The sequence below is a fragment of the Orcinus orca genome, chromosome 1, assembly GCF_937001465.1.
Source record: "Orcinus orca chromosome 1, mOrcOrc1.1, whole genome shotgun sequence".
NCBI lineage: Eukaryota > Metazoa > Chordata > Mammalia > Artiodactyla > Delphinidae > Orcinus > Orcinus orca.
The window spans coordinates 23423076-23495164 of record NC_064559.1 but is presented as its reverse complement, the minus strand read 5'-3'; the positions used below and the strand labels follow the sequence as shown (position 1 = coordinate 23495164).

The following is a 72089-nucleotide window of genomic DNA, read 5'->3' as shown; positions in this document are numbered from 1 at the left end:
GGCGGGCTGCACAGGCTCCCCGGAAGGGAGGTGTGGAGAGTGACCTGTGCTCGCACACAGGCCTCTTGGTGGCGGCAGCAGCAGCCTTAGCGTCTCATGCCCGTCTCTGGGCTCCGCGCTTTTAGCCGCAGCTCGCGCCCGTCTCTGGAGCTTCTTTAAGCAGCGCTCTTAATCCCCTCTCCTCGCGCACCAGGAAACAAAGAGGAAAGAAAAAGTCTTTGCCTCTTCGGCAGCTCCAGACTTTTCCCCGGACTCCCTCCCGGCTAGCCGTGGTGCACTGGCCCCCTGCAGGCTGTGTTCACGCTGCCAACTCCAGTCCTCTCCTTGCGCTCCAACCGAAGCCAGAGCCTCAGCTCCCAGCCCCGTCCGCCCCAGCGGGTGAGCAGACAAGCCTCTCGGACTGGTGAGTGCCTGTCGGCACCGATCCTTTGTGCGGGAATCTCCCCGCTTTGCCCTCCGCACCCCTGTTGCTGTGCTCTCCTCCGCGGCGCTGAAGCTTCCCCCTTCCGCCACCCGCAGTCTCTGCCCGCGAAGGGGCTTCGTAGTGTGAAGAAACCTTTGCTCTTTCACGGCTCCCTCCCACTGGTGCAGGTCCCGTCCCTATTCTTTTGTCTCTGTTTTTTCTTTTGTCCTACCCAGGTACATGGGGAGTTTCTTGCCTTTTGGGAGGTCTGAAGTCTGCCAGCGTTGAGTAGGTGTTCTGCAGGAGTTGCTTCACGTGTAGATGTATTTCTGCTGTATCTGTGGGGAGTAAAGTGATTTCCGCGTCTTACTCTTCTGCCATCTTCCCCTCGTCCTCCTACCGTTATGTCGGATTTATGTGTTTTGAAAAAAGAAGTTTTGTCATTTTTTGTCTTTTAGAATATCTTGTATGCCATATTTTCAAAATCGAACACCACCATCTTCATAAAAGAGAGGGTGAATAACTCTTCCTGCTGCAATTGGATGTGTCCTGGAAGGATTCCACTTTTATATATAAGCAATAGGTTTTAGTGCATTTTACTTAAGTGTGCACTTATAAACATGGATTTGTGATGCTCTGGTTCACTCCTATCCAGTAGGGTTTTTTACAGTGATATGGTTTATAAATCTGTGTTGTCCAGTATGTTAGTCATTTGGCACATTTGACTATCAAGCATTTGAAATGTGGCTAATATGCCTGAATTTTTAATTTTAATTAATTTCATTTTGAATAGTGATATGTGATTGGTGGCTACCATATTGGACAGTGCAGCTCTAGACAGTGCAGCTTTATATACAGAAGCTGATCTAGTGGGCAAGAGAAATGGTTTTGACTGCAGCGTGGAGAACAGTGGGAAAGAAAAGAATTAAATTAAGCACTAGCAAAAATACTGAAATGAGTATACTAGAATTGTGGGAGCGAAAACCTGGAAGTAAATTGGCACAATTAAGATAATGAAAATTGACAACAGAGTTGTTTTCAGTGGTGCTCAAATGTTAAGATGATTAGAATCACCTGCAGGGTTTTAACAAACTACCAGACCTCAAATGCAGAAGTTCTTTCTTTTTCTTTTTTTTAATTTAAGTATAGTTGATTTACAGTGTTGTGATTATTTCTGGTGTACAGCAAAGTGATTCCGAATATATATATTTTTTTCAGATTTTTTTCCATTGTAGGTTATTACAAGATACTGAATATAGTTCCCTGTGCTGTATAGTAGGACCTTGTTGTTTATCTAAATGCAGTTGCTGATTCAGTAGGTTTGGGTTGGAGTCCGAGGATTTATGGTTTAAAGAGTTTGCAGGTGATGCTGATCTTGCTGGTTTGAAGACAGCACTTTGAAAATTATGGTGTAACTCTGTTGTAGACTTGCTAGCTCCAAAGTGAAGGCTGCTTGCTGGAGAGTAACACTACTACGTGAGCCCCATGGCTTATTTCCGCTGGAAATACTCTTGCTTCCTAGCACCCAGAAGAGGATAGTATCACTTCCCCAGAGAGAGATTGAAAACTTAGTTAAGGGGTCAGATCTTTTTGCTATTTTGGACAAAGACAAACTGTGTACCTTTTGACTTACATATTTATATACTTAGATCCAATTAATAATTGGATTGATTTAATAATATTATTATACATTTATGAAATTAACTAATATACTTAGTAAACTATTATCTATTAAATTATGATACATTTTACATGTTAATCAACATGGTCAGTGTAGTGAAACTGTTAGTTCCCTACCCAACCCTTCATTCTTCCTAACATTAACACTGATTTAAAAACAAAAAAAGTTCCACTTCTTTCATGACCAAAGATGACCAAATTCTTAGTTTCAGGATTAGATCTTAAATTGTTCACATTTCTTTGGAACTAGTTATGTTAAAACTAGTTTCTTTAAACTAGTTATGTTAATTTCATTCTTCTTGCAAGTGATTGGTTTAAGAGTGAAGTATTTAACCCAAACAGTGAGAAGTTTCTTTCATTGTAAGAAAGAGGCACAATAGATGCTATTTTTCCCCTGGACTTGGTAGTTTGGTTATAAACCCTGAAATTACTGCAGCCCATCAGTACACAGTCCCTAACTCTGATCTTTAGGGTGTGATGATCAGGAGGTTTTTATTTGTTTTCTTTTTTTTATCCTTTTTTTTTTCTAAATCACAGAGGTAAACAGAAGCATTCTTTGTTCCTCTTGAAGCTGTTAATGGAACAATGTCAGGAATTAATTCAAGAAACCCTTTCTTTGATGTTACTCCTCATGTTAGTAACAAGAAATGATATTTACTAATGACAGAAAAGTCTAGAGGACTATTCAGAGATTTCTCTCCACCTATTTTACCAACTGAATTGTGAACTCTTTTAAAGATAAATACTTTTATATAGTGTCTGGTAAAGTTCTTGGCATAATAATTTCACAGTAAACTCTCATGCAAATGATATATGGACAAACAAATAAATAAACATTTCTTCCTTAGCATCCTAAATAGATTTTTAAAGGAACGTTACTAGTTCATGTAAATTTACCATTGCTTTGTTTGCTGAATTATACCAAGATTTTATTCATAAGATTTATCATGAATATGTAGAAATTGCAGGATTATTTCTTGTTCTAGGCAGCTATGCTGTTATACTACATCTAATTTTTTTCCACTCTGACTTATCTGTAGAGCAAAATGACAATAGACATTACCTACTTCCCTCTTCTTTCTTTTTCTTATCAGATAAAATAACAAAGTAGAATAAATGACAAGAGAAACAATAGGATTGCCATAACCTCAGGTTATATTTTTCCAAAAAACAGAAAGTCCTCTAATGTGTCCTTTGGCGTGATATAACACTAACATTTAAAATGTCCTTTTCCTTTGCTTCGACATTCTATAGCCCATCAAAAAGTAAATTTGACGTGATGTCATGTAATGTCTAGTGGATGATTGGGCTACAGAAACATTGCCATTGACTGACCTATCTCTAGCTTCATAAGTAGTACCACTTACTTCTAGATGGCAGACAAGTTATATAATCAGCATGAGTTGTTTAAAGTATAATTATAAAGAGATCATAACTGAAAATGGTTTGTTTCCCAAATGTCTGGATAGGTATTCACACTGTTTATCATCTTGTATCTAATTTTACTACATTAATCAGACATTTTTCAAATTTAAGTCTTAATTTATGAGATTGGGTGGTAAACAAAAAATACAAAGGAAAATCAGATATAAAATATTCCATAATATAATTTGCTTTATTTTAAATTGCCATGTGATTAAAAGTTATCCACCAACTACAACTGAATATGTGTAAGGCAAATCATCCTATTTTTTAGACTTCTTATATTTTTAGAACATTTTTCCTAATTACTCATTTCTATAAATTCCATCAGTTGATTTTCTTTTTCCTGTTTAGAGAAGGCATGCAGAACAGTTTGCTTCCCATTTCCAGTAATGCTCCTCTACCCAGCCAGTAAGCTTGGAGTTCTTTCCCCCCTCCCAGCTCTATTGTTATGATTGACATATAGCATTGTGTAAATTTAAGGTGTACAATTTGATAATTTGGTACATGTATACATTGTGGAATGATTGCCACAATAAGATTAGTTAACACCTTTGTCACCATGTAGAACTACCATGTGTGTATGTGTGGTAAGAACTCTTAAGATCTACTCTCTTAGCAACTTTCAAGTATATATAATTCAGTATCATTAACTGTACTTGCCATGCTGTACATTAGATCTATAGAACTTATGCATCTTATAACTGAAAGTCTGTACCCTTTGACTATCTTCAGCCATTTCTCCCAACCCCCATCCCTGACAACCAACAATCCACTCTTGGTTTCTATGAGTTTGTGTTTTTTAGATTTCACATATGAGTGAGAGCATATAGTATTTGTAATAATGCCTTCAGATTTCATTTGTGTTGTTACAAATGGCAGGATTTACCTCCTTTTTTAATGGCTGAATAATATTCCTTTGTATCAATATATACGTACCACATCTTCCTTATCCATTCATCTGTTGATGGACCCTTTGGTTGTTTCCATGTCTTGGCTGTTGTAAATAATGCTGCAGTGAGCAAGGGGTACAGATATCTCTTTGATATAATGATTGGGTTTCCTTTACATATATACCCAGAAGTGAAATTGCTGAATCATATGGTAGTTTTATTTTTAATTTTTTGAGGAGCCTCCATACTGTTTCCTGTAGTGGCTGCACCAAGTGACGTTCCCACCACCAGTACACAAGGGCTCCCTTTTCTCCATGTTCTTGCCAATGCTTGTTACCTCTTGTCTTCAAACACATCATATTCAAAGCTTAATTAATGTCAACTCTTTCCAAACTATTTCAGTGATTGGCACTAAAATCCATCCACTTAACAGAGAAAATATTTATTTATCATAATTGATCCCTCCCCCTCTCATATCGCACACTTCCTATTACAATCTATTTTCAAATTCTTGATATTTTTAAAACTTTTATTTATACAATCCACATTCCGTAAAATTCACCCATTTAACATGCACAAGTCAGTGTTTCTTGGAATACTCACAAGATTGTGCAGCCACCATCACAGTATAATTTTAGAAATTTTTGTCCCCTGGCAAAAGAAACACTTTACATATCAACTGTTGAATCACCCCCCATCTCCTCCACCCAGCCCTAGGCAACCACTAGTCTACTTTCTTTTTTTGTTTGTTTTTTTTTTGGGTGGGGGGGGTTTGGTTTTTTTTTTTGCTGTACGCGGGCCTCTCACTGTTGTGGCCTCTCCCGTTGCGGAGCACAGGCTCCGGACGTGCAGGCTCAGCGACCATGGCTCACAGGTCCAGCCGCTCCGCGGCATGTGGGATCTTCCTGGACCGGGGCACGAACCCGTGTCCCCTGCATTGGCAGGCGGACTCTCAACCACTGTGCCACCAGGGAAGCCCTACTTTCTATCTTTATATTTTGTCTCTTCTGGATGTTTTATATAAATGGAATCGTACAATATATGGTCTTTGTGATTTCATTTAACGTAATATTTTCAAAGTGTATCCATGTCAAAGTATGTTGCTTTACGCTTTTTTATCGCCAAAAATATTTCATTGCATGGTTATGCCACATTTTATTCATCCATTTATCAGTCGATGGTCATTTCAACTGTTTCCACTTGTCTATTTATGAATAGCCAACTATGAACATTCATGTACAAGTTTTCACATGGGATATATGTTTTTATTTCTCTTGATTGTATACCTAGGGGTGGAAATGCTAGATTATAAGGTAACTCTAGCTTCACATTTTGAGGGACTGCCAAACTGTTTTCTAAAGCAGCTGGATCATTTTACATTCCCATTAGAAGTTTATGAACATTTCTGTTTCCATAGCCTTGCTAACCCTTGAGATAGTCTATCTTTTTTATTCTAGCCATCCTAGTGAATGTGGAATAGTATCTCACTGTGGTTTTGATTTGCATTTCCCTGATGGTTAATGATGTGTATCTTTTCGTGTACTTATTGGCCATTTGTATATCTTTCTTGCAATAGGATCTGTGTTCAGATCCTTTGCTCCTTTAAAAACTGAGTTATTTTATCATTTCATTATTGAGTTGAAAGAGGATTTTTTAATATATATATTCTGGGTGAAAATCCGTTATGAGGTATATGATTTGCAAAGCAAATCAGTCTGAGTACTCAAATCAGTCTGTAGGTTGTCTTTTTACCTTCTTGATGGTATCATTTGTAGCACAAAAGTTTCTAATTTTGTTCGAGTCCAATTTATTAATTTTTTATTGTCATTTATATTTTGGTGTCATGTCTAAGAAACCACTGCTAACGCAAGTCACAAATATTTACTACTATGTCTTCTCCTAAGAGTTTCATAGATTTAGTTCTTAGACTTACGTCTGTGATCCATTTTGAGGTACTTTTTGTGTCTGATGTGAGCTAGCAGTCCAATTTAATTCTTTTACTTGTAGATATCCAGTTCTTAGCACAATTTGTTCTTAGACTTAAGTCTATGATCCATTTTGAGGTACTTTTTGTGTCTGATGTGAGCTAGCGGTCCAATTTAATTCTTTTACTTGTAGATATCCAGTTCTTAGCATAATTTATTGAAAAGACTATTTTCCTTATCAAATCTTGGCACCATCAAAAATCAGCTGACCACAAATGGAAAGATTTATTTCTGGGATCTCAGTTCTATTCCTTTGATGTCTATGCCTGTCCTTACGCAAATACCACAATGTCCTGATTACTCTAATTTTATAGTAAGTTTTGGAATTGGGAACTGTGAATCCTCCAAATGTGTTATTTTTTTGTTTTTCAAGAATATTTTGGCTCTTCTGATCCCTTGCATTTCCATATAAATTTTAGAATCAGCTTGTCAATTTCCTAAAAATATTTCCTAAAAAATCCAGCTGACATTTTGACAGGAATTGCATTGAATCTGTAGATCAACTTAAGGATACTGTATCCTAACAGTAATATCTCTACTGATCCATGAACTTGGGGTATCTTTCCATTTGTGTCTTAATTTCTTTCAACAGTGTTTATAGTTTTAACTGTACGAATCTTACACTACTTTGTCAGTTTTTTATTTTTAATTAGTTTTTTATCTAATTATTTTATTCCTTTTGATGCTATTTTAAATAGAATTATTTTTTTAATTTTATTTCTGGTATGTTCATGGCTAGTGTATAGAAATAGAGTTGATTTTTGGATATTGAAGACTTGCTTAATGCTTGAGATTTAAAATCCTAATTATTTCTTTATGTTTTTGTAGTCTCTCTCTAGTTCATTTTTGGCTCTTAACCATGCCCTTCTTTCTTACTTTCTCCGGAACCTATAGATTGTTTTTTTTCTCTTTCTGCTAGATAACTACATAGTTACCTTTTTTTTTCCTTTATGGTATATTAAACCTCTTCCCCTCAACTGGGAGTTCCACCTCAGTATTAGACTCTCATTTTTACTTCTGTCATCATTCTCAGTTCAACCTAGCCTCTTCCAACACATGTCAGCCACAATGATATCTTCCAAATGAATTTTGGTCATGTCATCCTCTACTTAAAATCCCTGACAACTTCTTACTATTCATATAATAAAGATCAACACTCTGTTGATATTCTAATAGTCCTCCATGGCTTGTCCCTGCGTGCATCTCCATCACATTACACACAGAACACCACTCTTCTCTTTGCCCTTTGACCTCCTCTCACACTCGCCTGCTGTCAGTTCCTGGATCAGGCTATACTCCTTCCATCCACAGGCCCTGATAGATGGTGCCCTCCGCCATGCACGCTCTCCCCTTGCTAACACCACACCATCCTCAGATCTTAGAGAAGCCTCCCATGACCTATACCTTTGGCCGGTTTCCTTATTTTCAACCTGCACAATGCCACACTCCTTTTCTTCAAAACAATAACTCTTGTTTATAATTGAACACATAGGTTTTAGTACTTAATTAATGACTTCATCTTTCAAAAGACAATAACAGAATATAATGACAATGTCCGTTTTTGCTCCGTCGTATCTTTAGTGCCTGATACCTAGAAATGTTTCACTTAAAACTTTATTGACTAAATGAATCCTCGTCATTTCTTGCAAGTAGTTGACACCTGGAGTACATTGTTCTATTGTGATTTTGGAGTCATACATGCGAGTGGACACTGTTTAGCTTGTTAAAGCTTTAAAAGTGACAGCATTATTCTCTCTGATCAAAGGAATCTAATCAGGAATTTAAGGTTCAGGAACTTTCAGTTGTGACTACTGAATGTGTTCTGTCTCGCCTTGAGGAAGATACTTCATTATTTATGTCAGTTTTGCATTCAGAAATCTCTCTCTTCTTTAACAGACAATCGCTAATGAGGATGGCACCTCCAAAAGAGCAAAGTCCTAAGGTTCTTAATAACTAGGTGTGGCTCTTTGAAAGTCATTTAAGCCCTTTGAAGCTCACGTCTCTAATCAGTGAAATAGCTGGCTCGTTGGTTGTAGGTGAAATACTTAATGCATAAAAATTTTCGTTTCTTGCTCCTCTCTGTTTCCACTTGCCTCCCATCTCTCAGCTCATGGTTTTCAACCTGAGAGTACATGGTAAAATAATTCATAATCTTTTGAACCAGTGGTCTTCAAAATGGAATGCACACATACAAAGAATACTAAAGATAATCCACTGGTGTCCAAGAAGAAAATATTAGAACTTCAGTTTATAGTTATTTTTTTGAAAAATAAAGACACACACAAAGGCTTGTTATAGAAATAATACAGAGCGATGCTGGTGGTCTCAGTTTCTCTTAAGTAAAATTTTAAATTATCTGATATATCATTTCTACTATTTAATTTCAGCAAAACTAACTTTCACACAATAGACGAGTTGCTTGGAAAGATTCCTGGGAAGAAACATCACATTGAAGGTAACTGCCAGAGTTTTAATCTCAGCTTCTTGTCAGGCATATATTGGGTGGATCAGGAAAACAAAAGCACTCTAATTCAGTCACACTATTGCATGCTACCTGAAATTTATTTTTTAAAATAATCATATTTTAAAAAAATAAAATAATCACATTTTATTATGCCCTTCTTTGGTAAATAAGACATTTTTTCCCCGTGGTGACTGAGAAAGAAACTCATGCCAAGGAGAGAGCATTTTGAAGATAGGTATTTGGAAATGTTTTGTTGCAAACATGTCACCCATAAAAACTCTCATTGCTCTTCACATAAAAAAGATCTAGAAACGACTTTCTAACCAGTTCATAAGAACGCTGGCCCAAAGAACACAGAGATTTAACATAAAGCTAAATTTCAACAAAATCTTAGACTAATTACAGATGGATTGAAAATGTGTCATAATTATTAATACAGCTGATGATATATGCCGACCATTTCTATTTAAGTGTTTTCAAGGTATTTTGTCTTGCTAAAATGTTAATGTCAGCGCTTAATCCCAATTACCAAAATACACTTTACATAGAAAGGAACTTTGGATGCTCCAACAAAAATATCGAAGCAGTTACATTGAGAAAGTTTTTGTACACTTAGCCAATAAATTATTTATCACAGTATTAATATTTGTCTCTTTTTTGAAGAATCATATTTTATGTGTATTTTTAATGTATGCAATACGTTAGCATATTAGTATGCAAATATAATTTTAAATAAATAGTTCTACATATCCTGAGGGTGCATGCTCAATTAATTTTTTTTTCTTTTTCATGATTGGAATGAGTGTTCAGATGACTAGAAACAACCTCCAAAAAGTGATTGTTAATTATACAGCTCTGATAATGCAAATTTCACTTCTTCTTCCTTTTCTGCAATATTTTCTTTTCTTTTTTTTTTGGAATTTTATTTATTTATTTATTTGTACAGCAGGTTCTTGTTATCAATTCTATACATATTAGTGTATATATGTCAATCCCAATCTCGCAATTCATCACACCCCCACCCCCACCACCCCCTTCCCCCCTTGGTGTCCATACGTTTGTTCTCTACATCTGTGTCTCTATTTCTGCCTTGCAAACCAGTTCATCTGACCATTTTTCTAGATTCCACATATAGGCGTTAATATACGATATTTGTTTCTCTCCTTCTGACTTACTTCACACTGTATGACAGTCTCTAGGTCCTCCCACATCTCTACAAATGACCCAATTTTGTTCCTTTTTATGGCTGAGTAATATTCCATTGTATATATGTACCACCTCTTCTTTATCCATTCGTCTGTCAATGGGCATTTAGGTTGCTTCCATGACCTGGCTATTGTAAATAGTGCTGCAATGAACATTGTGGTACATGACTCTTTGGATTATGGTTTTTTTCAGGGTATATGCCCAGTAGTGGGATTGCTGGGTCATATGGTAGTTTTATTTTCAGTTTTTTAAGAAACCTCCATACTGTTCTCCATACTGGTTGTATCAATTTACATCCCCACCTATAGTACAAGAGGGTTCCCTTTTCTCCACACCCTCTCCAGCATTTGTTGTTTGTAGATTTTCTGATGATGCCCTTTCTAACCGGTGTGAGGTGATACCTCATTGTAGTTTTGATTTGCATTTCTCTAATAATTAGCTATGTTGAGGCACTTTTCGTGTGCCCCTGGGCTATCTGTATGTCTTCTTTGGAGAAATGTCTACTTAGGTCTTCTGCCCATTTTTTAATTGTTTGTTTTTTTAATATTGAGCTGCATGAGCTGTTTATATATTTTGGAGATTAATCCTTTGTTCATTGATTCATTTGCAAATATTTTCTCCCATTCTGAGTGTTGTCTTTTCACCTTGTTTATAGTTTCCTTTGCTGTGCAAAAGCTTTTAAATTTCATTTGGTCCCATTTGTTAATTTTTGGTTTTGTTTCCAATATTCTAGGAGGTTGGTCAAAAAAGATCTTGCTGTAATTTATGTCAAAGAGTTTTCTTCCTATATTTTCCTCTAAGAGTTTGATAGTGTCTGGCCTTACACTTAGGTCTTTAATCCATTTTGAGTTTATTTTTGTGTATGGTGTTAGGGAGGGTTCTAATTTCATTCTTTTACATGTAGCTGTCCAGTTTTCCCAGAACCACTTACTGAAGGGAAAGTCTTTTCTCCATTGTATATCCTTGCCTGCTTTGTCATAGAGTAGTTGACCACAGGTGTGTGGGTTTATCTCTGGGCCTTCCATCCTGTTCCATTGATCTATATATTTCTGTTTTGTGCCAGTACCATACTGTCTTGATTACTGTAGCTTTGTAGTATAGTCTGAAGTCAGGGAGTCTGATTCCTCCAGCTCTGTTTATTCCCCTCAAGATTGCTTTGGCTATTTGGGGTCTTTTGTGTCTCCATACAAATTTTTAGGTTTTTTGTTCTAGTTCTGTGATAAATGCCATTGGTAATTTAATAGGGATTGCATTGAATCTGTAGATTGCTTTGGGTAGTATAGTCATTTTCACATGTCTTTATTTTTCAATAAGTTAACTATAAATTGAAATTCTAATATTGATTCTTCCAATCCAAGAACATGGTATATCTCTCCATCTGTTTGTGTACTATTTGCTTTCTTTCATCAGTGTCTTATAGTTTTCTGAGTACAGGTCTTCGACGTCCTTAGGTAGGTTTATTCCTAGGTAATTTCTTCTTTTTGTTGCAATGGTGAGTGGGATTGCTTCCTTAATTTCTCTTTCTGATCTTTTGTTGCTAGTGTATAGGATGCAAGTGAATTCTGTGCATTAGTTTTGTATCCTGCAACTTTACCAAATTCATTGATTAGCTCTAGTAATTTTCTGGTGTCATCTTTAGGATTATCTATGTATAGTATCATGTCATTGCAAACAGTAACAGTTTTACTTCTTCTTTTCCAATTTGTATTCCTTTTATTTCTTTTCCTTCTCTGATTGCTGTGGCTAGGACTTCCAAAACTATGTTGAATAATAGTGGTGGGAGTGGACATCCTTGTCTTGTCCTTGATCTTAGAGGAAATGCTTTCAGTTTCTCACCATTGAGAATGATGTTTGCTGTGGGTTTGTCATATATGGCCTTTTTATGCTGAGGTAGGTTCCCTCTATGCCTACTTTCTGGAGAGTTTTTATCATAAATGGGTGTTGAATTTTGTCAAAAGGTTTTTCTGCATCTATTGAGATGATCATATGGTTTTTATTCTTCAATTTGTTTATATGGTGTATCACATTGATTGCTTTGCATATATTGAAGAATCCTTCCATCCCTGGGATAAATCCCAGTTGATCGTGGTGTATGATCCTTTTAATGTGTTGTTGGATTCTGTTTGCTAGTAATTTGTTGAGGATTTTTGCATATATATTGATCAGTGATATTGGTCTTTAATTTTCTTATTTTGTAGTATCTTTGTCTGGTTTTGGTATCAGGGTGATGGTGGCCTTGTAGAATGAGTTTGGGAGTGCTCCTTCCTCTGCAATTTTTTGGAAGAGTTTGAGAAGGATAGGTGTTAGCTCTTCTCTAAATGTTTGATAGAATTCGCCTGAGAAGCCATCTGGTCCTGGGCTTTTGTTTGTTGGAAGATTTTTAATCACAGTTTCAATTTCAGTGCTTGTGATTGGTTTGTTTATATTTTCTATTTCTTCCTGGTTCAGTCTTGGTTATACCTTTCTGAACCTGGTTCAGAAAGATTATACCTTTTTCAGAATTTGTCCATTTCTTCCAGGTTATCCATTTTATTGGCATAGAGTTGCTTGTAGTAATCTCTCATGATTCTTTGTATTTCTGCAGTGTCAATTTTTACTTCTCCTTTTTCATTTCTAATTTTACTGATTTGAGTCCTCTGCCTCTTTTTCTTGATGAGTCTGGCTAAAGGTTTATCAATTTTGTTTATCTTCTCAAAGAACCAGCTTTTACTTTTATTGATCTTTGGTATTGTTTTCTTTGTTTCTATTTCATATATTTTTGCTCTGATCTTTATGATTTTTTTCCTTCTACTAACTTTGGGTTTTGTTTCTTCTTCTTTCTCTAGTTCCTTTAGGTGTAAGGTTAGATTGTTTATTTGAGATTTTTCTTGTTTCTTGAGGTAGGATTGTATTGGATAAACTTCCCTCTTAGAACTGCTTTTTGCTGCATCCCATAAATTTTGGATCGTCATGTTTTCATTGTCATTTGTCTCTAGGTATTTTTTGATTTCCTCTTTGATTTCTTCAGTGATCTCTTGGTTATTTAGGAACGTATTGTTTAGCCTCCATGTGTTTGTGTTTTTACCTTTTTTTCCCTGTAACTGATTTCTAATTTCATAGTGTTGTGGTCAGAAAACATGCTTGATATGATTTCAATTTTCTTAAATTTACTGAGGCTTGATTTGTGACTCAAGATATGATCTATCCTGGAGAATTATCTGTGTGCACTTGAGAAGAAAGTGTAATCTGCTGTTTTTGGATGGAATGTCCTATAAATATCAATTAAATCTATCTGGTCTATTGTATCATTTAAAGCTTGTGTTTCCTTATGAATCTTCTGTCTGGATGATCTGTCCATTGGTCTAACTGAGGTGTTAAATTCCCCCACTATTATTATGTTACTGTTGATTTCCTCTTTTATAGCTGTTAGCAGTTGCCTTATGTATTGAGGTGCTCCTATGTTGGGTGCGTATATATTTATAATTGTTATATCTTCTTCTTGGGTTGATCCCTTGATCATTATGTAGTTCCTTCCTTGTCTTTTGTAACATTTTTATTTTAAAGTCTATTTTATCTGATATGAGTATTGCTACTCCAGCTTTCTTTTGATTTCAATTTGCATGGAATACCTTTTTCCATCCCCTCACTTTCAGTCTGTATGTGTCCCTAGGTCTGAAGTGGGTCTCTTGTAGACAGCATATATGTGGGTTTTGTTTTTGTATCCATTCAGCGAACCTGCGTCTTTTGGCTGGAGCATTTAATCCATTCGCATTTAAGGTAATTATCGATATGTATGTTCCTATTACCATTTTCTTAATTGTTATGGGTTTGTTTTTGTAGGTGCTTTTGTTCTCTCGTGTTTCCCACTTAGAGAAGTTCCTTTAGCATTTGTTGTAGAGCTGGTTTGGTGGTGCTGAATTCTCTTAGCTTTTGCTTGTCTGTAAAACTTTTGATTTCTCTGTTGAATCTGAACGAGATCCTTGCCAGATAGAGTAATCTCAGTTGTAGGTTCTTCCCTTTCATCACTTTAAATATATCGTGCCATCCCTTTCTGGCTTGTAGAGTTTCTGCTGAGAAGTCAGCTGTTAACCTTATGGGAGTTCCCTTGTATGTTGTCATTTTTCCCTTGTTGCTTTTAATAATTTTTCTTTGTCTTCAATATTTGTCAGTTTGATTACTATGTGTCTTGGAATGTTTCTCCTTGGGTTTATCCTGTCTGGGACTCTCTGTGCTTCCGGACTTGGATGGCTATTCCCTTTCCCATGTGAGGGAAGTTTTTGACTATAATCTCTTCAAATATTTTCTCAGGTCCTTTCTCTCTGTCCTCTCCTTCTGGGACCCTATAATGCACACGTTGGTATGTTGTTGTCCCAGAGGTCTCTTAGTCCGTCTTCATTTCTTTTCATTCTTTTTTCTTTATTCTTTTCCACAGCAGTGAATTCCACCATTCTGTCTTCCAGGTCACATATCCGATGTTTTGTCTCAGTTATTCTGCTATTGATTCCTTCTAGTGTATTTTTCATTTCAGTTATTGTATTGTTCATCTCCATTTGTTTGTTCTTTAATTCTAGGTGTTTGTTCTTTAATTCTTCTAGGTCTTTGTTAAACATTTCTTGAATCTTCTCGATCTTTGCCTCCATTCTTTTTCCGAGGTCCAGGATCATCTTCACTATCATTATTCTGAATTCTTTTTTTGGAAGGTTGCTTATCTCCACTTCATTTAGGTTTTTTTCTGGAGTATTATCTTGTTCCTTCATCTGATACATAGTCCTCTGTCTTTTTATTTTGTCTATCTTTCTGTGAATGTGGTTTTTGTTCCACAGGCTGCAGGACTGTATTTCTTGCTTGTGCTGTCTGCCCTCTGTGGATGAGGCTATCTAAGAGGCTTGTGCAAGCTTCCTGATGGGAGGGACTGGTGGTGGGTAGAGCTGGGTGTTGCTCTCCTGGGCAAAGTTCAGTAAAACTTTAATCCACTTGTCTTCTGATAGGTGGGGCTGAGTTCCTTCCATGTTGGTTGTTTGGCATGAGGCGACCCAGCACCGGAGCCTACAGGCTCTTTGGTGGGGCTAATGGCGGACACTGGGAGGGCTCACGCCAAGTAGTACTTCCTAGAACTTCTGCTGCCAGTGTCCTTGTCCCCACAGTGAGCCACAGCCACCCCTACCTCTGCAGGAGACCCTCCAACACTAGCAGGTAGGTCTGGTTCAGTCTCCTACGGGGTCACTGCTCCTTCCCCTGGGTCCTGATGTGCACACTACTTTGTGTGTGCTCTCCAAGAGTGGAGTCTCTGTTTCCCCCAGTCCTGTCTAAGTCCTACAGTCAAATCTCGCTAGCCTTCAAAGTCTGATTTTCTGGGAATTCCTCCTCCTGTTGCTGGACCCCCAGTTTGGGAAGCCTGACATGGGGCTCAGGACCTTCACTCCAGTGGGTGGACTTCTGTGGTATAAGTGTTCTCCAGTCTGTGAGTCACCCACCTGGCAGTTATGGGATTTGATATTATTGTGATTGCACCCCTCCTACCGTCTCATTGTGGCTTCTCCTTTGTCTTTGGATGTGGGGTATCGTTTTTGGTGAGTTCCAGTGTCTTCTTGTCGATGATTGTTTAGCAGTTGGTTGTGACTTTGGTGCTCTCTCAAGAGGGAGTGTGTACACGTCCTTCTACTCTGCCATCTTGAACCAATCTCTCTGCAATATTTTCTGTAACTGATCAACCTTTAGCCTCTGGTTTTATTCTCCTCTATTCTTTAAAAATCATAGTTTCTTTCCTTTTGACTTCCTTATTAGATTATTCCTTCCATCCTTTTTTGGGAACACCTCATTATCACTTAAGTTTGAAAATTGTTTTTATGCTCTTTCATCTTCTTCTCTAGTTGGAGACCAGCTCATAGTCAGGGAGAACATAATTGGCAAATCCCTCAGGCAATGAGACAAACATAGTACATACCTGCAGGACACTGGAACAGGTCCCCTGGTATTCATTACCCCCAGAGGAAATAGTTGAACCATTTTCACTTCTTCACCTTCCCTGAGGGCTGCTCTTAAACTTCTCCAGTTGACCTTCTCCCCCTCATCAGGTAATCTAAGCATTAGTAAATAACAGTAATTCACACACAAATGTATCAGACTGAATCCCCTTAGATCACAGCAGCAAATACTCTGAGATACTAGGGATATGTCAAAATCTCTCATTCTCTGCTCTCCCTTATTTTGACAGGTGTTTTCGAAGTATGACTCCTAAGATATTTGTATTTTTTTAAAATAAGCATTGCAAACAGATATTACTGAGAAAAGTTTGATCTTTACATTTTGCTGTTTTATTTATGGTTTAAAGTGTTTATATAGAAGAAGTATGAACTAAGACAAAGCTAAGGAATTAAAAGTGAGTTTGGGGTTAGCAGATGCAAACTATTATATAGAGAATGGATAAACAACAAGGTCCTACTGTATAACACAGGGAATTATATTCAATATCCTTTTATAAACCATAATGGAAAAGAATATGAAAAAGCATATATATATAACTGAATTGCTTTGCTGAACAGCAGAATTTAACACAACATTGTAAATCAACTATACTTCAATAAAATAAATTTTTAAATAGGTGAGTTTAATGCCTTTACACACACATACACCCCTCTAACTGGAATAATCTTTAAAAAGATAAAAAGATGTAGTAGGGAAGAAAGAAATGCCTCCTTTGTCTTTTTATCCTCTCAGGGTGAAAACTATTCAGCAGAAATGAAAAAGAGAGGTCCAAGTCATTGGAGGGCAGCTTCTGCCTATAAACCCAGGACATATACATGAGGTTGCCAGCGTTACTCGGGGACGATCACTGAAAGGGCTGGGACTCCACCAGGGAAAGGCTCCAGTATGACATAAAGGAGCCGACATCAGGAAAAGAAAAACATGGTCAAAGTTCTGGGAGAAAAAAAAAGGGGCTCAGTTGCAAAGACAATTCGATTAATTATGCTGAATATCTTTCTTCTCTCAGGCTGCCTTTTAGAGGTTTTACCACGTATGCTATCCCAGCGGGTAGCTAGGTCTTTGACATATCTTCTATCTGTTGAAAACCTGGTTGAAAATAAAAATTCAGGCAATCATTTGGCTTCTTTATTCTCATGGTGCCAAAATCAGTTTTGTTATTTTTTTAAAAAATCCATGTTGTAATGGAACATTTTTGTATTATGTGTATGTGATTGATGGTTATCATGTTCATGTGGTTTTCTATTAGCATATTTCTACAACCATTTACTGCAAAATGTATTTCCCTGTAGAATACCCCAAAGTCTTGAAAATTCAAAAAAAAAAAAGATGCTCCATTCACCTTGTAAGTCATCAGATAATGGCCACTGCCAGAGGTAAGATTTTTTTTTCCAGAGGTCAGATTTTGAGACAGAAAGACCAAAGTTCTGATCTCATTAAGCAATCTCCCTCTTCCTATCTTTTCCATCCAGCTACTAACTTTAAAAATATGTCTAGGTTGTTGGCAGTTTATTATATCCAGAAGGAAACTTGACTTACTTTTTAAGAGGTGAAAAAATCTGAAAGTGCAGAAAATTTAAAATAGCACTTACCTTTAAGATAAGTGAAATATATTCAAATTTAAAACATGGTTACCCTTTTGATTAGTAACTTACAGTCTATACAACATGTGGTACTGCTTAGAGAAAAGGTGCCACATAAAAAATAACTAGAGTTATGAGGAAGTGCAGTATGAAAATTGTAACTTAGTTTTAAATGTCTTTTAATGCCACTTTAACCATTTGAGGAAAAAGATCTGATATTTTCCTATAACGTTTTCCAAATCAACTAGAAATGATATTTTTTTCCTTACTAGTACTGCTCAGAATTTAAATAAAATTAGTTCAAATCAGTGCACTGCTCCACATAAAAACAGGAGAGTAAACTAGAACTTTATTTTCTCACCATAATCTCTAATGTCATCAAATTAAATAAATGCAAATATAAAATTATTTCCTAATCAGTTATGTGTTAAGTGTTTAAAACAAAGGACCATGCCTAGCACTTCTCCATTATTCATGGACAAGAAAGGCAAGTTAGAGGGGAAGTAGGGATGCATTTAGATATGTGCCTGTTTCTTTCCTTTACTACTCTAGCCTAAAAAAATTGTCCCAAGGAATCATTTTCCTTTAAAGAACTGTCTCAGATTAAATGAGAAAAGGAAAGAACTCAGCTGAGGTATGGAGGATTTGCGGGGAGAATAACTAGGTCCCAAACAAACCACAGCTCAGTTGATACAGAAATAAATTTTAGGAACGATCACAAGTGCAAACTCCAGGACTGTCAAGAGAGAGAAAGCATAGCACTATGTTTAGAAGTCCAGGCAGCCACATACGGACCAGCCTAGAATCCCCACCTGTTACGTTTATTGATCAACTAAGCATTTCTTGAATAAATATGGGCACATACATTCATAATGTGATGTAGGTGTTCTAAGTGTTAAGGGAGTCTTGATGAGGCAGAGGGATATAAAAGAAACACTGATTCCCCTGAGTTACGGAGTTGCTTGTGTTAGCACAAGCTTTTCACTGGTCACTATTCTCAGCCGAGTGATAGATAAAGCTTCTCTGGTATTTCCAAAGAAGGTGTAGTTGTCTCGAGAACAAAATTCTCCTGCTTAATAAATATAATTGGTCTTAGTTTGGATTATAAAATATAATGCATTCTTTTCTGCTTAAGAAAATATATATGATTCCAATTTGAACCAGTTATTCAAGGTTTTATTCTTTAGGGAAAAAAAAGTGGCTACTTTAACAATTCAGGTAAATAGCATTTGAGTTCAAGTTGGTATAAGTTCTTCAGAGAGTGTCTAACAACTGGAAACTACTGTTATTATTGAAAGTGGGAGAATGCCTGAGAAAAATCTAAGAGGCTTAGTGGGAATCTATTAAGAAGATAATGTCAGCGAAGGGCTTTAAATGTGAAGAGGTGCAGTGGAGCCTGCTGGAAACCAGTTTCCCCCGTGGAAGCTCTTGTCCACAGTGGGCATCTCTTTCTCATGTAATATTTTCTAATCACAATGTTCCATAAACAGTATTAGGAATGTGTGTGCCTCTTAGCAAGATAATATGGGATTTATATCCATCCTTCAGCTATGAGACTTGTTGCCTTTTACGAGGAAGTTGTCTCTAACTCGTGAATATGGCTAAGGGCTCAAATCATTCAACTTCTGCCGAGTTCCTTTAGTTTTTCCCTTTACATCTAATTTATTTTCCTATAGGATCATTCTGCTTTCTACTTCAGGTTCTGGATGCTATTTAGAATTTGTTTAAACTGACCTTTACCTTTCATTTTGATTTCCCTATGGAAAAATAACATCAAGTGATCCGTATTTTGTAAGTAACCGTAGTATTTTTGCAATATAGGTAAAGATTCATCTTTATGTCAAGTCACCAGATTGGATGGCATACTTGATAAAATGTAAATAAAGAAAGCAGCCAGATGTAATTCAAGGTGGGTGGGAAAGCAGGTGAAGAGGTTAGTAATGAAGATCAACAGGTACTCTTGGGCCAAATAAAACCCCAGTACAGGTATCTTATATGTTGGGTGCTGTTTTTTAGGTTTTGGTATAGTTTAAGAGATTTTTTTTTTTTTTTTTTTTTTTTTTGCTGTACGCGGGCCTCTCACTGTTGTGGCCTCTCCCATTGTGGAGCACAGGCTCCGGACGTGCAGGCTCAGCGGCCATGGCTCACGGGCCCAGCCGCTGCGTGGCATGTGGGATCTTCCCGGACCGGGGCACGAACCTGTGTCCCCTGCATTGGCAGGCAGACTCTCAACCACTAGCGCCACCAGGGAAGCCCTTTAAGAGATTTTTAAAAGGATGATAACTTTGCCAGCACTCTACAAGCTGGCTTATTTATAGATGAGACTAGAAACTGGACAGCTAAGTTAAGCACAGTGTGGTGTTTATGAGGGCAAGAACTGAGGCAAGCAGGAGTGGAGAGCAGAGGCCAGATTCTAGAGATATTTAGGAGATGGCATGTAGAGTGCTTGGTGGTATTTGGATATGAGAAATGAGAAGGTGTGATAGATGACGCTACATTATTTTAACATGCCATCAGGTATTTATAGTTATAAATGCTAAGTTAAAATGTGGGACATTTTTACAGCAAGCCAAGTTCCAAACTAAAATTTAAAAATCGTGAGCCAGTTGAAAATGTGTGTGCACGTGGGCAAAGGCAGACCCTGAGCTAAGAAAAGAGAAAAATGTTGTATGCATGTTATGCATGATCTCTTTAATAATTCCTTTAGTGCACTCTCATGTTGGTTTAAAAAATAATAATAGCTGCCCGTTGTTAAACACATCCTGCTGAACTTAACCACTTGAACTCAAATACTAGTTTATCTACTTGAATTGTAAACGTAACCAAGTAAAGTAAATGAAAAAAGGAAATTGACAAATAGAGATAAAACATGCTAATGATTTTGTTAAAAACTTGAGCCCAAAGACCTTGCTGTGTATCTTTGACAGCTCTTTATTAAGATACATGTTATTTTATGTGCAGTAGTATTAATTGTGTCATTTTTATTTGAGTGTCTTCTTGTCATCTTGGACCAGAAAATTAAACCCTCAGGACTATGGCATCTCTATCTGTAAAACGGAGGTAGGGAGTTATATATCTCAATGTCTTGGAAAGGTTTAATTGAGGTAATATGCACAAACTAGCATGTAAATTCCCTGGAAAAGATCGATTGCCCAACCTAGGTTAGTAGTATTTTCCCTGACCTTTAAGGTAAACGTACGTGAGTAAAGAGATATTTGTAGAGCATGGCCTTACAGATAGTACATAGATCCATACAGCTTCATATTTGTTCTGGGAATTTACAAAGAAAGCCTCTCTTTGTCTTATGACAGAGACGGGAAGGGGCCAGCTATCAGGCCAGATTACTTGGTTGATATTTATTTGAAATCAGTGCTGGAGTATATTCTGATTCCCCCATTCTGGGAAACGTTCCCTTCGTAGGAATCTCCCTTTCACTTTTGTGAATCTCTGTCATAAAACTTATCAGTGTGTAGGAGCTGAGATATGATTCGTGCAGTGGCTATGTTTCTCAGGCACAGACTAAAGGATGCAGGAAACATTATGGACTTTGTAAAGCTGATTTCTTGCCATGAGTTGCCCTGGATCTTTCAGACAGAAGGTGAGGGTGTTTCACCTCCTGTGGTCATTGATCATTTGCCCCCATAGGTTACCCGTCAGATATCTGTTGGCAGGTAGCACTTGCCATTTAAGCTAGGAGGCACTCTGCTCCTTGAGGGCCTGGAGTTTTGGTCAGGATGCCTGTGGAGTCACTACGCATGGCGCATCCATTTCATAGTGGGCTCTGTCTGCTTCTCTGGCATATACTACCTGGAGATAAAGTTTTCATCTTCCAACTTTCAAGACCTCCAGCCTTGCCTGTCTTTCTGCAGTCTGATGGGAGTGGAAGTGATGGGAGTGGAGGAGGCGGGGCACGTGTGTGTGCGGCATGTGTGACTGGAAAGAAAGAAGCATACTTCCTCCTGCTTCCGGCCAAGATGATCTCTTTTTGTAGCCCTGACACATTTCCCTTTTATAGCAGCGAGCGCTGAGAGAAGAAAAAAGAAGAACCATGAACCAAACAGGCTCATATCTCAGAATTCCACCAAGAGATTTGCCTGCTGTGCCTGCAACTATCTTTGAGAGCAGGATGTATATATATATTTTTTAATCATATTTCACTTCCAGCCTTAGTGCAGTATCTAGAACATAGTGTTGCTGAATAAATATGGTACTTGTCAAAAGATAAAGTGAAGTCCACCATTAAAAAAAATCTTGTAAAGAGGGTCACTCATATTTAAGTCTTTAGAAATCTCTCATACTACATTTTTTTTTTTTTTCGGTACGCGGGCCTCTCACTGCTGTGGCCTCTCCTGTTGCAGAGCACAGGCTCCAGACGCGCAGGCTCAGTGGCCATGGCTCACGGGCCCAGCCGCTCCGCGGCATGTGGGATCTTCCCGGACCGGGGCATGAACCTGTGTCCCCTGCATCGGCAGGTGGACTCAACCACTGCGCCACCAGGGAAGCCCCTACATTTTTTTAAACTTAGATTTTTTAAATTAATTTTTATTGGCATATAGTTGCTTTACAATGTTGTGTTAGTTTCTGCTGTACAGCAAAGTGAATCAGCTATATGTATACATATATTCCCTCTTTTTTGGATTTCCTTCCCATTTAGGTCACCACAGAGCATTGAGTAGAGTTCCCTGTACTTTACAGTAGGTTCTCATTAGTTATCTGTTTTATGCATAGTATCAATAGTGTATATGTGTCAATCCCATTCTCCCAATTCATCCCACCCACCCACCCCTTCCCCCTTGGTATCCATACATTTGTTCTCTACGTCTGTGTCTCTATTTCTGCTTTGCAAATAAGACCATCTATACCAGTTTTCTAGATTCCATGTATATGCATTAATATATGATACTGTTTTTCTCTTTCTGACTTACTTCACTCTGTATGACAGACTCAAGGTCCATCGATATCTCTGCAAATGACCCAATTTCGTTCCTTTTTATGGCTGAGTAATATTCCATTGTATATATGTACCACGTCTTCTTTATCCGTTCCTCTGTTGATGGACACTTGCGTTGCTTCCATGTCCTGGCTATTGTAAATAATGCTGCAGTGAACATTGGGGTGCATGTGTCTTTGTGAATTATGGTTTTCTCTGAGTATATGCCCAGTAGTGGGATTGCTGGGTCATATAACAGTTATATTTTTAGTTTTTTAAGGAACCTCCATACTGTTCTCCATAGTGGCTGTATCAATTTACATTCCCACCAACAGTGTAAGAGGGTTCCCTTTTCTCCACACCCTCTCCAGCATTTATTGTGTGTAGATTTTTTTGATGATGGCCTATCTGACCCGTGTGAGGTGATACCTCATTGTAGTTTTGATTTGCATTTCTCTAATAATTAGTGATGTTGAGCATCTTTTCATGTGTTTGTTGGCCATCTGTATGTCTTCTTTGGAGAAATGTCTGTTTAGGTCTTCTGCCCATTTTTGGATTGGGTTGTTTGCTTTTTTGATATTGAGTTGCATGAGCTGTTTATATATTTTGGAGATTAATCCTTTGTCAGTTGCTTCATTACATTTTTTTTTGAAATAAGACATTCTATTTATGAAAAAAGTTATTAGTATGAAACTGTTCCAGTCAATGCTAGCTTTGGATACATAGAGAGATTATCTGACAGAAAAACTAGAAAAGGAGGCAAATAAATTTAACAGAGATTTTATATCCAGGTGTATGATTTCACGATTGCAAATGTAAAATGTCCTTGTGATGTAACTATTTAAAGGCCATTGAAAAACAATTTCATTTGTTAGATTTTGGAGTTCACAACTATAGAAAAACAGGGCAAATTTTAAAAACCTAGTGTTATAGGGCTTCCCTGGTGGCGCAGTGGTTGAGAGTCCGCCTGCCAATGCAGGGGACACGGGTTCGTGCCCTGGTCCGGGAAGATCCCACATGCCGCGGAGTGGCTGGGCCCGTGAGCCATGGCCGCTGAGCCTGCACGTCCGGAGCCTGTGCTCCACAACGGGAGAGGCCACAACAGTGAGAGGCCTGCGTACCGCAAAAAAACAAAAAAACCCCATAGTGTTGTAAAAGTTGGTAGCTGTGCTTGCGATAAAATTTTCAGTGAGCATTATACATGGTATATTAATCAGTTAGTGTTGGGATAATTAATTATGCATAAAAATAAATAGCTCAATGGCAGCTGTCACCAAGTGTTTATTCTCCTTCCCATGTCTGTGGGTGGGCTAGGGTGGATCTGCTTCAGACTTCATCTTGAGTTCAGATCTGCTCAGTTTGTCTATGCCTTCTTGGACCAGCAGCCATTGGAGGAGAAATCCACAGCACAAGCCAGATCCTGCAGATTACAAGCTTTCCTCACTTCAGGCCCAGCAACACTCCACTGATGGACATAAGTCACATACGGAGCCTAGAGCAATGCAGTGATGGAATGTTATTCTCCCGTGGAGCCTGGGAGCCATGATACCAGGAAACAGAGGGAGAGGAAAGGAACAATTATAAGCAGATAACATGGATTCAAAGAGGTTTTGTCTACAACACTTTAGGTGGAGGATAATATGACCCTGATGTCAAAGAAACGTGAACTTTTAATAAAATTATGTCATAAACAATGAGTGAGAATAATTTTATTTCAAAATCAACATATTGTATAATACACTATGTACATTTTTAGTGGAAATATGTAAAATATTTTTAAAGTCCAGAAATTAGTATACAAAGCGTTTGACCATTTTCTCAACATATTTAATTAAACTGCTATGATAGTAAACCTCCAAAATTCAGCAGATTGTATGAAATTTACCTAATTTTCATGTAACAGTCCAGAGCAGTTTGTCCCAAGTCAACAGAAATACTATTTCACACACTTATTCAGGAACCTGGGCTAGTGGTAGATCTGTCACCTTCCAGGTCATTGTGGTTTTCCCCATCAAAGTTAGGTAGAAGATTCGGGAATGGTGCATCTCACTTGTACTTATGTTCCATGGAAACATCTGAGAGCCAAGGGAGCTGGGCAACAGAGTCTAGCTGTGTACCCAGGAGGAAGGGAAGTGCAGATGTCAGGGACCAGTTTAGCAGCCTCTGCAAAAATCGACACAAGTCAATACATTCAAGTTAGTTAAAAAAAAAAAAAAAAAGGCTCTTCTAGCTGAGATTTGATAGAATAGCATTTTAGCATGCATTGCCTTATATTTGTCTATACATAGTATTTGTTAAATATTGAATAAAATACAATGATATTAAAGAAAAAACACTATCGATTAATTTCTTTGACAGCTAACACCTAAATTGTGACAGAGGGAAATAAAAAAATAACAAGTTCAGGTTCAGTAAGAAAATTTGTAGTTTTTACTTACAAAGCATATTGCCTTGAGTATGATCCATGATAATGTATGTTTGTTGACTGGATTAGATTTTAGTAATAAGGACACAGTGAAATACATAATTCATTATATATTTTTAAAAGAAAAAAGTTTGACTTGATGGAATTACAAACTATAGACTGCTATGACTGAAAGTATTTTAAGCACGTAAAGAATCTTAAATCATTAGATAATCCTTTTTCCTTTTATTTTTTTAATTCCCTTTTCTTTTTTAACTTCTTTTTATTATTCCCTTTTCTTTTTTAACTTCTTTTTTTTGAGTGAATACCAATGGCAGTTTATCTCAGGAAATTACAACAATACTCTTTAATTACTTACCTGTCAACTATAACTGATTACGTGGCTTTTTTTCTTTACACAATCTGTGAAGTTTATGCTGTCAGTTTTGTGTAGGTTTGGAATTTTTTGCAATGTTATATTTGGTAATGACAAGCTTTCGAGCACCACCCTAGTTTTAAACAAACTGAAGTAAAGAAAATTTTATGTTTCAAATACACTTTGAATTTTGTGTCCAGATTTTAACTGATATAAATAAAATAGTATATTTTCTAAACATATGTAACTTACATCAAACTGCTGTTTATAGTAAAGAAGCAGGGCTCAAGCTTCCAATACCAGAGGACAAACACCCTTTTTTCTAAGTTAGTTGCTTTAATTTCATGGAAAAATAACAAGGTTTATAAGTATTTTTCTCCAAATGTAGCCATTCTAAAATATTCAGTGTTAACTATGCTTTTAGTACTCTATTTTAAAATATTGCCTCATGTAAACTGTTTCAGAAATGGAAAAGTCACCCAGAGGTGCAAAAAAGAGCAAAATGAGTCATGTTTTATATAGAAAGATTACAAGTTTATTTTAAGTTTTAATACAAACATGAAGTTGATATATAAATGTAATTATGTAAGTATTTTTATTTGTATATCCTCTATGGAATTCACTCTGAATTAACTTTCAATATATTAAGTAGAGACTGAGCAAAAGAAATTTTAAGGCAACACATATACTGGCATGTTTATGCACTCAAACAGGATAGTTTGCAAGATCATTATTTCCAGACAGTCTTTGCTTTTTAGATATTTCTTATTTCATGCATGTTTTACCTAGAGGGATGGAAAGGGGCATTCTCTAAAAATATGAAGTGATTATCCAAAAGTACAGGTTACTCCTAGAAAGATATTGCTACTCCCTAAGAATCGTGGGGTCATGATGAAATCAAGGACATCATCATCTCCTGGCCACCCTCCACCTTCCCCCCTTGCCCTGAATAAGTCATACTGGATTTCTCTGTTACAGAACTGTGTATTTCTTCTTCCTTGAACTACTATCAGGCAACTCTTACTGGCTGAGTCATCACAACGTCTTCCAGTATAATTATATTATGTAAGGCAGTAATATATTCCAGTACATCCTTGATTTTTAATGACCTCAATAGGTCATGCAGTTCAACAACTGCATCTAGCAGGACCAAAGTTACTTTTTAAAAAAAATTATTTTTATTTATTTATTTATTTTTGGCTGCGTTGAGTCTTCATTGCTGTGCGCAGGCTTTCTCCAGTTGCGGTGAGTGGGGGCTACTCTTCGTTGTGGTACATGGGCTTCTCATTGAAGTGGCTTCTCTTGCTGCAGCACGTGGGCCCTAGAGTGTGTGGGCTTCAGTAGTTGTGGCGCACGGGCTTAGTTGCTCCGCGGCATGTGGGATCTTCCCGGACCAGGGCTCGAACCCGTTTACCCCACACTGGCAGGCAGACTCCTAACCACTGCGCCATCAGGGAAGTCCCAGGACCAAAGTTACTCTTCAAGACTGTACATTAATTTACATTAATTTAAGGAGCGCCATTTTAAGCTATTTTCTAGTCCTCTTTGTACATACTTACCACACTCTGTTAAAAGCATTTATCTATCTGTTTCCTCAACACACTATGCCTGCCTCAAGTATAAACACACACACACACAAACTTGTCTTGATCATTTTCATATCTCTATTATTGAAGTATATTTGATTTACAATGTTGTGTTAGTTTCAGGTGTACAACAAACTGATTCAGTTTTATGTATATTTTTTCAGATTCTTTTCCATTATAGGTTATTACAAGGTATTGAATATAGTTCCTGTGCCGTACAGCAGGTCCTTATTATTTACCTATTTTATATATAGTAGTGTGTATCTGTTAACCCCAAATTCCTAATTTATCCCTCCCCCCACCTTTCCCCTTTGGTAACCATAAGTTTGTTTTCTATGTCTGTGAGTCTGTTTCTGTTTTGTAAATAAGTTCTTCTGTATCGTTTTTTTTAGATTACACATGTAAGTGATATCATATGGTATTAGTCTTTCTCTGTCTGACTTCACTCAGTATGACAATCTCTAGTCCATCCATGTTGCTGCAAATGGCACTATTTCATTCTTTTTTATGGCTGAGTAGTATTGCATTGTATATATATACACCACACCTCCTTTCATCTGTTGATGGGCATTTAGGTTGCTTCCATATCTTGGCTATTGTAAGTAGTGCTGCTATGAACACTGGGGTGCATGTATCTTTTTGAATTAGAGTTTTTGTTTTTCTCCGGATATGTGCTTAGGACTAAAATTCTTTCTAAGCCTCATTTTGCTCATCTGTAAGATGAAATTAATACTGTATACATCACAGGATAGTTGTGGGGATTAAATGAATTCATGTGTATGATGATCTTTCACACATACATTTCCAGAGAATCTTACTGACCGTACAAATTTTCTTGTTACATTTATTCCAAAAAAGTCATTGAGCAACTCTTACCTAAAAGGCAATAAGTAAAGAATTGTCAGGTATACAAAGCTGAAAGACATGGTTCCCGCCCTTGAATAGGGAAGGTAGCAATTATTTATTGTTGCAAAATAAACTCCCCCTAAGGTGACCAGCATTCAGATTACCTGGGTCTGAGGGGATTCCTGGGACAGGAAATGTTCAGTTTTAAAACGAAGACAGTCTGGAGTAAACTGGGTCAAGTAGGTTGCCATAAATCCATCCCAAACCTTAGTTGCTTAAAGCAAAAATGGTTAATGGTTTCTTGAGAATCTGGCTAACTCTTCTGCCGGTTTCCTCTGGGCTTATTTGCACAGCTATCTTCAACTGGAAGGGCGACGGGGCCTCTTCAACTACATGGTCTCTGATCCAACCTTTTCACAGCATGGTGAGTGATCTCAGTTGTAGGCCCGTACACCCCAATGCTCAAGCAACGTGTCAAGCCTTTGCTCCCCTCACATTTGCTCCTGTCCAGTTGGCCAAAGCAAGTGTCAAGGCCCAGCCCTACATTAGTGTGGGAGGAGCATATACACGGACATGGAGAACAGGAGGCACAGCTCCTTTGGAGTTGTTACTACAAAGATCTACACCTACCCAGCAAGTTAGTGTATTATGGTCTTCCTGTCAGATGTGCAAGTAATAGGATAGAGGTGGTAGAGAAAAACCAAAGTGGGAGGGAAAAGCAGTGGGCTGGAATTGAGAGCCCTGGGCCAGAGACTGAACTCTCCAATACTTGCTTTGAATACCTTAGTTACCTAACTTCTAGGAGCTTCATTTTGTCATCAGTAAAATTACCCATGCCACCTTCACAAGGTCCTTATGTTATAAAAATGTAAGTTTAATGTATAAAAATGCAAAATATTTTTCATTTAAAATTTTTTTAAAATTTTGTTTTATTGAAGTATAATTCATTTACAAAGTTGTATTAATTTTCTACTGTATATCAAAGTGATTCAATTTTACATATATATGCATTCTTTTTCATTTTCTTTTCCATTATGGTTTATCACAGGGTATTGAATATAGTTCCCTGTACCATACAGTAGAACTTTGTTTATCCCCATTTTCTGTGTAACAGTTTGCATCTGCTAACCCCAAACTCCCGTTCCATCCCTCCCCCACACACCCTCCACCCCTTGGCAACCACAAGTCTGTTCTCTATGTCTGTGAGTCAAAATATTTTTTAAATTAACTAAATTGTCTTAGGAAATGACTCTTCCTACCACTGAAATCTTCTGATAAGGGTTAACATCCTGATAAACTAGCACTTTGTAATAATTCTTTTTAGAAATTTTTAATGCAGTTACGTTACTTGTTTTAGCTATGTTAAGTCTTCAAAAATAACTTAATTTTCCTTACTCTTCCAACTTCTCGGTTCTTTTTATTGATCAAAAAAGGATAATTTCCATTTGGGGGCATTTTGAGTTAAAATGGAAACCAGTGTTTATCCCAACTTGGAATAAAAACCATTATCAATACACAGAAATAACTACATCCTAGTACTTAAATATCATATTTTAATGCATTCTTGCATCATGTTAAGCTTTAAATGCAGACAGTCCCTGACTTATCATGATTTGACTTAGGGTTTTTTGACTTCATGATGGTGTGAAAGTGATATACACTCAGTAGAAACCATACTTCAAATTTTGAATTTCCATCTTTTCCGGGGCAAGTGATGCCACGGCTCCCCGTCAGCCCAGCGACCACAATCAGGAAGGTAAACAAGCCATACGCTTACCGCCATTTCTGCACCCATACAGCCATTCTGGTTTTCACTTTCAGTACAGTATTCAATAAACGACATGAGATTGTCAATACTTTATTATAAAATCGGCTTTTGGTTAGATGATTGTGCCCAAGTGTGGACTGATGCAAGTGTTCTGAGCACGTTTAAGGCTGATGAGCCCAAGCTGTGATGGTTGGTAGGTTAGGTGTATTAAATACACTTTCAACTTGTGATGGGTTTACTAGGCTGGAACCCTCTGTAAGTTGAGGAAAGTCTATAATGTGATTTCCATGTTGCTCGCTCATGTTAAATTCCTCACATTTTGATTTCTCTTAAAAAAATAAACGACGACTTATTTTGATCTTAGTAGGCTGTATTCATTTAGTCATGTTCAGCCTATGCATGTGTCTTTTCCATATGACTAGGACAGAGTGTATCTGTATGAAATCCACTTCATAATGTTTAACTCTTTGTGTTATATAGGTGACTTCGGCAGTATTTTTTCTTTTTCATTTGAAGAAACCCATTATGCAAAAATTTTTCTTAGGTAAAAGTGTGAGTAAGAATCTGAGTTCTAACGTTTGTCTGTAGGTTCAAATGTCAGCTCCACAACTTAACTGCTGTGTGTCCTTGAACAAATTATTTAAACTTTCTGTGCCTTTTCTATTGAGTGGTGATGATCATGGTATATATCTCATGGTATTGCTATGAATATTTAATGATTTAACAAGTGCTGAATGCTTAAAACAACATCTGGCACAAAGGAGTGTCTGAGTAAATGTATCCTCTGTAACTACTACCATTATTTATGTCTCATCATAAAACAAACTCGATTTTTCCTTCACCACTTATTTAATTACGTATCCATTCAACACATATTAATTACCTGCTCTGTGCCAAGCATTGCTCTAGTAAAGGGAATCAGGAGTGCCAGGGTGAAGTGACAGGAGTACATTGCAGTCTTCAAGGCAGTGCTCACTGAGTGGATGCTATTTATGTAGGGATTTGAGGAGGTGCTGAAATAAACAGTAGTGATGCCTGGAAGAAGAATATTCCAGGTACAAGCACAGCCTTGTACCTGGAATATTAGGGCACCAGTCCTAACGCGGAAGCAGGTGGAGGTATGCCTGAGGTGTTCAAAGCACAAGGAGGCCAGTGGGACTAGAGCTGAATGACGGAGGGAGAGTAGCAGGACTAAAAGACAGAGAGATGTAACAGAGGCTGGGTCACACGGAGACCCGTACGCCATTGTAAGGACTTGGCTTTTCCGCTGAGGAAAACGAGGAACCGTTCTAAGATTTTGATTTAGTGTTTTAAGAGGCTACCCTGTTGAGTAAAGACGTAAAGAAAGAAACACAGAGACCAGACTCCACTGATAATGATCTTGCCAAGGTTATCAAATGCATCCTTGCGCCTCTGCCCTAAGGGTACTTTTCAGTCCTTACGTTTCCCAAATTTCCAGCAGTTGGGGTTACTGTGGATCACTTGTTACCCTTTGTAAAGCTCTCATTTCCTGCCTGTTCTGATAGCATGTCTCTTCATGTTCTTCATAACCCCCCACCCGCCTTTTTCTTTATCCTATTTATTAGCTGCACTTTCTGTTCCTATTAAGTACTGGTGTTGCCCAGACCTCTCATTCTATACTGCTCTGTGCAGTGGCACAAAGGGTAGTTAAGTGCTTAAGAGCAAAGACGCTGGAATTAAGTTGACCTAGTTCACCAGCTGGTGTGTGTGTTTGGGGGAGATAGTGAACCTCTAAGGTTCTACAGAATGAGAAAGTAAAGTTACCTACTTTATCTTGTTTTTATGCAGACCAAATCATATGTTGTTTTGAGGACTGAAGTAAATGTGCTTAACCGAGTGCATGGAACATGGTAAGTGCATATAAGTGAGATTATTTTACCACCTGGCAATGTAAGGCATTTCCAAAGCTTCAGTTTCTATCAAGAGGCTGATGGCTTCCAAGTGTATATCTTAAAGCCACATATGTCACATATATTTCTGTAACGTCAGACACCTCTATGCAGTTTCCTACTGGATATTTCCAATTTAATTGTTCACGACATCTTACACTCAGTATATGGAAAGTAGGGCTAATCTTTTTACCTCCCTCCTCCAATCTGCTCTCCGTCTTGTGTTCTCAAACACAGTACAATGGTGCTAACATCCACTCAGGTGAAGACAGAATCTTGGACACCATCTTTGGTTTCTCTTCCTATCATCAGAGAAACATTATCAACTACCAATCCTCATTAATTCTAGCCCTTAAATATCTTTGGAACTTGTCCACATTTTGTCACCCATTTATCAATTGCCCCAGTCCAGGACAGATAACCCTCTCTCAGCCAGGTTATTGAACACATTTCTAAGTTGCCTCCCGGTATCCAGAATGGCCCTTTCCAATTCGTTCTTCACCTGGAAGCCATTTCTCAAATGCAAATATCATCAGCACATTACTCTTCTTCTTTAAATTTTAGTCCATAACCATAATTTAACCGTAGAATAAGGTAATATTCTGTAAAGTGGCAATCAGTTCTGTCCTTGAGTGAGTTCACATCTTCCTTTTTCACACCTTTCCAATATCCACTTTATGCCACACAGTCTAGCCATACTACACTTCTTTAAAATGTTAACCAGGACTTTCCTTCTGCCTAGAACCTTCTTCCACGACAATTCTTTGTATCCTGGATGTTTTCTCCAATCTCTCCTCTGAGGACTATTTTGGGTACCTGCCACGCATTCTGAGCTCTATACTTCTAACATTGTCAGTACCACACTAATTTAAATTTTTTCTTTATTTTCTCCCTGTGGACTTTAATCTTTATAAGGGTCAACCCATATCTGTCTTGTTCAGGTTTAAATTCCAATACCTGACACCTTCTTGGAACAAACAAAAGCACAAATATTTGGTGTAGTTTCTAGGACTGTGCTGGTACTAGGCATGCCCTTAATTTAATGAAATTGTCTCAGACTTTCTTATAAGCCACGCTTATTTTTTTTCCTTGTTGTATAATACTGTCATTAAAATAACAACGCATGTCACATTTTGCATCCTTTGGGCTCAGAGTTAATTTTGTAGAGCAGCAGATTTTATTTTTATATAAGGAAGAACTTTCTATTAATTATAACAGTGGATGTAATCAGGACAGGGCAACCAGTTCTTTAGAATAGATAAAGTTGAGTTTATTGAACTAGTGGAAAAAGGGCTGGCATAGTATATATTAAGCTTCTTAACCTTATTTTTCCCTCCAAATTCCTCCTCAGTGTCATCAGTTATAGTTGTGCTACAGGTTATTCCTTCTCTCACCTTCTTTCTCTTCTTTATGAATTTATAACAGAGAATTTGTGGAACCTACTGGTTTATAGTGTCATTTTTTTTCTAGGAGACACTACTAAAGAATGTAGCCGGGCATTCTTTTGATGGTTGAACTAAATGATTCATATGGTCTTTCCCAAAACTATAATTCTGGGAGTCTGTGGATCATGCCATATGGAAATACGGGTTTGACCATTGACATTTATCAAAATGTTTCAGATTGTTTCATAACATTGAAGTGCTAAAAATCACGTTCAAAATTAAACCTTAAAATTAGAATTTTTTAAGTTTTACAGCCCAAACTCCTAGCCTCATCTTTCTCACATATCCCATGCATTCATTTGTAGTGTGTTGATAGAATATCCATTTAGTTAGGCTGAACATATGGCAGGGAAGAGACAAATACATATACTACAAAAGACTCAGAGAGAGAGAAAACTGATCTTGGTTTAGAATTAACATCTTTTTTCTCATTCAATTCTTCAAATATTTAAGTGCCTATCGTATGAAAAGCTTTATGTTTCCTTCTCCTTTTGCAATACTTTTTGCTCCTGGTTAATTACATCACAGTATATTTAGTTGTAGCCAGCAAACCTAGAATATCGTAGGCGTCTCTTTCTCTCTGACCTTCTCCATCTAGTCAGACTCTAAGTAAAACACATGACTCTTCTTTGGTGTCTCTCCTCCATTTTCATTTACTTTATCCTTAGTATTCATCGTGTCTCATTTGGACTATCAGCTAGTTTCCTAACTGGTTTCCTCATCCCCAGGCTGTTTCAAGAACTAGGTATACCCCCTCCCTCTCCTTAAAAATCCCTGTTGGTGTCTCCCTGACTCCATGAGAAAGTGCATCCTCTTTAACATGGCTTATAGACCTTAAAATATGGTCCCAAACTGATTCTAGTCTAATCTTTCTAGTCACATTCTTTGCCATTCCCTACACTCACTATTCTTCCTCCTAGCCCTCACACTACTGTGCATCAATGAGGTTCCAAACCTTTAAATTTCAGATACTTTTTCATTGCCTGGAACAGTACCCCCAACTTTTTGATTAAAAAGTATCAATAATCAACTTAGATTTTACCATCTCTGTGAAGTCATCTGTAATGGTTAATATTATGTGTTGACTTGGCTGGAATATGGGTGCCCAGATACCTGGCTAAACATTATTTCTAGATATGTCTGTGAGGATGTTTCTGGATGAGGCCAGCAGTTGAATTGGTGGACTTGGTAAAGCCAATGGTCATCCCCAGTGTGGGTGGACATCCTACAATCCATGCAGGGCCTGAATAGAACAAAAGATGGAAGAAGGGAGAATTCACCCCTGTTTCTTTCTGCCTGACTATGCCGAGAGATCAGTCTTCTCTTGGTCTTGGAATGAGACATATGCCGTCTGCTCCCCTGGTCCTCAGGCCTTTGGTCTGGGACTGAACTACACCATCGGCTTTCTGGGGTCTCTAGCTTACAGGTGGTATATTGTGGGACTTCTCAGCCTCCATAGTTGTGTGACCCGATTCCTCATATAAATATCTATATTTATCATCTATATCTATCTATATCTCCTATTGGTTCTTTTTGTCTGGAGAACCCTTTCTATTATATCATTCCTGATTTCTGTGAGGACTTAATTGTTAAAGGACCTGTGTTTCAGAGCAATTTATCCAATATAGTACATTCATTAAGTACTTAGATTCTGAAGTTAAATTACTTTGGCTTCCTTACCAGGTCTAGCCCTTAACAGTTGTGATAACTTGTTAAACACAGCATTTCTATTTACTTATGTGTAAATTGGGGATCATGCTAACACCTAAGATTTTTATGTGGGAATAAATGAAATAATTCAGTAGAAGTTTGAAATAGTAGACTTTCACTACAACTGGTAGAGTGTAATTGTACTGGCTTTATTGTAATTTGTCTCTCCTGTTCTACTTTTGCCCACTACATTTTGAATATCTTGATTTCTGAAACTGTATTCCTCTTCTTTCAATCTCCCTTGTTGAGCAAAGGCTCTGGAATATAGTAGGCATTCAAATATTTACTGAAAGTGTAATAAAATGAGAAAGATATGCACCATAATTGAGATATTGAAAAGTGCTATTGGATGTCACATGAAGGCCAGTGGGTCATGGAGATGTTCACAAGGAGGTAACATTTGATGGAGGAATTAAACAATACAGCCAAGGCAGGAAAATCCGAGCAAAGAGATCACCATAATCAATGACAAAGCTGGGAAAGAAGTAGTCCAATTATCATGACATGTAAAGTATAATTACAAAATAAATATGCATTATAAAGACCTTGAGTAGTAGATGTAAGTTCTTTTAATACATTGACGGATTTTGAGCAGGAAGTAGACGTGATTCTAAAGGTGTTTATGAATTAAAATTAAGTTGATAATTAACTTAAATTGGAAGACCTTGGAAGAAGTGATTCCAGGACGGCTTGAAGTGTTGAACTTGGAGGATTTGAAGAATTATTATAGTTAATATTTTATTCAGGAAGGCCAGGGACCTATTGATTCTGGACTGAGATAAGTTGAATTTTGGGCTTGTTATTTTTGAAATAGTAGGGTGAATGTCTTAGTTCAGGCTGCTATAACTAAAATACCATAGACTAGGTGGCTTAAGCAATAGACATTTATTTCTTACAGTTAAGGAGGCTGGAAGTCCAAGATAAGGGTGCCAGCATGGTGAGGTTCTTGGTGAGGGCCCTCTTCCTGGTTTACAGAGGGCTGCCTTCTTGCTGTATCCTCACACGAAGAGCTCTGGTCTCTTCATCCCTTATAAGAGCGCTCATTCCATCACAGAGATGCGACCCTCATGACCTAATGACCTCCCAAAGGCCCAGCTCTTAATACCATCACCTTAGGGATCAGGGCTTCAACATATGACTTCGGTCTTTAGAAGTGACTATACTGGCAGTTAGAAACACAGGTCTGGAAGAAAGATGCGGGAATCAAACATTCAGAGGAAATAGCTGATACGGTGGGCATTGAGGAAATTGAGAAAGGAGAAGAATAAGGTTGAGGCTTAGGACATTGAGGATTTCTGAACTTGAGGGCCAAGAGAAAAAGGAATGAGAAGAAGGTTCAAAAAGAAGTGGTCAGGGGATAAGAAAATGAGAAAACTGTAGCATTGCAGAAGTGAAGGCAGGGCAGTTTCAGGAAATACGAGTTCAACTATGTGATGGATACCGATTCTGTTGAGAAATGGACATAGGGAACAAAGAGGCAAAATGGAAAGCTGAAAGGAGCTTATGGCCTAGAGTCACACAGACCCTGGGTTTATACTGTCTGGCTTTGCCTGTTCCTAGTTATGATTCCTTGGGCAATTTACTTCCGTAAGCCTCAGTTACTTAACTGATAGAATAGTCAGTACTAGTACCCGCTACATAAGTTTGTTATTAGGATTAAATGAGATCACACATGCGAAGCTCTCAGCACCGTCCCTGGTGTATAGTAAGTGCTTATATTGTGCAGAGCAGCCCTGCCCATTAGACCGCTCTCTCGTGACATGTGTTCTGTTTCACACTGTCCTTTGCAATACTCACTAGACACATGTGACTGTTAAGCACTTAAAATGTGGCTAGTGTGACTGACAAACTGCATTTCTCCTTTAATTTTGGTTTGGGTTTTAATGGCCACTTGTGACTAGTCTGGTCTAGAGTGGGCTACCCAAGGCAGGCAGAATGCTATTTCTCTCTCGTATAACATTCTGGGGATGAGGGATGGAGGCTGGTGAAGATGCTCTGGTCCATGTGGCCTTTCAGGCATTCAGGTTCCTTTGGCTAAAGTCTCATCTTAATTTGCATATCTGCCACTTCCTCAGATCCAGGTCTGTGTTCCTGCCCTTGGAAGGTGATTTCTTTTTAAGGAAATGGTGCAGAAGTGACACACATCACTTTTGCTCAATTTCCATTGGTGTGAAACTGGCCACATGGTCTCAGCTAGCTACAAGGAGGACTGTGTGCTCAAATAAAATCAACTACTTTTAGAAAGAGTAACAGAGAGATTCAGAAACAGTTAACAATCCACCATACAATGTGATAAGTATCAGTTGTTATTGTTGTTAGTCTGCCTACGAAGGATATACTTTATATCTTAGTAATGTGTGTGGTTGGCACATTTCCTCAGTTTAGAGCTCTTGATCACTCTCAGAGTAATCAGGGTCCATTTGTACCAGACCTGCTTGTCAAATCCCGCAGGTCTCCAAGAAAAGACATTTGCAGATTACTTACAACGGTATAATTTTTGGCAGGATACATATATGGGGTAACACCCTTTATTTGCTTACCAACATTTATTTCTCCTCCACCTTAGTTAATGTGTCTCAGATTTCTTTGAGATCAATTTTTTCTCTATTATCAACATTCTACTCTTGTTTTGATCCCACATGAGTTCCTAGGGTATAACTCTTGCAACTATAGAACTGGGGGAGGAATTACCTCCCACTTGAGTTTCAAGAGTGAGACTCCACTGCCTGAAATTCACACTCGGTGTGAACAGTGATTGATACAGACGTGGGCCTTTGGAGTAAACATGCAGCATATGCAGGGATCTTAGGGTCTTGGGAATTTTGATTTTGGGGTCACGGAGGATGAGAGGCTTGGACTGCTACTTCTCAGAGTGTGGCTCCCAGAAGGTTGCACTGAGGGGCAAAACAGAGGATGTCGGCACTGTGTTCTTGATTTCTACAGCCATACCGGATGCCTGGGAACTAGAATTTTCAGTTCATGAGCCCAAAGTTCCTTTGCAAAAATTCCACTTGATTTGAGCTTTCTTGATGGTTGAAATAGAAATTGCCTAATAATGCACAAAGAAATGGTTAGAGGACTATCTTTGTCAGCAATGATCATTCCCAGACTCCAGTTTTTTCCAATATGGAAAAAGATTAGCTTTCATAATTGACTGAAAAGTTCCATTAGCCATTGGTTTCTAGTCGGAAAAACAGAAACCACTCTAGGAATTTCAAACAGTGGAAACTTAATTCAAATAATTGGTTGTAAATCAGTGAAAGGGTTGAAGGCAAATAAGAAGGGGAATGTGAGGTTATAATGTTATTAAAATATGCAGAAAGCTTCTACTTTCTGGACTGGAGGAATAAAAGGGGAAACAGCCCTGCCCAGAGGCCTCAGTCACTGCTGGTTGCAAGAAGCCCAGAGACTGCGCTTCCTCTGATGTGGCACGAACTTGTTCTGGCACTGTTGTCACTAGAATCCGAGCCCACAAGCCTGTTGCTGGAGCTGCATGGTAGGCACCATCACAGCCACTGCCTGACAAGGTTAGAACTGTGCTCCTAAGAAAGAGCCCAGGGGGTTTTCTTGTTTTGGGTTTTTTTCCCCACCATTCTTGCTGCAATGCTAGAGGCACTGCCAGAAGCAGAAAACAAAAAGGCAACACCTTTCCCCTTTATTCTAGCCTCCCATTTCCTGCCGGGATCATGCACTGGCAGAATCAGAAGGGAATCCATCTTGCAGGGAAATTCAGAAAAATGTATCTTGCCAGCTCCCAGCCCCTTCTGATACAGAGGAGGGTGTAAAAGATCATAAATGGAGCTAAAACACATATATAAAGGACCAGAACATCACTGAACATTTCTAGGTTGAGCATGAAAAGAACAGCCTGACTTCTCTTCCCATGTCTTACTTCTGGATCTCAAAAACAGCAGACTTAGTTTAATTATGTTATTGCCCTTTATTCCTAAGGAATTATACTGAAGGAGTCTATCTAACAATCTCCATATTGGGAGGCATTCTTTCTTTTAATTAATAAATATGTCTGTCAATCTTGAAAATTCTTTAACTGCTGGAAAAATGCTCTCAGACCACAGGAATCTATAGATTCCACTTAGACAGGTATTGACATGCACATTTTTTTCTCATGATCAATGGGTCCTAGCTCCATCTACTGTGATTATAATAAGATTTATTTAAACTCCTTAAAGCTCAGCTCAAAAATCATAATCACTAAATTTGGGAAACAAAATTCAAAATATTCAACAGAGAAGGGACAATTTTCTCTAAATTTGTACACGGTAGGCATTTTTTGTTTGTTTTTGTTTTTTTGACTCTTCTAACAGCACACACAGCACTTCTCCCCTTTCACCTTTCATCCACATGCAGTGAATTTGAGATGTACCAGTCTGTAACCATATCTGAAATTCACCATGCCTGATAGAGCCAGTTGTACTTCAGCTTAGAACACATTTCCTTGTTTAAACTATTAATCTCCAATATCAAGTATGATTTGTTTGGAGAAAGTTTTTAACAGAAGATTAAAAAAAATATTTCTGCACCCATGGCAACTATTCAAAAACCCAGTTTAGTTGCCCTATTTGTTGTTTGGGTTACATACCAGGTACAGAAATACTGTCATAAAGAATCTGTCATTGCTAAAAAGAAAAATACACCTGAGAAAGTGCTGAGATGTAGTTGGATTAGAATGTATTGTGCAAAGATGCTGTTTGGTATAACGTTTCTGGGCTTACCTTTGAGAATGCTATTTTGACAGAGAAATTAAGTCATTATTTACCACAGAATGATCCAAGAAAATGAACTCTGTCTCTCTCTGAAAATGCAAGTTGATGTAGGAAAGTTTGACGGAATCAATGAATCACTTTTCTGATATATTTTTGCCACCTCGGCATAGATCATTAACCTAATGGATTATGTTTTGTAGTAGATGCTTTTTTTTTTTTTTTTTTTTGCTGTATGTACTAAAATAATATTTGGAACCTTCCCTTTTTTTTTTTTTTTTGTGGTACACAGGCCTCTCCCTGTTGTGGCCTCTTCCATTGTGGGGCACAGGCTCCGGACACGCAGGCTCAGCAGCCACGGCTCACGGGCCCAGCGGCTCCGCAGCATGTGGGATCTTCCCGGACTGGGGCACGAAGCTGTGTCCCCTGCATTGCAGGCGGACTCTCAACCACTGCGCCACCAGGGAAGCCCTGGAACCTTCCCATTTTATGGTCACTTAACCTCCACTGTGTAAAACGCTTAAGTGAATTTAAACATTTGTATTAAAACCCATACCATCTGTCTCAGACACTAAGCAGCTAGAAACTTCCGGTGGTTTTCCAATATAAGTAGCAACCATTGTTGGTTGGCATGGGCATCTTGAAGCCTCCTTTGCCTTAGATCCAAGGGTATTTTTTTTTTTGGAGACATTGGGAAGTACTGAAAATGTTTGTTCTCAAGGTTCCATCTAGTTTTTCTCATTCATTCTCCATCTTTCAGTCCTAGTTACTTAGAAAAAAAGTTACGATAAAGGGATTTATAGCTACATATTAAAGACTTCTTGAGCTATTTTCAAAAAAAATCATTCATAATTTTAAAAAGATTATAATAAAATGATAATGTTTATTTACAAATAAATGAATCTTAATAGCATTTTAAGAAATACACAAATTATTTTGGAGAAAACAGGTAACTCATTCATTAGTTCAAGAAACATTTATTGAACACATATTTCTTGCCAGATATGTTCTCAGTTTGGGGTTATCTTTATAAGGTAAGTGAAAGAAGGTCCTTCACTTCCCAGAGTTCACAGACTAGTGAAGAAAAACTGTAGGTAAATAACTGTAATATACAGTGATAAATTCTACGATAGAGGAAACAATAGAGAACAGAAAATAATACACAGACCTTGTTAGCCTAAATCAGGATGGAAACTTGTGCTGAGCTGTAGAAGAGAAGGAAAGTCAGAAATTGTGAATAATATGAGGGAGTGATAGTGGCAGAGAACGTCAATGTGGGTGTGATCTGAGAACAGAGGTAACCAGAATCATATTTCATATGCAAACAGTGATATTACCGGGCTGCCTCCAAGCCCTATTACAAAAATATGGTTGCTGATAGAGAGCCCTCCCCAGGATTGAGGGTGCAAAAGCAAAACAGAAGGAAGAGCCTAAGTGATGTTACAGAGAGCCACCCAGACCTCTGCCAGTACAACAGGTGTATGGAAGGTACTGCTCCCAAATCCATCTCAGCACCAAGATTCTTTTTAAGAGTCTACCCTGAAGAAGAATCGAGCAGGAGAAGAAGTAGGATGGTTATGGGGGTAGAGAGTACTCCAGACCCCTAAAATCAAATCGTGCAGATGGCTGTGTATGTAAGACCGACCCATCCCAAGGGACTTAGCAGATCAAGTTGGCGGGAGGTTTTCACAAGGAAGCTCCACTTGCCTTTCCTTAATTCACAAGCTCTTTGCTTTGTGTTCTCTGTCTGCACTCTGACAAATAAATGCACGCTTACTGACACAGCTCTCGAAGAGCAAAGAAGCAGGTCAGAGTCGGCCCAGAATACTGCAAATAGCAGCACTGAAATCATTATCCAGGTTGATGAAGCCAGTTCTGCCAGGAGAGTGCTTCAGTCAGACTTCCCAGTGGGTGCTGAAGTTCAGGTGAAGTCAAGTACGTCCTCCAGAAACCTGGTGTTTTAGGAACTCTTAACTAGCAAACAGTCTCTGTGATTTGGCCAGAATTTTGATTGTCTGCTTGACACAAAGAGGTTGTTAATTTCTCACTGATGGTGGGTTTTTAATAGAGAAGAAAAGGAACATTGAGCCAAGGAAAGTGAAGCATAAAGATTTTCAATCACTTCTTCGTTTGTTTTAGTACCACCATTTCAAAGAAAATGAATCCATCAGTTTAGTAAAGATGTGGATTTTTAACTTATCAGTTATACAAAACTATATGATGTTTTCTGGGGGTGTCATGCACTTTTGTAACTGCATACCTTTTTATACCGTTCTCTAAGCCTCTTGCCTTTTACCTACCTTTTGGAAACTTATTCTTCAATACTTAACTGAAGTGGCCCCTCATCCATTTTTTTTTAAATTTATTTATTTTTGGCTGCGTTGGGTCTTCATTGCTGTGTGCGGGCTTTCTCCAGCTGCAGCGAGCGGGGGCTACTCTTTCTTGCGGTGCATGGGCTTCTCACTGCGGTGGCTTGGGCTCTGGGCGAGCGGGCTTCAGTAGTTGTGGGGCGCGGGCTCAGTAGTTGTGGCACGCGGGCTCAGTAGTTGTGGCACACAGGCTTGGTTGCTCCGCTGCATGTGGGATCTTCCCAGACCAGGGCTTGAACCCATGTCCCCTGCATTGGTAGGCGGATTCTTAACCACTGTACCACCAGGGAAATCCGCCCCTCATCCATTTGGCCGTCCTGAAGACCACTTCTCCAGGAAGAATTAAATGCACCATAACATACTGCTAGTGAATTTGTCACGCCACTTATTTCTGTTCTTCCTATTATTATAATGAGATCTTTGCATGTCTTTTCCCAATCTAGATTAAACAACTTTAACAGTAGCTTACATTTATCAACGTTTCACCAGATGCCTTATTTCATGTCATTCTTAAAGTACTTCATAAGGTAAATGCTGTTATTAGCCCTTTTTACAGGTAAAGAAACTGAGACACAGAAGGTACTTTTTCAAGATCAGTCTAGCAAGCTGCTGAGTAGGTTTCTAAGCCCAAGAAGTCTGACTACAGAAACTCTCCTAACCACTAAGCTTTAAATGACAGATTTTATATAAAAGAAAACTTTATCTCTACATAAGGATTCAAAAACAAAAGGCCACATTTTGAGGTGTAAAGCAGTAAAGGGGACAATCCAGTTATGGTGCAATATAATTATGCGTTTCCTCCTATGTTATCAAAATGCAGCAGCTTGGTTAACTCACCATCTGTATGACACTTAAACACAGAACATGCTTTATGGTAATTTCTCTCCTTGACTTGCATTTTGTCACTTTCTTTGAAATTAGGTCACAAACATACTTTTAAAACAGCCTTGAAGCAAGAGGTAGAACTTTCAGAAAATTAATTTCTTGATCAAAATATTTCCTGGGAACTTACATTAAATTCTAGGCATCTTCTTTTAAGAAAGATCCCACTGTCTGCCTTCTAAGACTTCAAATCTGAGATTTTTCTTCTCATTATCTCCGTGTTGATGAGAAGGAAGTCAATCTTCAGTTATTTTTAATTGCATCACTTTATGTTTTTTTAATGTATGCATTGTGCAGTATAGGTTTTTACCAGATTTAGGTGTGTTGTTTCTCAGGAACTAATTTATGGTATTTCATTCATTTTTAATTTGTGCTTCTGGAAGATATAAAGCTCAAAAATGCTAGATATTTTATAAGACATTTAAGGTGAATATGCATGTCAGTACTAAAAATTAGGTGAGATTAAAGACTCAGAAATCTATTTAATTCTACAGCAGAAGCATCTGCTTTCATTTGAAAGAGGAAAACATTTCTCTGTAAGTAGGAGCTACTTGCCAAATAATGACGTCACCCTTGTTTATTGCCGAATGTTCTACTTCCTGCTTTGGTCTTATCTTGACATTGGTCAGTGTTTTTTCCTAAATTGTCATCTTCACAGCTGTGTTTAGCGATTATCTTTAAGAAATACACATGCAGAAATGAATTATATTTATACAAAAGTCGTTTCTCTTTTCAAAGTTTGCTACTGTAGTTAGGATTGTTGTAATACAAACAACAGTGAGCAAAATCTTCAGGCTTCCACTTCAGATTAGGGTAATTAAAGGAAAAAAATATGTATCTCTTACATAATATAAATATGTATGTAATTGACATAATATAACTATGTATTATTTTTGTAAAGAATTATAGAAGTTCTCTAACTTTTAATAATTCTATTATTAATATTCCCTGCAAGAAAAAATGGAAAACTGCTGATGGTGTGAGTGTTTTCAGAATATTCTGAGCCAAGGTTTTTCTTAATTCAGTAGAAAACACTTTTATGCTCAAGGGTCTAATTTAGTTATTTTAATGTTTACTGTTATTGATGTTACAGATCAGTTCCTTTTCAGAAGAGATGAATATAGAAAAGATGTTTAATGATACAACATACAAATAACTAGGGGTTATTATTTAGACGTAGGATGAGGAAAGTATTGATTGAAATGAAAACAAAGAAGGACCTGACATCAAACAGGAATATATTGGGTATGTGAGGTTTTAATTCCAGAATTCTGACAGTGAGTTAAAATCTGTATATTTAAATTTAATGTTTTACAAAACAGACAGTAAGGAAGTGCTTTTATAGGAAGAAATGAATGAGTATGATGTTTTGTCAGTAGTATTGCTTATAGGAAAGAAATAAGTGACAATTTAGAAGGAAGCAGATGACTAACGTGTTACTGAATATTGCAACAAGCGATTCAGGATGTGAAATGATAATTGCAGAGTTTGTATTTCAAGTCAAATTTCTACATTATCTGTGGTGTGTTAAGTATAGAATCTGTTTTATGTCTTCAGAACAATTAAAAATATCTGTGACACCAGCGAAGTGCTCTTCTGTTTCCCAAGTTCAAAACTTTCATCGTGTATTGCTAATCACTCTTTTCTCTTATTCCTCATGGTGAATATTATATTTTTATTTTGATATAAAATGTATCCTGTTTCATGTTAAACTTTGGTTTCTCTTGACTGTGTTCTTCAATTTTTCTTCTACCACACAAATTGACTAGCAATGTCCTGTGACATACAATCACTCCATGAACTTTTATCTAAATGGCAATTTTGAATCACTGCAGCTTACATTCAGTTTTTTTAGAACTCCTGCACAAGAAAAGGTCATACTTTCTTTCCAGAATGGGCTATTTTTCCTCAAGTCCACTGGTCTCACAGGTGTTGATCACGTGAGACTTGAATCCAACCCACATGGATTCCCTTTGTTTTCTTAATGTTCATTCAATTCACATTTTTCTGAATGCAGTTGGTTCAACATGTCAGACTTAATCTAATGCTCTATTTCTTAGAGTAATGGATCATTAACAGACAGATAAACACAAACACAGACACACACACACCACCACATACAAATCCCCTTTTATGCAGGCAGTCTGCAAGCTGTATCCTTAAGACATTTCTTTCTTTTTTTTAATTTTTATTGGAGTATAGTTGATTTATAATGTTGTGTTAGTTTCAGGTGTACAGAGAAGTGAATCAGTTATATATATATATATCTATATATCTCTCCAATCTTTTCTTATTTAGATTCTTTTCCCATATAGGCCATTACAGAGTACTGAGTAGAGTTCCCTGTGCTATATATCTATTTTATATATATATATATTTTTATATATATATATATTTTATATATCTATTTTATATAAAGTAGCAATCTTCTAATTTATCCCTCCCCCCTGTTATCCCCTGGTAACTGTAAGTTTGTTTTCTACATCTGTGACTCTACTTCTGTTTTGGAAATAACTTCATTTGTACCCTTTCTTTTAGATTCCACATATAAGTGATATCGTATGATATTTGTCTTTCTTTGACTTAGTTCACTCAGTACGACAATTTCTAGGTCTATCTATGTTGCTACAAATGGCATTATTTTGTTCTTTTTGTGGCTGAGTAATATTCCATTGTATATATGTACCATATCTTCTTTATCCATTCCTTTGTTGATGGACATTTAGGTTCCTTCCCTGTCCTGGCTATTGTAAATAGTGCTGCAGTGAACGCTGGGATGCATATGTCTTTTCGAATTATGTTTTTCTCCGGGTATATGTCTGTCCAGGAATGGAATTGCTGGGTCATATGGTAGTTCTATTTTTAGTTTTTTAAGGAACCTCCATACTATTCACCATAGTGACTGCACCAATTTCCATTCCCACCAACAGTGTAGGAAGGTTCCCTTTTTTTCCCACACCCTCTCCACTTAAGACATTTCTTCCTGTCTTTGTTTATGGAATGATTAGTAAATGTTATAGGTGTTAACATCTATCTATACACTTTACAACAACATAATAAGATTGCAGAATCATACCTCATGATATTTTTCATATTTGTTACATTTTTACTGCAAATGTGTGTCATCCTGAATACCAAGGGTATGTATCTTCTGTTAGAACGGGTGACCCAAAGCTTTGAGAGATGGACAGAATAAGAAGATATAAGTGGGAAAAGGAGGAATTAAATAAAATCTCAGATTAGACATAGCAAAGTATTAGTTTTAAATATGAAAAAAACAACTTTACAATGCACAGATGAGTTTAAAATGCTTGTGAAAGTACATACTAAATCCTGGAAGCAATTTAGAATCCATGTGTGCAAATTATTCTGATAAGGCTTGAATCAAACTGATTTGCCCATAACAACTGTAACACAGTCATGTATTATAACAACATATTTTTATTTCTCTTAGATGATTTATATAGATAATTAAAACTAGTCTCAGAATGTTAATTCCAATAAAGGGCATTTCTTATTGTTTCTTATAGGGTACAGTTTGCAGATAGTCAACATTTGAAGCCTACAACTATCTTCTCTTCTTCGTCCTCTCTGTTTACTTGCTTATTCACTTTATCCTTATACCTGACACCCATTGTACACTCCCCGCTCAACATAGGCAACCATGTCCGTGTGCTTAATACTGCATTTATTATTATTATTGTGTCTATTATGTTGTGTTCTTTTTCAAATGACTACTTGGTCCACAGACATTGAATATGCATAAATAGGACTATATGGCATAATTTAGTTATCTTTTTAAAAGTAATCAGGAGGGCTTCCCTGGTGGCGCAGTGGTTGAGAGTCCGCCTGCTGATGCAGGGGACACGGGTTCGTGCCCCGGTCCGGGAAGATCCCACATGCCGCAGAGCGGCTGGGCCCGTGAGCCATGGCCGCTGAGCCTGCGCGTCCGGAGCCTGTGCTCCGCAACGGGAGAGGCCACAACAGTGAGAGGCCCGCGTCCACCACCAACAACAACAAAAAAGTAATCAGGAAAATTCCCTGGCGGTCTAGTGGTTAGGGCATGGGTTTGATCCCTGGTCGGGGAACTAAGATCCCACATGCAGTGCAGCATGGCCAAAAAAAAAAAAAAAAAAAATTCAGTTAAAAGAAATTATAAAAACAAATTTAAGAAAGTAAAAGTAATTAATACATTTCTAAGATTATTCGTGTTCGTAGGTTTCTCTCTAATGTGTTGCTTCCAGCTGTCTCACAGTACTCCATGGGGCACATCCACCACGTTTACACATTTATTGTCCCATCTCTGTGAAAGATCCTTCAAAGAATATCTGTTTACATTGTCCTCTAAACTATTAATATCTTGTGAAAATTTCCCCGGATGCGTGATCAGGAGCAGATTGTGTATATTTTATTTAACTAAGTAACTGAAGACTGCTCTCCAGCATGCTCTCAGCAGTGTGCCTTTCCCCAGCAAAGACTGAGGGCTTGTCCATGCCCAGCACTTGGCATTACACAGCTTTCCAGTGGAACTAAAGTGATGAGTTATTAGCGCTTTTATGTGCATTTCTCTGGTAACTATGATTTCAAGCACCTCATCTTCTGTTTGTCAGCTTGTTTGGTTTTCTCTGCTGGAAAGGGTCTGACATGTCCTTTGTTTATTTTTGCTTCAGGATTGCAAAGGGTTTTTTTGTTGTTTTTGGTTGATTATCAAATTTATTGGTAATTTTTTGCTTCTTGGGTTATGCTTTGAAAGTATTATTTAAGAAGCTCTTTTTTTTTTCTCGGTCATAGTAATTTTCCAACATTTCTTTTGCTGAACATTTATTTGACATTGAGGTCTTTAGTCTGCCTAGATTTCCCATTTTTGTATGGTCTTAGGTAGGGATCCAGTTTTATATGCGTCCATATAGTCAGTCTATTTTCCCACACCAAACAATCCTTCCTTTTCTTGTTGATTTGTGGAGTACCCTATTGACAGGGTGTCTGTATATATATCTGTCTGTGAGCTCTCTATTTTGGTCTATTGGTCTATTTGTCTTTCTTTGCACCAATGGCTTTTGAATCAGTCAGATCAGGCTATATTATGCTGGGGTACTAAACAACTTGAAAACATCGGTCACTTAGAACTACAAAAGTTTATTTCTTACCCATGCTACAGATCCATGGCAGGTCTTCAAGGTGCTCCAATCATTAGCTTCTCAGGAATACTGGCTTTTGGAGCAGCCTGTAACTTAGGCATTGCTATTCATGAGCCAGAAGAAAAGACAGACTAGAGGTTTTTATGTTGATAATTAAATAAATGCTCCAGTCCAGAAGTGACATACCTAACTTTGGCTTGTAATTTATCATCCAAAACAGGGGTCCAGGAAGTAACATTCAGAACTATTCAGAAATATTATATCTTGGTCATAATTTCTGAGTATCGAATTCTCTTATTAACACATTCTTAATATACATCTTCTTTATTCTCTCCCTTCCAAACAGAGGGCTACTTAGTCCAGTTTTTAAAAATTATTTATTCGTGTTACTTCATATCTCCAAATATCTCCAAATTGCTCTCCAGTTTGCCTTTCCTGACCACCTCTGTCTCCATTTCATCACTTACGTTATTACTAATGTAATTGTTCTGAATTCAATACTGATATTTTCAATAACCAGCTCAAAGTCTGTGACTTTCTCTCACTGCCATTTGGCATGGCATTCGAGGCCTTTCCTCTACTTGCTTTTTCCTTTCTTAAATTATCCTCCAGCCACACTGTAAGTTTTACGCAAAGCACTTTATACCTCTCTATGTTCAGTAGCTTTTTATCCTTCTGTACCCTTCTCTCATTTGCCACCTCTTAAATTTTAGGATTCCCTTCATATTCTAATAACTCAGTCTTATTTTTATCAAAGCAATCATGGTGCCTTTTGCCCTTATTAGCTTATAGATCCACACAAATCTAATATAAGTGTCTTGAAGAAGCATGTTACATGGGATCTGTCTTTAGATTACTCTGTCTAACATGTGCTTAGCATTCACTGATTTTTTTTGAAGTCATGAATGCATAAAAGAATAAGCAAATAAAATATACTAGTGATCATCAATTATGAATTTCTACAAGGTTCAGTTCTGGGATTTAACAAGAGTTATTTTGATTCTTGAGCACCTCTGAAATTTTAGGATATGTTGAGAGGTTTATCCACTTGGATTAGGCTGCCATGATTGATAAGTTGCCCTGACTGTGCAGAAGAAAGGCGTTAGCAAAGAGTTGCTGGAAAGGTTCTATGGCTATTACAGCAATGGTTAAGTAGAATTCCTATGTTAGGTAACAAGTATCGGCCATTCTTCCTGTACATCACTTGGAATTTGACATCTAGACAATTCAGAAATTTTACCTATAGTATAAATGTATAAATAAAAACAGTATGATTACATATATATGTACAAACATGCTGACATTATATATCACATGATGTAGTTAGAAAATAAACATCCCTAAGATAAGTTTCCAGTGAGTTTAGTTAGATGACCCTAAGGGCAGGTGTTCTAGCCGTGCTACAGATATTTTGCATCTAGGAAAATGCATTATAAACAAACTGTCAAATATAGCTTCTTTCAAAGGATACACAATCCCAAGGAGCCATTGATTTGCACATTGCTTAGCAACATAATCATAACATTTCTAAAATCTAGAAACTAAGGATGCAAAAGATATAACCCTGTGGTTGGTTTCATGCCCTGTTGTGAGGTGTGGAGACATTTTTTCTGTTATATGCAATGAGCAACTTAAAAAATACAGTCCAAGTAACTTATTTTTATGTAGTTTTTCTGAGGAGGATATTTTTTTAAATAGTTTTGAGAGTTTCCTGCATTCTGTATCTCTTATTAGATTTGCTATGACCCCATGGTGAGAGGAATGACTAAAATCTGGGGGGAAATAATTAGAATTTAAAGTGTCTTTGACATATTTGAGAAATGGTGAGTAGTAATGCTTTGTGTTACCTTCATTCTCCAATATATTGCTTGATCTGACTGCTAAAAACAGAATACAGAAAATTCATTTGAATTTCAGCAAGAGTAATTTGGATCAAGAATAAGAAAACTCTTTCTGGTTCAAAGAGAAGTTAGACATGAAAGTGGATTACTGATGAAAGCTGTATTTTCCTATTCACTGAAAATCATTAAATATGGACAAACCATGGTTTGAACCAAAAAGTTAAGGTATAGATATTGGAGTAAAATTGATGGTCAAACTCTAAATGACTGTTTCCTCTTTTGCCTGCTTTATATATCAATATTTTCTTTTATTAACTTTAGACAAATAAATGAATACATAGTGTATCTATATGCCATAATTATTTTAATAAAATCATAGAGTTGTTGTTTATTGTAAATTAGAAGTTTTTGGTGAAGTGGTTTAGGTGAAATTTCCACACAACCTACATGACAGTGACAAACCAAGCAATCAGTCTTCTCTCTTGGGCATTTTAAATGTAAAGCACAGAGTTCTTTTAGGGAAAGAAGTTGACATATACACAGGCAATCAGCCATCTCTTACTGATGACACTCTATAGTAGAGAATTTGGCCTTGTCCAAAGAGAGGTCTACACTTTGCCCTTTGGCTTCTAAGAGGTGACCTATGTCATATATGAGCCACGTGCCTTTGTTTGGGTGAGGACTGACCACATCCAGTAAACACAGAGTAGGGGCTGGCCACGCCAGAAAGACCAACACGTGATTTTGGATAGGAGCTTTGGGTCATGCAGTATCAGTGGACCCAGAGACTGAGTTCAGTTATGTGGGCAATCAGTCCATTAATCAATCATGTCCACATGATCAATCTCCAATAAAAACTCTGGATATCAAGACTCAGGTGAGCATTGTTGGTTTGCAGTACTTGTGGCATATTGCCACGAGTCTGGGAGGTTAATGCTGCCTGAGGACAACAGAAGCTTCAGATTTGGAATGCTCTCAGATTCTGCACTATGCATCTCTCCCTGTGGCTGATTCCTATTTGTATCCTTTCCCTGTCATAAAGCATAGTCGTGCATATAATGCCTTTGAGTGAGTTCTTTAAATCCTTCTAGTGAATTATTGAACATGAGCATGGTTTGGGGAAACCCCCAAACCTGTCAGAAATGAGAGCAGTCTTAGTACTGTGCCTTCAAACTTTGCATTTTGGCCAGCTCTGGGTAGACTTGTAAAGAATTATTTCAATCTAAATTTCAAGAAAACAGAGCTTTCTAGAGAAAGGTAGAATATAGACTTGAAGGAGAAAATAATTGCCCTTTAACCTCTTTATAATCATACAAACACAAAGGCCTAGCAGCTTCCATACAATTGTGGAATAATGTCATTTTGGTCCTTTTTCTACTTTAAGTGAAACTAAGTAACATTCCTAATCACTGCTAGTATTGTTCATTAAATTAGGGTGCAGGAAAAAATAATATGAAAGTAAGTTGCTACAGTTTCCTTTTCTATAGGTCGTTATGAAATCAAAGTAATCCATTTACTTAGTAAATGGATTAGAACACCACCCACAAAAGTGGACTCTAATATTTTCACAATTAAAAAGGCCCATCAAACATTGTGTGTCATTTTAAATGGTAAAATGGTATACTGTACAAAGTACTAACCACTCTGCTAATTGCTCTACATAGACTACGAGTTTATCATTAAACGAACCCTGTGAGGTAGAATGCTAATTTTATTCCCCTTTAGAGGTGAGAAAATTGAGAAAAGCAAAAGTTAAGTTACTTGTTTATTGACCCAACATGCCATATTGAAAACTTATAAGCAACTAAAAACATTTTTAGATGGTGTTTGAAAAACATCTTTTCAAAAATTTTTATTTTACTTTTTTATTTTTTTGCGGTACGCGGGCCTCACACTGTTGTGGTCTCTCCCGTTGCAGAGCGCAGGCTCAGCGGCTATGGCTCACAGGCCCAGCCGCTCCGCGGCAAGTGGGATCTTCCCGGACTGGGGCACGAACCCCTGTCCCCTGAATTGGCAGGCGGACTCTCAACCACTGTGCCATCAGGGAAGCCCTAAATTGTTATTTTATATTGGAGTATAGTTGATTAACAATGTAGTGTTATTTTCAGGTGTACAGTAAAGTGATTGAGTTATACATATACAAGTATCTATTCTTTTTCAAATTCTTTTCCCATTTAGGTTATTACAGATTATTGAGCAGAGTTCCCTGTGTTATACAGTAGGTCCTTGTTGGTTATCCATTTAAAATATACTAGTGTGTACATGTCAATCCCAAACTCCCAATCTATCCCTGCTCCCTATCCTTCCCCCCGGTAACCATAAATTCCTTCTCTAAGTCTCAGAGTCTATTTCTGTTTTGTAAATAGGATCATTTGTATCATTTTTTTTTTAGATTCCACAGATAAGTGATATCACATGATATTTGTCTTCCTCTGTCTGACTTACTTCACTGAGTATGATCATCTCCAGGTCCATCCATGTAGCTGCAAATGGCATTATTTCATTCTTTTTAGTGGCTGAGTAATAATTCCGTTGTATATATGTACCACATCTTCTTTATCCATTCATCTGTCGGTGGACATTTAGGTTGCCTCTTTAATCCTGCAAATGTAATCATACAATTAAAAATAGCATTGGACAATTTCCTAACTAGAAATAAGAAATAAGGGGCTAGAATAAGGATATAGTTATGTCACACCAGAGTGTCTTTTTTTTTGACCACACCACACAGCTTGCAGAATCTCAGTTCCCCGACCAGTAATCGAACCTGGGCCACAGCAGTGAAAGCCCAGAATCCTAACCACTGGGCCAACAGGAAACTCCCTACACCAGAGTGTCTTGGTGCCTGAAGACCAAGACTCACCACTGAGAATCACACAGAATCAAACAGAAAGAGAAATTAAAAATGCTCAAGAACTAACTCTTTTCTTAGTCATTTATATTTAAAAATGAATTTTTAAAATAAATTTACCTTTCAAATCTGTTTCTCCTTAAAAATGTCATTGCATATTTTATATATGTTTTAATATATTTTTATGTCTCCTTTATGTGTTCTGCCTGGAACTTTATTCCATCATTTGAAGAAACCAGAACACATGAGAAATAAAATGAATAAAAATAGTATAAAGAAAGTAATGAGGTTAACACAATAAATCATGCTTTTGAGGTCTTGTCAGATGTTGTCTATAAATGCCTCTGAGGGTGCTCCCCAAACACCATGATACAGTAAGGTTAGGACGCTACATACCAACTTCATTTGTAAACCTGACAGAGAAAATTTAAAAAGATATAACTAGAAAAAAAAAAGTCATGACTCAAAAAATGTAATAGCAGAGAGATTTTCAGAACTTAAGATAATCATGGGTATTCCACAGTACAAAGTTGTGGCAGGAAAGGGGCTGCATCCCCCTCCCTTGTGTCTAAATCTTAACCTATGAATTGTTCTTAAAGTGAAGTTTGTTGGCTCTGGATCACCGTAAAGGTAAAGGTCCAGCTTCTGCTACTTCTTCCTTCCTCTTCCACTGGCTTGATACAGACAAGCTTGATAATTTTGGAAGTCATGTGTTGAGACTAGCAGAACCATAAGGTAGAGGGATTCTAATATCTGAATCAACACTTGGATGAGAACTGATCAGGCTCATTTGTTTAATAATTAATGTGAACAAAAAATAAACTTTTATCGTGTTCAAACAATTATATATTATAAGGTAGGGTAAGCCTAATTAATACACCTTTTGAAGACAACATCAATCAACGTGCAGTCCATGGAACATTATTTCCATATAACATAGCATTATTTATTCATTCATTTGCTCATTCATTTACTTATTTGTTAAATTTGTATTATTAGGTGTCTCATTACTTTCCAGGGGTTTGAGGCAACAATAGAAAATTAAACAAGTAAATATGATTATTTCAGATAGATTTAAATGTATTGAAAGAGTATGTCAAGAATATATAAAGCAGTAATTTTTTAAAATTATAAATAGTATTAGGGGATACATTATAATTATTGATCTCATAAAACCTCTGTGAGAATTGTAATTAAAACTGGAGATTGAAGAAAGATACATGCACCCTTATGTTCATAGCAGCACTATTTACAGTAGCCAAAACATGGAAACAACCTAAATGTCCATTGATAGATGAATGGATAAAGAAGATATGATACATATATATAATGGAATACTACTCAGCCATAAAAAAGAATGAAATAATGCCATTTGCAGCAACATGGATGCAACTAGAGATTCTCATACTAACAGAAGTCAGAAAGAGAAACACAAATACCATATGATATCACTTATATGTGGAATCTAAAATATGACACAAATGAACCTATCTACAAAACAGAAACAGACTCACAGACATAGAAAATGGACTTGTGGTTGCCAAGGGGGAGGGAAGGACGGGGAGTTTGGGATTAGCAGATGTAAACTATTATATATAGAATGGGTAAACAACAAGGTCCTACTGTATAGCACAGGGAAGTATATTCAATATCCTGTGATAAACCATAATGGAAAAGAAGATTTAAAAAAAGAATGTCTATATGTGTATAACTGAGTCACTTCACTGTACAGCAGAGATTGGCACTACATTATAAATCAACTATACTTCAATAAAAAGTAAATAAAATTTTAAAAAACTGGAGATTGAAAAAGAGTCAGGCAAGTAGATACCTAGGCAAGAGTTCTCCAGGAAAAGGAACTAATATGTGAGGCAGCCCTATGGGAGTTTCTTTAATAGCAAGGAGTTACTCAATTCTGGCTAAAATTGAAATGCAGATAAAAAAATATGATTTCAGATTTTTCATGCAGTTCATATTTTTTTCCACAAAGGAAGTTTAAAGAAGTAATATTTTTGAATAATGTTAGATAAAAAATATTTTGCTATAAAACAATCCCTTAGCTTTACTTCAATTTTATATGGTAAACATAAGTTTAAAAATTCGTAGTTTGTATAACAATTGCAAATTTAATTGAACCCATTCAAGTAATGCACATTTTCTTATATTTTTCTGTATTAATTTTGACTTTTCTGTACTGTGTAATGTGCTTCTCTTATTTTTACATAGCTAAATTCATTCTAAAATAAGATAAAATAAAAATTTAGAGACTCAGCTTTACCTGGTGTGAAGGTTAATTTTATGTCAACTCGGCTAGGCTATGGTGCACAGTTGTTTGGTCAAACACCAGTCTAGGTGTTGCTGTGAAGACATTTGTTAAATGTGATTGACATCTAAATCATAGACTTTGAGTAAAGCAGATTACCTTCCATAAAGTGGGAGGGCTTCACACCATCTATGGAAAGCTTTAAGAGAAAAGACTGAGGTCCCCTGAAGGGGAAGGAATTCTGCCTCCATGTTGTCTTTGGACTTGAGACTACAACACAGACTGCTGCAGGAATTTCCAGTCTGCTGGCCTTCCCTGTGGGTTTTGGACATGCCAGCCCCACAATCACATGAGCCAGTTTCTTAAAATTAATATTTTCTCTCCATCTCTCTCTCCCCCCCAATATGCTATTGGTTCAGTTTCTCTGAAGAAACCCAACTACTACTAATACATTTGACTATAAAGTATCTGCCTCATCATGAAATTTGACTTTTGTTAGATCAACCCAAGATCAAATACATCTCAGGGCAGAAAATTCTTTACTAATGCATTAAGAATTCTGAAACCAAAACGCCAAAACAGGTTCTATGGTGGTTATAGGAATTAATGAATCATTGCATAGTAACTGTGAAAAAAAAAGATTCAAAGAATATGAGATTGAAAAGCACTGCTTAAAAAAATACACAAGCATCTATTTAATGCCTTCTAGTCTAGCAAATATTTATAAGGATGATTTACTCTTTCAAATGAAGAGTTTCTACATATTGCAATTATAATATTAAGATTATTATTTTAAAGTTTATTTTTATTTCTATACATATTTTTCCCATTAAATAACCCACTAGATTGTGTTATGAATCCTGAGAACAAAAGATATGTCAAGGATTTATCACATAAACCTGAGAACTTTGCACTTCTTATTTTTTTCACAGCTACTCAGAATGATCATCTGTGGGTTGAAGCTGCTGCATATATGAAATGAATGAATGCTCTTTGAGGAATGCAAAGCAGAATTCTTTGTTCTAGTGGTGTAGGAATTGTGCTGACAGTGAAATATTTATAAGATAATTTTAAGTTAGATGTACTTGATAAATGCTTTGTGATGATAAAATTCACTTGATTATAAAGAAATATTTTTATTGAAACATAGTTCTTTTACAATGTTGTATTAATTACTGCTGTCCAGCAAAATGATTCAGTTATACACACACACACATATATATATTTTATATATTTTTTTATATTGTTTTCCATTATGGTTTATCATAGGATATTGAATATAGTTCTCTGTGTATACAGTAGGACTTTGTTGTTTATCCATTCTACATATAAAAGTTTACATCTGCTAAGCCCAACTTCCCACTCCATCCCTGCTCCAACCCCGTCCCCCTTGGCAACCCCCAGTCTGTTCTCTGTGGCTGTGATTCTGTTTCTGTTTCATAGGTTCATTTGTGTCATATTTTAGATTCCACATATGAGTGATATCATATGGTATTTGTCTTTCTCTTCCTGACTTATTTCACTGACTATTATAATCTCTAGTTGCATAAAGAAATATTTTAGACTTTGAAAAAGATGATAGCATGTTGAAGAGACATCATAAGTTCTTCAACAGCTGATGAGTTAGATGGGCCTCTGTGAGGCTCCTGGGCTCATGGGTGTGTTCCAAGAGTGAGCTTCCTGAGAAAGTAAGGTGAAAGTACTGCTCAGACAAATGTATGGACACCAAGACGGGGAAAGAGGAGGTAGGATGAATTGGGAGATTGTGACTGACATATATACACTACTATGTATAAAATAGATAACTAGTGAGAACCTACTGTATAGCGCAGGGAACTCTACTCAGTGCTCTGTGGTAACCTAGATGGGAAGGAAATCCAGAAAACAGGGGATATATGTATATGTATGGCTGATTCACTTTGCTGTACAGCAGAAACTAGTATAAATTGTAAAGCAACTATATTCCAATTAAAAAAAAAAAAGAAAGTACCTCTCAGTACGATGATCTGCCTCTGAAATAATATAGCACCATCACCCCCACACTCTATTGCTTGAAGTTGTCTCAGGTGTCTTCCCAGATTCAAGACATGAGGGTGAAGAATAAATCCCAGTACTTGATGTGAGGCATGTCTGAATCAAGAGTCACCTTGTGAGATCATGTAGAATGGGAGTGATCATTGTGGTCATCTTTAGAAAATATAATCTGTTGCAGGGATATAGTAGAGACATTAAAACTTCCATAGTTGTGGGAAGAATTCAGATAGTGAAGTTCTGAACATGAGAACTAGATGATCAGAGTTGCCATTGACTTAGTCAATCTGAGAAGCCCAGTGTTGGTGTTGCCGATTTGGGACAGTCTACGGGAAGCTATGGTGACTGCTGTTACACTACCCGGCATTTAGTGATGGGGCCGTGCTGCTCTTATTCTGCAGGGCTGGCAGTCCACAGCCAGCACTGTATACAGAGCAGAGGGAGAGAGGACCAGCTGGGACGTGGGGAGCAGCCCTGCGGCTGTTTGTCATGTCGTGTCATGAATCTAACCATGATAACCTTCAAGCAGTCATGGCATCTGCCTTCCTTCCATCTCTAAAATATTGTACCATTTACTTTTGTAAGTTATGAGAAATATAGTTCCCTCTTAACAAATTTGCCACTATGCAAAGCACCCCACTGAACCAAATGTGATCCGCTGAGAAGAAGGTAACATAGGTGGAGTGCGCACATTTCAACAGGCCCCTGAACAAACTTTCTTCTCAAGCTGCTCTAGTTGAGCACAGTTTTGTTTTGTTTTTTTTGATTTTGACGCATTGTCTTATTTTATTCAAATAGCAGTCTGCTCACACATGGTCCAAGAACACCCAAATAACAAAGCAAAGATTGGTCTTCAAACATTATAGCCAATGATGCCACGCTTGTCTATGATCTCGCCAACATAAAACCACATCCACACCTCAGTGGCCACCAAACCATTCGGTAAAGCTTCCTTAACTGTAAGCTGTTTGAAGCTACCAGTTTGAGCACTACTGATAATTTTTTTCAAGATCTGAATAGCTGTAGGGATCTCAGCAGGGGTTGGAGGAACCAGCTCAACCTTGGCATAGTCCCAAAATGTGGCCAATCGAGGCTTCGAGTGAGTCACAGCAGCGCTGACCAGCGCCGGGGCCTTCTCCGCGAGGTTACGGGCAAACTGGGCCATGATTCTAGGACGGAAAGCCCCTCGCGCCGACTGGCCGGCTGAATGACACCTCTCCTTTCTTAATGTTGATAGATATGCCCACAAGCAATTTTGCAATATTTTAAAAAAATAATCTAAGAGACTTCCCTGGTGGCGCAGTGGTTAAGAATCCGCCTGCCAATGCAGGGGACACGGGTTCGAACCCTGGTCGGGGAAGATCCCACATGCTGCGGAGCAACTAAGCCCATGCACCAAAACTACTGAGCCCACGTGCCACAACTATGGAAGCCCACGCACCTTGAGCCTGTGCTCCACAGCAAGAGAAGCCACCTCAATGAGTAGCCCATGCACCTCAATGAAGAGTAGCCCCAGCTTGCCCCAGTTGAGTAGCCCCAACTAGAGAAAGCCCGCATGCAGCAATGAAGGCCCAACACAGCCAAAAATAAATAAATAAAAAAAATAATAATCTCTGAGTTTAACCTTGGAATTCCTGAGAATAATGAGGGTCATTGAAAATAGATCACAAATTAGTGCTGAAATGTAAAGATTCTGAGCTTGTTATTTAGTTTCAAGGTGTCTTAAACTTTATGTAAATGAAAGAAGAATCATTGTCCAATATATCAACACATATTTTTGGTCTCTTACTCTGTGCCCAGTACGCAAAAAAGGGTACAAAAATAGAAGGCATGACATTTGCCTTAAAATTACTTACATGGTTTACAAGGAGACAGAATAGACACAAATGGGAGATTCAGATGATGATAAATAGGTTACCATTAAAAGCTAATATGTATGTTACAGATATCAATGTAATAAAAATTTCAAAAAGAAATTTTTGTTAAGGACACATTAGAACACTTCTTGCAAGAGGGATAGAACTGGGTTTTGATGATCAGATAAGATTTGGAGATGTGAAAAGGATTCAGGCACACATTACTTGGGTGATATGAAGAATTAATGATTTGAACAACCAAATGGTGAATTTAGTTCTTTTCTCCTTAAGAATCTGAAATCTGTAAAACAGAGCATAAATAAAGATGTGAAGGATAGGTTTTTTTTTTTTTTTGAGAGGATGACTGAGATCGTACATGACTTACTATAAGTCCTGGGAAACTTAAATGGAAGTTAAGTGGTCATGAGCACTGCTGAAAATTCCTAAACAAATTTATGGGACTTATTTTCTTTTTAAATCCTTTTTATAAGCCTGCATACACAAACTCAAATTACAGTCTGTGGGCAGATAATTGAAGCTCTTGGTTCCTTTTATTGAGGATAAGTTCACTCGTTTTCTATAGCATCACAATAGTTTCAGTATTGCTTAATCATGCTAAGCTTTAGCATTTAAAGCACTTTACATAATATAATTTTACTACGGCACAAATTAATGTTTCAAAGTCTTCTCCAACAAGTGTATAAAATATATGAGGATACAGTACCATTTAGGAAGAGCAGCAGTAATGTGAGTATCAAGACTCGTTTCTTTTAGTATTCTGGTTCTCCCCAAATAACGTCTACTGGCTCTCTGAGTTACCTTGGTTGTTTCCCTTTGTTGCTTTGACTAGCAAACTAAAACAAATTTTCTTCTGTTCAAACACAAACACTTCTTTCTAATTTCTGTGCTGAGCTTTCCAGTTTTCTTAATATTTCCCTGCTTTGGGGTTTTCATAAACAATATATTATGCTAATGATATTAATGATCTGTTCTCTCTTCTGCTTTTCAGATCTGTGACAGGCTAGTTAATCTTCAGCGGAATATGCAAATAGAACTTCTGAATTTGGCCTGCAGATACCTTTGAGACGTAAGTGTAAAAGTTAACTTCACTAACAAAATCAGTGCCGGCAGAAGCTTTCCTATTTCGCGGTTAGTATATTGAATGTATCATCAGTTACGTTTAAGAAACGTTATTTAATTCAGACATTGATTGATTGATTGTGCTTTAAATGTTTACCTTGAGTCTGAGTCTCTAAAAAGACACAGTATTTCCAAAGACTTCTCAAAATACTTTCAATAGTGATACAAGTAAATCTATGAGTTTTGCATTTTTACTGCCAGATGCTGAGAAAAGTGAGGAAGACTTCATGAGAGAAAAGCAATGTTGGATTAATATTTGTTCTTTCTTTGTCTAACTTTCAAGGAAAAGGGTCCTTTTTAGGATCTTAGTTGCAGTCATTCAAATTATTAGTAATGCAACCTTTTTGCAAATCAAAATATATTTATTAACGTATTTGCTCCCATGGTGACTAAAAAGAAAGGAAAAAGCATTCTGTGCAATATTAATTGTAATGTTGTTTGAAGTTTAAAATTCTCAGACTATTTTAAAACTTAATTTCACAGATAATAAGCACTTAAATAGTGGTTCCTCGTGTCACTGAAATGCAAATCCATGCGAAACTTACATCTTTCTTTGACTCTCCAGAGATAAAATTGGGTATGGCATAAAGCTTTGATGACACAATAGCAATTGTTAGCTGCAAAACCATTTTAATTGACTGTGTACCTGGTTATAGGTTGGATTCGCTGGGCAACAAATTTTGAGATGGAGATTAGCATGCAGGATGTTTGCTAAGGAGTGCTTTTGGGATCCACCCTGTGTAAGGGAGAAAAGAAAGCAGAGGTTCAGCTGTGAAGTCATCCTAATAAAGACCTCCACTGACCTCCACAGGGGCCATGGACCTGGGATTCAAAACTATCTCAAGTTAGGGTGAGGGATCCAGGCCTTTTCTTCTCATGTTGATAGTAATTAGAGGTAGAGTGCCTCTGGATGGATGTGTAACCTTAGAGAGGCAGGTATTTTTATCTGAGGCAGTCCCCGAGGAGGCTGGACATGGAGAGCTGTTTTCTGGCAAGACTCCCAGCAAATACAGGAATATTTCCATCATTCTGAAGATCATATTCTCCATCACAGTTCTCCTTATAGATTCTCTGCTGGGAGCAGCTCTTTCAAGATTCTAGTGGGTGTCTCTTCCTGGGGAAAAATTAGCAACGGAAGGTAGATAGGACACATTGCAGCCCCCATCACTGTAATGATCCCTTCTCCCCTATCCATTCTAGACACCCCCCTCACCTTTAGCAAAGACCCCTGCTGGTCACAGTGGTTTACTTGTTTGTCATGACACAGACTCTTCTCCTTTAGGGGTCTGACACCCTGTTGTCAGACCGAGCAGGGAGAGAAGTCCTGGGATGAGAAACACCTGGGTGACTGGTGCTGGCGGCCCCTCTTCCAAGACTCCTCCATAAGAAGTCTGGCTCACACCACCTATCAAGCAAACCCCAATCCTTGTGGATGCCTCATCCCCCCAGGCTTCCTCCCAGCTCCGGGTCACAGTGCAGAGATACCTCTCCCCTGGGAGCCCAGCCAGGTACAGGGGGACGTGCTCTGACTGAAAGGCTGTGCAGGGGAGGGACTTCCCTAAGCCAGAAGAGGTGGGGGTGAGCTGCACCTGCGTGGGCCACAGATCCAGAGCCTTCCAGTGTGCCAGTGTCCCGGATTAGGGTTAGGGTTAGGGTTGGGGTTAGCCCACCCCAATGTGGGCTTCTGGTGTGGAACCCTGTGGCCTCAATCAGATGTCTGCCAAGGTCCAAGGCCACAGCAACCCAAATGTGACACTGCATGTCCTCGGGACCAGTAGTTCCTCCCGGCAGCTGCAAGTTTGTCCCAGGAGATTGTCTCTACCTGTTCCTCAAGTCTTTCCCCTGAAGAACAGCCTCAGGGCATTCTTCTCCCTATCTGACCAGACCAGATGCCCACAGCCTGTGATGGGGGAGCTGGTCCTTTCCCCTGGGTCCCTCCAGCAGGAATTAGTCTCCTCTTTTGAACACCATGAGGACGCTGAGAGCAGGGACACAGTCTGAGTGGGTGGAGTGTGGGGATTCCCGGGAACGTGAGGAGGGTGCAGCTAAAGCCTGCAGGGCTATAGGCACAGAGAACACAGATTCCCCACATGGTTCACTGGGATTGATGATAAATTGGGCCACTCCTATTTCCACTTCCTGGGTCCCTGGCACATGTGGTCCACCTACTGGGGACATAACAGCATATAAAGATCTTCTGTTTAAAGTGCATAGTGTGCCCTGGAGGATGGTGTGTCATCCTTGTAAAGTATTACCTCTGAGCTGGTGCTTCAGCGCTACCTTTAATGGGCTGTTCCAGTGCTTTATCAGGCTGATAGCTTCTGGGTGCTGTGGTTTGTGACATGAGCAGTGGATTCCATGCTCATAGACCCACTCTCACACGTCCTTTGCTATAAGACAAGCCCTTTTGGGTCTGATGCAATATTATGAGGGAAACTGTCAATGAATCAAGCACTCTCTAAGCCCTCAAATAGTGGTTTTGGGTGAAGCTGTGGGCAGGAAAGATAAACCCATACCTGGACTATGTATTTATTTCTGTTAAAATAAACAGCTAGCCCTTCATTGAAAGAGGTCCAGTGTAGTCAGTTTGCCACCAAATGGCCAATTAGTCTTCTCCAAAGATGGTGCATATTGGGGGGCCCGTTTGTTATCAGTGTGTACCTCTAGAGCAGCAGAAGCTAGATCAGCCTCGGTAAGTGGGCACCCATGCTGTTGAGCTCATGTCTAGCAGCTCCCATCTTTGTCACCATGGCTACTTGGTTCATGCACACATGATGCCAGCGACCGGGTGACTAACACTAGAGGCCGGCTGACACCAACCGCCCAAGGAATTTTGTCCACCTGGGTTGTTGAGTGCCTTTGCCCTGGGCATGCCTTAATTTCTTTTTCACTTACTTCTGATCTGATCTTTATGATTTCTTTCCTTCTGCTCACTTCCGGGTTTTTTGTTCTTCTTTCTCTAATTGCTTTAGGTGTAAGGTTAGGTTTTTTATTTGAGATGTTTCTTGTTTCTTGAAGTAGGATTGTATTGCTATAAAATTCCCTCTTAGAACTGCTTTTGCTGCATCCCATAGGTTTTGGGTCAGCGTGTCTTCATTGTCATTTGTTTCTAGGTATTTTTTGATTTCCTCTGATTTCTTCAGTGATCTCTTGGTTATTTAGTAGTGTATTGTTTAGCCTCCATGTATTTGTATTTTTTACAGATATTTTTCCTGTAATGGATATCTAGTCTCATAGCGTTGTGGTCGGAAAAGATACTTAATACAATTTCAATTTTCTTAAATTTACTAAGTCTTGATTTGTGGCCCAAGATATGATCTATCCTGGAGAATGTTCCATAAACACTTGAGAAGAAGTGTATTCTGTTGTTTTTGGATGGAATGTCCTATAAATATCCATTAAGTCCATCTTGTTTAATGTATCATTTAAAACTTGTGTTTCCTTATTTGTTTTCATGTTGGATGATCTGTCCATTGGTGAAAGTGGGGTGTTAAAGTCCCCTACTATGACTGTGTTACTGTCTATTTTCCCTTTTATGGCTGTTAGCATTTGCCTTATATATTGAGGTGCTCCTATGTTGGGTGCATAAATATTTACAATTGTTATATCTTCTTCTTAGGTTGATCCCTTGATCATATGTAGTGTCCTTTGTCTCTTGTAATAGTCTTTATTTTAAAGTCTATTTTGTCTGATATGAGAATTGCTACTCCAGTTTTCTTTTGATTTCCATTTGCATGGAATATCTTTTTCCATCCCCTCACTTTCAGTCTGTATGTGTCCCTAGGTCTGAAGTGGGTCTCTTGTAGACAGCATATATATGGGTCATTCAGCCAGTCTATGTCTTTTGGTTGGAGCATTTAATCCATTTACATTTAAGGTAGTTATCGATATGTATGTTCCTATTACCATTTTCCTAATTGTTTTGGGTTTGTTATTGTAGGTCTTTTCCCTCTCTTGTGTTTCCTGCCTAGAGAAGTTCCTTTAGCATTTTTTGTAAAGCTGGTTTCGTGGTGCTGAATTCTCTTAACTTTTGCTTGTCTGTAAAGATTTTAATTTCTCTGTTGAATCTGAATGAGATCCTTCCTGGGTAGAGTAATCTTGGCTGTAGGTATTTTCCTCTCATCACTTTAAATATGTCCTGCCACTCCCTTGCAGAGTTTCTGCTGAAAGATCAGCTGTTAACCTTATGGGGATTCCCTTGTATGTTATTTGTTTTTTTTCCCTTGCTGCTTTTAATATTTTTTCTTTGCATTTAATTTTTGATAGTTTGATTAATATGTGTCTTGGCATGTTTCTCCTTGGATTTATCCTTAATTGGACTCTCTGCCCTTCCTGGACTTGACTATTTCCTTTCCCATATTAGGGAAGTTTTCAACTATAATCTCTTCAAATATTTTCTCAGTCCCTTTCTTTTTCTCTTCTTCTTCTGGGACCCCTATAATTCGAACGTTGGTGCGTTTAATGCTGTCCCAGTGTCTCTGAGACTCTCCTCAATTCTTTTCATTCTTTTTTCTTTATCCTGCTCTGTGGTAGTTATTTCCACTATTTTATCTTCCAGGTCATTTATCCATTCTTCTGCCTCAGTTATTCTGTTATTGATTCCTTCTAGAGAATTTTAAATTTAATTTATTGTGTTGTTCATCATTGTTTGTTTGCTCCTTAGTTCTTCTGGGTCCTTGTTAAATGTTTCTTATATTTTCTCCATTCTTTTTTCAAGATTTTGGATCATCTTTACTATCATTACTCTGAATTCTTTTTCAGGTAGACTGCCAATGTCCTCTTCATTTGTTTGTTCTGGTGGGTTTTTACCTTGCTCATTCATTTGCTGTGTGTTTCTCTGTCTTCTCTTTTTGCTTAACTTACTGTGTTTGGGGTCTCCTTTTCGCAGGTTGTAGGTTTGTAGTTCCTGTTGTTTTTGGTGTCTGCCCCTAGTGGGGAGTTGGTTCATTGGCTGGTGTAGGCTTCCTGGTGGAGGGGACTGGTGCCTGTGTTCTGGTGGATGAGGCTGGATCTTGTCTTTGTGGTGGGCAGGACCATGTCCAGTGGTGTGTTTTGGTGTGTCTGTGACCTTAGTATGATTTTAGGCAGCCTCTCTGCTAATGGATGAGGTTGTGTTCCTGTCTTGCTAGTTGTTTGGCATAGGGTGTCCAACACTGTAGCTTGCTCGTTTTTGAGTGGAGCTGGGTCTTAACGTTGAGATGGAGATCTCTGGGAGATTTTCGCTGTTTGATATTACATGGAGCTGGGAGGTCTCTAGTGGACCAGTGTCCAGAACTCGGCTTTCCCACCTCAGAGGCACAGGCCTGATACCCAGCTGGAGTTTGAAGACCCTGTCAGCCACTCAGGTCAGAAGAAAAGGGAGAAAATAAGAAAGAAAAAAAGAAAGAAAGAAAGAGAGAGAGAGGGAGGGAGGGAGGGAGGGAGGGAGGGAGGGAGAGAGAGAGAGAGAGAGAAAGAAAGAAAAAAAAAGTAGAATAAAAAAATTAAGTTATTAAAATAAAATTTTTTTAAGTATTAAAAATAAAAAAAAGAAAGAAGAGAGCAACCAAACCAAAAAAGAAGTCCACCAATGATAACAAGCGCTGAAAACTATACTAAAAAAAAAAAAAAAGGAAGAGAACCAATCAATAAACAAATCTACCAATAATAATAAACTCTAAATACTAAACTAAGATAAATGTAAGACCAGAAACAAATTAAATGCAGAAAGCAAACCCCAAGCCTACAGTTGCTCCCAAGGTCCACCACCTCAATTTTGGGATGATTCCTTATCTGTTCAGATATTCCACAGATGGCAGGGTACATCAAGTTGACTGTGGAGATTTAATCCGCTGCTCCTGAGGCTTCTGGGAGGGATTTCCCTTTCTCTTCTTTGTTCTCACAGCTCCCGGGGCTCAGCTTTGGAATTGGCCCCGCCTCTGCGTGTAGGTCACCTTCAGGCTTCTGTTCTTCTCTCAGACATGATGGGGTTAACGGAGCAGCTGATTCGGGGGCTCTGGCTCACTCAGGCCGGGGGGAGGGAGGGGTGCGGATGCGGGGTGAGCCTGTGGTGGCAGAGGCCGGCGTGATGTTGCACCAGCCTGGGGCCCGCCGTGCGTTCTCCCGGGGAAGTTGTCCCTGTATCCCAGGACCCTGGCAGTGGCGGGCTGCACAGGTTCCCCGGAAGGGAGGTGTGGAGAGTGACCTGTGCTCGCACACAGGCCCCTTGGTGGCGGCAGCAGCAGCCTTAGCGTCTCATGCCCGTCTCTGGGGTCTGCACTGCTAGCTGTGGCTCGCGCCCGTCTGTGGAGCTCATTTAGGTGGTCCTCTGAGTCCCCTCTCCTCGCGCACCCCAAAAGAATGGTCTGTTGACTCTTCGGCAGCTCCAGACTTTTCCCCGGACTGCCTCCTGGGTAGCTGTGACACACTAACCCCCTTCAGGCTGTGTTCACGCTGCCGACCCTGGTCCTCTCCCTGGGATCTGACCTCCAAAGCCCGAGCCTCAGCTTCCAGCCCCCACCTGCCCCGGCGGGTGAGCTGACAAGCCTCTCGGGCTGGTGAGTGCCGCTCGGCACCAATCCTCTGTGTGGGAATCTCCCCGCTTTGCCCTCCGCACCCCTGTTGCTGTGCTCCCCTCTGTGGCCCCGAAGCTCCCCCCACCCCCGCTCCGCCACCCGCAGTCTCCGCCCGCGAAAGGGCTTCTAGTGTGTGGAAACCTTTCCTCCTTCACAGCTCCCTCCCACTGGTTTAGGTCCCGTCCCTATTCTTTTGTCTCTGTTTTTTCTTTTCCCTACCCAGGTACGTGGGGGAGTTCCTTGCCTTTTGGGAGGTCTGAGGTCTTCTGCCAGCGTTCAGTAGGTGTTCTGTAGGAGTTGTTCCACGTGTAGATGTATTTCTGATGTATTTGTGGGGAGGTAGGTGATCTTGGCATTTTACTCCTCCGCCATCTTGAAGGTCTCCTGGTTCATATCGTACACAACACCCCTACTGTGGGTCAGCAGATGTGTTTCCTTCTCGCAGTCACTCAGGTGCACCGAGGCACCTGCCTGGCAAGCATTGCTGGTACCTGGCAGGGGGAAGAGAGAGGGTCTCACAGTGGAAATTAAATGCTCCTGTTCGGAAGTGACATTCACCAATCGTGACTCATTTTTCAGAACATGTTACATTGTTTCATGAATCACGTGAAACCACTGAGGCCTAGAAGTACAACCCCACCATGTATCTGGAGAGGAGGAAAGTCAGAAATATTTCAGGGACAGCACCAGTGACCATAGTGAGTACCACCAAGAGAGGGAAAATAAATTGTTACGTTGCTCCTTTCCCTTTAAGAAACGGAGGTGGAAGATGGATGTGCCTTATCAGGGCACGTTCATACAAAGGAAAGAGAACTGAGTGGAAACTATGGAGCTCAGTTATTCTGCTTAATGAAGGAAGGGAAGTACAAAGGTGAGAACGTCTTGAGGAAGAGAAGCTGATCCTCCTGGGTGTCAGTAAATGACTTCTACAAAAGGAGAGAGAGGGTGGCATCTAATATTTATAACTGTTGGTGCGTTCATCCCCATTACAACCCCAAACTTCCCTACAGTCTGTCATACTGTAAAATGCCTTGTATAAAGGCTTGTTTTCGTTTGTTCTGAATAAATTAAAGAGGTGGAGCTACGCATCTATGTGGGCACAGAGAGGAGAGAGAGAGGGAGAGGAACCTTAAATTGAGAATGAAATACTAGGTACCAGAATGTGGAACAAGTGTCAGTCCTGGAAATTGCACATACTTGTGAGGGCGTTGAATTGCCCACAGAATTACAGGATACAGTCATCAAAACCATTTTATTTAAAACTCAAAGGCCTGAGTCACTTCAGCTGGGATCTGAACAATATTCTAATATATTGTCTCTCTGTTCGTGCTAGCCCGAAGTACATGCTTTACATCCAAAACCAAAGGAAATGGGAATAAAACATGTTATAGAATACTAAATAACCAAGAGAAACTGCATAGATTTTCTACATTGATAACAAAGGAAGCATGGCAATTACATGAGAGAAAAATTTTAAAGCATATTTTACACACTTGGGTTTTTCCAGACTAATTTTGCTCCACAGCCAAGGTAACAATGCATGTTATTTACAGTCTACCTGTGCTTTGGATGAGAAGACACTGGATCATTTTAGCTTCAAATGCCTTTTATTTTTTGACACAAGCCTTTAAATTCACAATAGTCTGGATTGCTAAGAAAAAGCTACTATCTGCCTAGAACACCATGCTCTATGAAAGAGAATAATATCCCTTAGCTAAATGCTTTCACACACGAGGGATTTTAATCCTTCTGTTTTTCAGAAACATTACATGAAACTTAAAGGAGGTCTTCTTGTTTTAAGAACATCAAGATATATCATTTGATTTTCCAGATGATTCACATAAACAAACAAACATTATTTTTAAAAAGATGTTTGTAAGAAGTAGTAAATGGGGAGGTTTTGAATGTAGTTCCTTTAGCCAGGCTTCTGACATGTGGAAGGGCCGGATGCTCACACAGATGAAACAGTCAGACAGCCTGCTTTTAAGATGCTCCCGTGGCCAGCATCTCCTCCTCCATCCTCATGATAAAGGTACACACCTATGTTTGGCTTGTGGGTATCACAGGCACCCACCTCCGTGTGGCTGCTCTCTCTGTCCAAGGTAGATGGTCCCTCCTTTTTCCTGAACATGCAGCGCTGAGGGAGATCGCCCTGTACCTTATGTCAGCTCAGCACACTCAGGCTTCACACTTGAGAAGGTGAGGCTTGTAACGTCGAAATAAGAATTCTAAGTGGGCAGTTTCAGGAAATTGAAGGGCAGTCAATGGACCTTCCCACTGCTCCCTTCCCTTCCTCTCTTACCTTTACTTCCCTGTGGGAGTTTTTAGCTCGGGGCCGAGTTACTGGCGAGCTCATGAATGACAGAAGTTAGGGACTGTCTTCCAACCACAGCCCCAGCTGACTCCAGGGACCGCACTCTCTACAAGAATTTAACAGGAATACTGTGTTTCACTATGTGCAACTTCTGTAAAGATATCCAAATTTAAAGCATTTTTAAAGTAGCATGCAGATGCTGCTTTATTAAAAATGATCAAGTTTTAGCTCAAACATTACACTAAATCTTTTAAAAGCGAAGATGTTTAAGTTCTCTGATGTTTTTGCGTGGCTGTGTAGGTCCCACGATCATGTTAAAATTTGTAGACGTGAATGAAAAATATGTAGACTTGTGAGCCTTACAAAGCTAATTACCGATTTTTATTCTTAGCTCAGTATCCCTCTATTATATATTTAAGCCATGAATATTCTTAATTTTTCTAACTGTTTATCAATACTTTAAATCATCAAGTCATTTCATTATGACAATTTGGTGAAATGTGTGTTGTGGTTTTGAGAAAGATTCATAGGAAACAACACAAATTCCTAAAAATCAAGAGACCAATTTATTTGACGTTGTTAATAACTTTTTTCTTCTTAAATGGGCCATTTCATAAGCCTTTAAGAAAGATCATTTTATATCTTTGGTTGCAATTGTTTTATGCATCTGTTTTTTAATTTGCTCTGCAAAGTCTAAGACCACTGCTATAGCTTTGCAATCTCAACTCCTAAGTCACTGAAATCTGAAATATCAGATTTCAGACTAGCATTTCATATGCTTCCATGTTTGCCTCAGAACAACTTGGAATTTTTTATATTTATACTTTAGGCATAAATTAGATTAAATTCAAGGTGGCTTGGCCTTAGTTACAATGATAAAATGGGGAAAATGTTATCACATCTCTCTCTCTAAAGTTTCTTCCCTCTTTAATATTATATATGTATATACACACATATATACAAATACAAGCATACAGATGTGCATATATACAAATACATAAATATATATGGCTACTTTTTTGATTCCTTGCTCCTTATTGTTCAATGATTCCTTGGTTTTACTCTGTCACCTGCTATGTCCTTTTTTTCTGAAAATATGAAAAGGAAAACAAAAGCTTAGGGGAACAAAATTTGCCACCCTAAAATGTCTCTTTGGTGTGTAGCTTATTTCGAGCTGAAAACAATCAAGGCTCAAAGACTCAGGAAGAAACTTTGACCTTCCTGCTAACAGCCTAAAAGGATTTACATAGAGGACCTATTACAGGAAGAGAGCTGTCACCAGAGATCTCTGTAATGAATAGGGGCTAGGTGTGGAGGGGGAAACCCTTAGAGATCAGGGTCCTCTCTGTGTCCCATCTCTCCAAGGCTCAGCAAACATTTATTTACCAAACATTTACTTTTCTCCCTCCATGTGCATTGCCTTCCTCCCCTTTGAGGTCCCAAACCACTACCCACAACATCCTCTTTTGTCTTCAGCTGAATATGGTATTTAAGGTGAGGGTTTCAGCCATTCTGGTGAGTTACTCACTTTTCCTGGGTTTCTCCCATGTGTGCATGTTACTAAGCTTTTGTTTGATTTTCTCCTGTTAATCTGTCTCATGTCAATTTAATTCTTAGAGCAACCAGAAGAACCTAGAAGGGTAGAGGAAAATTTCTTCCTCCCCAACAAAAGTAATGCCTTTCCTAATTTGTTTTTGGTTGTGGTTTAAAAAAACAAAACAAAACAAAAAACTGCTTTTCTTCCACCTGCTAGGTGGCAAGTAAATGTTATTTTCAATTTGTGCTCACCTACTAATTCGAGTTAAGGAGATATCCGAATTGTTAGAAGACTAGAGTATGGGAGTTGTCTTCTCTGTCAACTGCAATAGAGGCAGTGTGAAAAAAAGCAACATCTGATGGGCCCTGAAATTAGGAAGAGCTTGCAAAGAAGAGAAGGTCCACATCTGCCCTATGAGAAGGGGCTGTTTAAATAACCCTTACTTTGGAGCCATCTTTACTGGAACCAAGAGAAAAGAAAGATGGGAGTTTGGTAAACCAATTGTCCCTTTAAAAAATTACCTAAGTGTAGGTTCAGAGTGAGACTCTTAAAGAAAATTGCCTTTATTCCTTTGAAAAATTTAGGGTTTGCTGATAACAGCAGTTTTTGTGTCGCCTTGACATCAACTGCCCTACTTTTTCTAGATCATGTTATATATAAAACCAGGTTATGTTTCTCAGTTAAATACCACCTTTTGTGAGAAGCAAAAAGTGAAACAAGTAAAGATAAAATAGTTGAAAATTTGAAGCCATAAAGGATCACACAAATATGGGTGATTAACAACACCTAATATAGATACAACTCTTTTTCTTTCATAATCTATTGTTCACATTTTTTGACCCCTCCATTCTTAAGAAACAAGGTTATATGAAATGGGCAATGCTGCTTTGTATCTTCATGATTCATTTTCATCATCTTTCATTTTTTTCACAGATTGGTCTTAGAATCATTGAAAAATCATGTTGAAGAAAACAATACTTTATGGTTGTTTATCAAATGTGAATCTGGAAATTTGAACCACTTTTACTAAAAGCTCGGAGCTTATCTCCCATAACCTTAAAAATGATGTTTTTCTTTCCATCAGTGTTTCTTCCTATCTGTTTGGGTTCAGAAATGATTACTATCTGATACAAAAAACGTGATCATTTTTTACATTTAAGACAGTATAGTAGAAAGAATTCAGCAGATGTTTTATCTAATATTCCACTTTCTATCAGTTAGGATTGTTATTAAATGTCTCTAAATGCAGATTTCTTTGTTTACAAAACAAGGAGTGGGCCAGACCCTCTCTGGGGTACTCCACTTACAACATCATAGTTCTTGTAAGAATTGTTTCATTTATAGACACTTTGCTTTTTATCAGTAATAAAAAGGTTCAGATCTTTATAAAATTCAATATTCAGCAATAATTCTATACTTCTGAGGTTGTCTAATCCCTCTCCGATATGAAACATAAAATAATATGAATTATGTGATATAGTTACGGAGATGGATATCAACTAAAAATTTAACTCTGGACAGTAGCCTAAAATCAAATCCAGGTTTTTAATTCTTTTAGTTTCTTATTCTATAAGTAACAAGAATGGTAACTTTTTAAAAATAAAATTCATTTACTTAGTTCGAACTGTTGAGTTTTAATAAAAAATATGCACTGTAGTTTAAATTATTGGGAGATTACAAGTATAATGATTGTTTACAAGTCTGTATTTTTACTACTAATAATTTAGTCTGATTTTCTAAATTCTTATAAAATATTTATTAAATTGAAGAGTAGCTCAGAAAAAGTACAGTTCTCAATATTTCTTTCATTTTCCTCCCTTTGTCTTTTTTACTGTGGTTTTTGCACCCAAATAAAGTTATGCATCTAAACCCCTTTTCATTCCCATCTTCAGCCACTCACTATCTGCCACCAAATGAAAGTTCTTAAGGCCAAGTGACCACAATCATTTTAAAAGAGACTTAAATTAACTCTGCAATGTCATAGAGTAGATTATTTAGTTAATATCATGGTTATAACAAA

At 38.1% G+C, this 72089-nt stretch overlaps 1 protein-coding gene across 1 annotated transcript; it reads right to left on the bottom strand.

The window, feature by feature from the left end:
* Positions 1–57414: 57414 nt before the first annotated feature.
* Positions 57415–57876, bottom strand: LOC101289003 (ATP synthase subunit g, mitochondrial-like). The gene has a single exon (XM_033439187.2). It carries the CDS (start codon positions 57831–57833, stop codon positions 57522–57524), a length of 312 nt encoding a protein of 103 aa, XP_033295078.1. The 5' UTR covers positions 57834–57876; the 3' UTR covers positions 57415–57521.
* Positions 57877–72089: the final 14213 nt, after the last annotated feature.

Excerpts from the sequence above, each read along its gene's own strand:
- LOC101289003 (XM_033439187.2), bottom strand. The coding sequence starts at position 57,833 with ATGGCCCAGTTTGCCCGTAACCTCGCGGAGAAGGCCCCGGCGCTGGTC.